The sequence below is a fragment of the Cydia strobilella genome, chromosome 17 (assembly GCF_947568885.1).
Source record: "Cydia strobilella chromosome 17, ilCydStro3.1, whole genome shotgun sequence".
Taxonomy (NCBI): Eukaryota; Metazoa; Arthropoda; class Insecta; order Lepidoptera; family Tortricidae; genus Cydia; species Cydia strobilella.
Genome location: NC_086057.1, coordinates 13,932,766 through 14,004,854, shown reverse-complemented (window position 1 = coordinate 14,004,854; position 72,089 = coordinate 13,932,766). Strand labels below are relative to the sequence as shown.

At 38.3% G+C, this 72,089-nt stretch overlaps 2 protein-coding genes and 1 non-coding gene across 3 annotated transcripts; 1 reads left to right on the top strand and 2 right to left on the bottom strand.

Annotated features, from left to right (window-relative positions):
- Positions 1-24,158: 24,158 nt before the first annotated feature.
- Positions 24,159-24,231, bottom strand: Trnak-cuu (transfer RNA lysine (anticodon CUU)). Its single transcript has one exon. It is a non-coding gene; the product is annotated as a tRNA-Lys (tRNA).
- An 11,818-nt stretch (positions 24,232-36,049) lies between these two features.
- On the bottom strand, positions 36,050-59,114 carry LOC134748764 (uncharacterized). Its single transcript, XM_063683542.1, has 11 exons — positions 58,805-59,114; positions 56,985-57,103; positions 55,549-55,600; positions 52,023-54,072; positions 50,542-50,695; positions 49,892-49,982; positions 49,195-49,356; positions 47,875-48,068; positions 46,796-46,941; positions 45,674-45,893; positions 36,050-43,034 (listed from the first exon to the last, which is right to left on the bottom strand). Exons 1-11 carry the CDS (start codon positions 58,827-58,829, stop codon positions 42,702-42,704), a joined length of 3,546 nt encoding a protein of 1,181 aa, XP_063539612.1. The 5' UTR covers positions 58,830-59,114; the 3' UTR covers positions 36,050-42,701.
- An 872-nt stretch (positions 59,115-59,986) lies between these two features.
- On the top strand, positions 59,987-61,680 carry LOC134748975 (uncharacterized). Its single transcript, XM_063683843.1, has 3 exons — positions 59,987-60,117; positions 60,285-60,502; positions 61,485-61,680. The coding sequence occupies exons 1-3, from the start codon at positions 59,996-59,998 to the stop codon at positions 61,571-61,573; spliced, it is 429 nt and encodes a 142-aa protein (XP_063539913.1). The 5' UTR covers positions 59,987-59,995; the 3' UTR covers positions 61,574-61,680.
- Positions 61,681-72,089: the final 10,409 nt, after the last annotated feature.

Here is a 72,089-nt window from a genome sequence, read left to right as displayed (position 1 = left end):
ATTTAAATTTGAGCAAGGATGTGTACTTTTAATTAGGTATTAGGTAACATAAAGGCGTTAAAAGCGTTTTTGTATTGTATATGCCTGTGCCGCACAGTGCCGCACACTGGTGGAATCCCCCCCCCTTAAGATTTCAACTTTTTGTGTGCAACTTTTGCAGTTCTTAACTAAGATGTCCAATACTATAGATAAGTACTATTACCGCAGACACCTGCATCACCAGAGGGGTTGCAACTATGTCTTCGGCCTTTAAAATGGGAGAACGCTCTTTTCTTGAAGGTTTGAAGGTTGTATCGCGCCGAAAATACCGCGAGCGGCATCGACAGTTCACTCCACAGTTTAGACGTGAGATGCAGGAAGTTTCTGGAGAAACGCACAGTTGAGAACTGCCAACCATCTAACGTAGGCGAACAACACGCGAACGCGAAGCGAAGCGTTACGTAAGCGAACAACTCGCGAAGAGAAGCGGCGCTGCGTGGTGGGCCCACGGCGTTCGCGTTCGCAACGAGATCGCCCACGTAGGACACTTCAATAGGTATCAAAGGATTGATTCGCCCCGCGCCGCATCGCTTCGCTTCGCGTTGGCGCACTTGGCGCTACGTAGTACGCTACGTAAGACGCAGCGTAAGCGATGAATATGGAAATGTTGTCGCGTAGGGCGATGGCGGAAAGAGCGGTAGTCCGAACCTCTGAGCACTCCCTGTTATACATGAGATAGAAAGTGCAATGCGAGAAGTAGCTGTGTGGACTGCCAACCTTCTTAAGTGGCTACTAGTATTAAGAGTATTTATTTACCGTACCTACCTATGGGTATAAACCACAAGTTCCTCGTGTAACGGACACCGAGCACGTGCGACTTCCTCCAACGGAAACCCCCGGCAAGACAAACCTTATCCGATTTCTGGGGGACAATCTAAGTCAAGAGCCATCTAGCTATGTCTACACAATTGTACAGTACAAAAGCAACGTTGAAAACTGTTGAAATTTTGTTTTCTTTAATATCTCATGGTTCCATTATTACGTTTGTATGTATAATATGTATATTGGTAACTAAAGATACGGCTATAACAAGATTGTAAACGAACAGACTTTTCTCATCGTCAAAGTTATTGTGTCAATTATATATATAATGTTATGATTAATCTTAATGTACTTACTAACATGTAGCTATAATGATAATTATGATGATACTAACGATGTTTTATGGAATTTTTAGTTTTCCGAAACAGTTTTTTATTTCGACTGAGCTAAAAAGACTGGCAAGATTGGACTCCGATTAAATTTCACCTGGCGCTTACTTATTTATAATTTAAGTTAATTCGTTAGTTTTATTTAGGGTAAGTAGTGTATTTTAGTGAATAAAATAATCATTGTTATTAAACGTTAGTGACCATTGTTTCAATTACCCTATCGACACGTAACAATGGCGTTAAGAATGCATGCTTATGTATGCGTTAGGCGACTCCAAAAGATAAAAAAAAATCCTAATATTGCAAAAAAAAAAAATTGAAAAAGTTACATATCAACAGTGTAAATTTAAAATGCCGTAAGGAAAATTTTGTCGTAACTAAATATAAGTAAGTACCATTGAAATCAGTATTTTTTCTCTTTTATTCTGTTTTACAGACATTTTCTTATCGCTTCAAATAATGCAATAGGACATGGTAAAAGTTTGTCGTACCTAACTTTCCAAAGAACTAAAAACGAAAAATAATAAATGTAACGGAATGACCTTGCTAATGGCTCCTCTACACGATGGCCCAGCGCAGCGGTGGACCAGCGTGATGGCCATGCGATGGTTGAGAGCACGCACTATGGAATAGGCTATATGTAGATGCGATGCGATGAGATGGCCCACTACCTTTGATGTGCGGACTAGGGTTGCCACCCATATTATAATATAATAATATACTATCGTACTATATTTTAGGCAATTGTACTATATATTATATAAAAACAATATAGTACGAAAAATACTATATTCTCATAACTCAAGAAAGGGTTATACAAATGTCACCGATATCACATCGTATGCGAATTGGATTTTTAATTCGCCTCAAATCGGCGTCCTATATTTTTTTTCCCCAATAAATACTATATGTTTTCAATATTTTGACAAAAATACTATGTATGTATAGAAAAAAGGTGGCAACCCTAGTGCGGACGAAAGACGAAAGACCGACACCATGGCCATCCCGCCATCCCGCCGCGCCATAACCCATCCGACAACACTACCCTCTACACGTGATGATGATGATGACCCATCGTGTAGAGGAGCCATAAGAAAAGTCGCATTTCTATTTCCATACAAAATTTAAGTTAGTCTAGGTCCTCAGGAGCATATAAAAACTTAACAGTCGAAATATATGTTAAAAAAAAACTCAAATGTCAACCCTTTTGGGCACAATGTGGCCAGTGACCAAACACCTGACGAAAGGGTAGGAAAGGGTTGAACTGGTTAGGGTTGTTCTGTTACGAAACATTGGAACAGGTTGTGTAGAAAGCTTTTATCAAATAATACTACTTATTAACGTTTCGTTATTTCGATAAAGCTCATATTAAATCACACTTACAATCGGGTCTATCGCAAATTTATTTTGTTACCTTTATTTTTCGACGTTTGTAATTACCCGATTGTAAATGTGATTTAATATGTGTTCAAAACGCGAAAGTTTTAAATGTTCGATAAAAAATTTTTGCTGGTTTTATGTTACCTATTGCTTTAACCTCTCGTCTGTGCGTGGTTAGGATCCTGATCACATTTTAAGGACATTGTCGTGGCTTCCAACCTCCGTGGCGTCCTGACATAGACCGACTGACTGACTGGTTGACTGACATACATATTTGGAATATTGGAACGACCGACATTTAAATTCAAAATTAGACATGACAATCACAAAACCAGTTGACCAGTTCACGACAGACAGCGGACGAAGGCAGACAATTCAGCCATCTTTTTGTATTATTTCGAAAATGTTTTTTTTTTTGCTCTATATGGCACAACCGAGGCTTGAACCCACGACTTTTTGACCCACCTTGAAATTGTGAATTAAAATGATATGATACTCATAGATAATCATTTTCACAGAACACATAATTGCTTTAAATGATAAGGTTAGATATAAATTAGATATTATTTTATGTATGCTGGATATAAAATATGTATTCTAGTTTTAAGTTATTTATATATGGGTCAATAATTGCCTTAAAATAAAGATTTTTTAATTTCATTAGAAAAAAACTTTTACACGTTTACATTATTATGGGCGCTCGTGTGGCAGGCCCAGAGGGATATGGCGGGACGACCTGGACATGGACACCTTCCTTAATAAAGACTGGAGACTGGACTTAATAAAGGCTGGAGGAAGCACTAAATCGGTAGTCGTGGAAATCAAGAGTCCTCTGCCCAGCAGTGTGACACCAAACACTCTAGGAGAAAAACTTAACTTTGCTTTAGGTACCAACGCATAGCAAACGTTTCGAACTTATAAATATCTACAATTTTTAAAGACATATACGTATACTCTTCTGCCATGAGATCCACAAAATTATACTTGAAAATCACGCACCTTTATGTTTTAATTCCATTTGTTCAAAACAAAACACCCCTCTAAACTATTTTCATCTTAAAACTACCATTCCCATACAATTCTAGCTCTTATACCCAAACCACTAATAAGCTAATTCCCTTGAGTGTGATTACTAATGATTTATGTAAAACTGATTTATTAATAAATCGTAAATTACGAGGGTGGGAAGCGGAAGGTGGGGGTCAAATCCGCCGTTTGTGATGTTTACTTATTTCTCTACCAAAATGGTAGTTTTTTGTTGGTTATAGGTTGCACACGTGATTTATTTTGACTCATTATGGAATAGCTGGCCATAATAATGGCGGATGTTGTCAACATTAATGAAATTAAAGTGAATATGATATATGAGGTAATTTAACATTTAATCTAATTATCACTTTGACTCGTAGGCAGGTCTAGTTACATCATTCTAATAGAAAAAAACCGGCCAAGTCGGACTCGCGCACCGAGGGTTCCGTACTTTTTAGTATTTGTTGTTATAGCGGCAACAGAAATACATCATCTGTAAAAATTTCAACCGTCTAGCTATCACGGTTCATGAGATACAGCCTGGTGACAGACAGACTCGGCAGGGAGCTCATTCCACAGCCAGAGCGTCCGCGAGAGAAATTCCTGTTAAACCGCACAATGCGCGACCATTTAGGTTCTAGGGCGTGAGGATGAACACCCTGCCGGAGGCGAGCGGTGCGGTGATAGAAAGCGGCCGTTGGCATCATGTCAAACAATTCTTCAGAGCACAGCCCATTGTACAGGCGGTAGAAAACACACCAGAAGGCAAAGTATCTCCTTAAAGGTTCAATATCGCTTGTTAAATATATTTTTCTGCGTATGGGTAAATTAGGCCTCACCGCAAGTTTCACGGAAGCCGTACAGTAAGACGCGGTAAGAGGATTGTTCGACATGTAATACTTGCGCCGACTGTACCGCTGATTGTAGGGTGCCCATCATTTTTCACTTTGAACAAAAATACAAAATATTTACAGTAGTTTTAAGCTTATTTTGCACAGACATGAAGACAACATAGTGAAGGAGTTGCATATAAACGTCATATTTTCATACAAATATGACATTAATGATCCGACTTGGTCCGACTCTATCATTACATTAGATCCTTATGTTTTCTACTTTGTCTTTTACTTAGGCCCTATAGTTATCAAATTTCTCATTAAGTAGGTTAGGAAGTCGATATATCTGCAAACTTTTGTCAAAACATGATACCTAAATAGTATAAATCTAATTTTCAACAAAAAAAAAAACAAAATAAATAAGATGATTTTGAAATGATTGAATTGAATTGAATTGAATTGAAAATAGTAAAGGTAGTAATTAAGTAGTAAAGGTTGATGTAGATAGGACAAATCTGCATTACCACTCATAAACAGTATGTTTCATTCAAAACGTCATTCAATAGTTTACCGTGTGTTCTCGTGCGATAAAGTACAAGTTAAATATGTTCAAACTGCTTTGCAATTTAAAAGTTGTTATGGGTCCGTTGTATACGATTTGTGATGTGATGAACACCTGGTCGAACAATTTACATGCACAATTTCATAATTTCAGTGCTTCTCAAATCATGGAACGCCTTTTATAAAACTTTAGGAAAAAATGTCCCAAATCGCGTGTCCTACATCGTGGTCACCATACCCCACCTATGGCGGAAGGAACGAATCGCAAACGAAATGTCAACTTTTCTATGAGCAATAGTGTGGCTTCCTATTGCGGATTAGCGTAAATTAGGTCTTAATGCTATTAGAAACCTTTCTTATAAGACATTTGATAGATTGCGTTAGGGTAACAATAATTAGTGAATTTTGACTATACTTAATAGTGCGTCGGTTTTTGGTCTAGAAATCTGACATGGGTATATTCGGTATGAGTGCGTTCAGTGTGATGTCCTGAACACAAATATATGAGATGACTAGCGCGAAAGTGGTGGGGGTAGTTGCTGTGACGTCATTAAGTCGGCAGTACAAAGTTTTTTACTTTTTTCTTCTAAACATACCATGTGGGGTACCAAATAAAAGCGCTTTGTGAGTAGATCACAAATATATAGCATACTGTTAAATTTTTACTACTTGGTCTAACAAATTATTAGAAAACGTTCAAAATTTTCACAATCCACAGTAGTAGCCTGTTCCGCCAAGCTACTATAATGTTTAGAGACGTCATTTTGTTTTATTTATTTATTGCGAGCCTATTGTGTACAACTGCTGGGCAAAGGCCTTCGTCCTCTTCTTCCATTCGTCCCGGTTTTGATTATCCCGCCATTGCCGAAGATGTCTGCCGGATCCCCGGTTTGACTCACGGGACACCCACTCCGTGGCTATCTTAGCCCGCAAGTCATTCGGTTTTTTTTGTGTTGATTATTCATTTTGTTTTATATTGGGTAATTAAATTAGCAATTTACTAGTACAAGTAGACCTGTTACTCATACGAAAAACTAACTCGAGTCCATATAAACTAACTATGCAACGATTCTAATAGAACAAAGTGAGGCAGTATCATTATAAACGGCATTATTATATTTAAAAAAATACTTTGCCGTTTTTTGCGTATAGGCCGGTCCGCACAGTTCAAAATGTATGAGAAATCTACATTAATTCTCACATTAGAGATTTTTTGAGATGTGATTACCTATGTTACAAATAATATATTTTGAAAAAAATCTCCACAAAATATGTCAATTTGTTTTTATAAATCCAAATTATTACTAAAATAGAGAAATAATCCAAAACATCAATCCCCACACTAGAGATTTTCTAATATGCTGTTCTCAGGCATATACTCATTAAGTATTTATATTTTCTTCCAGCTTGGCACAGAAACCTGCCCCCAATAACTTTCTTTATTAAAATTTTTTTTTACATAAAAATAACAACTAATGTGTACATAAAAATGACATGTTAATTAAGCTCTTTATATTTACTATATTCTACAAAAAAATCTCTAACGTAAATGAATCCGTTTAATTACTATTAACCATTTTTGTTTCGAATTTTTTTTTGTTGCTTATAGAAAATGGACACTCGACTTTTGTTTCACCTTCATAAATCTCTTACTCATGTTAGTGTAATAACAAAAAAAATCTCACGTATATGTAATATTGTATGGAATACAACCATAATTATTACGACGTCCAAGCTATTTAAATTACCCACGCAGGCACTAACTGACGGGTACTGATTCACTGTAGAGAACGTTTGATCGACTTCCATATCTCCGTCTCACTTCAATGTTCGCGGTAGACGATCGGTCCGCTTGAACTGACGAGAGTTCGCGATGCTCGACCGTTAATTCTCCCATGACTAACTTACCCAGTTTCATCGGTACGCGTAACGATTGTTTACGCATGTTTAATTTTGATTGCGCGCTTACTTAACACACCTCAGGCAAAGCTCCGATAAAACGCGCAATGCATACATTGCGGCATATATCTCACGTATGTCAGCTATGAGGCTATGACATAGCAATGACAGACAGTGGCAGTTAGTGCCAAATTAGAATACAGACTTTTTTACCAACCATAAAGTAGTGCAAAGAGAATTTTAAACTCCTTAGTGAAAACCTCACGGTTTGTGCGAAATTGAGCGTTAAGCTATACTATGCTAATAAAGATGATGGTGTGATTTACGGACATTAATAATAGATATAATTTATTTTATTGTATAATACATTCCCGTTTCATTTACACCCAATATTATATCTTTTTCCGTAATCAAATGCGTTTATAATTACTGTAACCGTCTGTGTAGTGTACCATAATATACGCGATGGTTTGTCCCCCGGGCCCAAAATCGATGATCCCCTTTGATTATTTATTTTAAATGAACGTCAAAATCCAGACAGGAAATTTGATTTTGACATTTACGGCTACTGCCGTAGCAGTCGACAGCAATGTCGCGCTTCAATATTGCTGCAGTCGACTGCATTGCTGCAGAAAACGTGAAAAAGGTCATTCAATTCAATGGGTAGTAGAGTTATGAGATATTATATTAAATCATTATTACATACTATTTTACTCGCAAAAAGGTTTACTACCAACATACTTCTTGGTGCCCAAATGAAATAAATAGTACATTTCGATGCTAGTGCGGAAAGTATATCATTACTTCACGAGTACCGAGATGGGTTTCTTGGCAAGACTCGGGACGAGTGAAGAATGACATTTCCGCACGTGTATCGAACGACGTTTTTTAACACAGTTGCGAAAAAATAATAAAAACAACAAGTGAGGAATAAAAACAACAAGTAAGGAATAAAAACTTGGAAACTTAAAAAGCCGCTTAGTAAGAAAAAACGCCTCTTTTTTGACAGGCGTTTCGGCAGCTATTCCTTTAAAGTGATATTTTCCAGAATGAACAATAAATGGGCTACATTGTCCATTTTTTTATTTAGTGCAAATCGCCACACTGTAATTGTAACTGGGAAAATTGTCACAAAAAATTACATAACATTTAAATTTTTTGTAAACAACTCATTTTTTTGTATGGAAAGGGTCTAATATTTTTTTCAAAAATGAATTCCTCGTTCCTAAATTATACGAAAATGATATATAAGTTGCCCTAGTTGCTAAGAACAGGAAGAAATATAGCATAGATTGGACTTGGGGAGCCGACCCTTTCACCCCCCTTTTGGGGGGCGTTACGATCTCGTGGCTACCGGGCTGAATCAGTTTTATTTGCCCTAAGGAACAATCAATCGTGCCAAGCGGCATCGCCTGAGACAAAAGTGCATACTCAATGCGCTTACTTACCACTATAATTTAATAATCAAATTAATGGGCCCTGGAGGGAAATTCTCTGAAAACCTTAAGTTAGCTCATTTTACTTAAAGGAGACATTCTTTTATTTTTAAAAAGAACCTAAATTGCATTCAAAGGTTTTTTTTTTTTTTTTCAATTTTGCTTGTCTAAAAATATTCTTGAGTACTAAATATTCGATTTTATGGAAATTTTGTACGACAGACGAGTGTGAGACCTAATGTTTCTTGAATAAACGTTATCATTAACATTAACTGTATCGACGTGGTATCGACTAGTAGAATAAAATAGGGAGTGTTTATTGTTTGGAATTTTTAGTCGGTTCGATTCCCAGGCGAGACAAGCGAATTTGAAAAAACCTTTGAATGCAGTTTTGTTTCTTTTTAAAAATAAAATGAGCTAACTTAAGGTTTTAAGGCACTTTCCCTTCAGGGCCCATAAAAAAATTCCACACTGTATATTCAGAGCACGTCTTATTCTCAACTGTTAGACCTTAGACTAATATAACTTGATCCCAAGTTTCCTTACAATTATACGTAATCGAGGGCCAGGTTCATACTGGTTTCATGTCGCGATGCGCTCGCTGACAAATACCAAGCGGTAAGAATTGCTGACATTTGCGTCTTTTCACTCTCACAGCTCCCGCTACTAAAAGCATCGGATGACAGGATCGTTGAAAAGGGACAAACATATCGTTTGACGTTACGTTACTCTTCTCGTGAATTGTCAAAATTTAAAATTCGAAATTAGCTTTATAATTTGTCCGGGCGGCTATTCAAAGTATAACTAAGTGGACGGTCCTTACTAACCAGTAAGATTCAGATCAAGCATAATAGATAGTTGTAAGACTTCAAGGGTCTATTTATATCTGACACAGCATCCAGTATTCTAAACGTTTTGTGAATAGATATAAAAATTTGACAGCTATCGTTTTTCATATAAAGACAGACACTTAATGCATTGAACTATTGAACCTTAACGCAATGCCATAAGCCATAAGGTATACTTTCCTAATATACCTTGAGGCTAATTCGAACTTTGTTATTAAAGATATATATTTTTTAATTTGCGTGTGCGTCTCGCTCGTACTAGTTAAAATATGTTTTGGAGCGAGCGAGACGGTCGGGCGAATGATAACAAAATGATATATTATTGACATCTTAAATAAAGTTCGAATTGGCCTCTGTGAATGCCTGGAAATACCGCATACTTTTTAATTTTTTTATGCTGGAAATTGATTTAATTATCGAGAGAAAAATGAATACGTTATTCTTCCATAACTTGTGCAGTTACTGGCAAAAAACTAGAAATGTCCATTAATTGTGCAGAACATTATTTGCTGTTTGTTTCCAAAATCTTGCTGCTATTCAACAAATATAGTAGTGACTCGGGAGATTTTTAAACATGATCGATACAACTACTTCATAACCACCATAGTAAACTTTTCTCTCGGTGTGGGAGTTCCTCGGTCATGAAAAACTTACAAAATAATAATTTGTTTCAATAAATCTATAATTTACATTATTGTCGAGAGATATTCTGACCGTGTAGTCGTATAAGCTTCATAACCCATTCTACGAAAAATATCTTATGTGGGAATTATTGTTTAAGTAGTATAAAAGATTTAAAAAAAAGTTTTATTTCTCAAAAACGGTAACTGATATCAAGTTGTTACTTTACAGACGGGTATTCAATATGATATAGAATTCACCCATGTAGAAAAATTTGAGTGTGCATTTAATGTAACTTAAACTTTATATTGACTCCACTAGTAATGATACGGAACCCTTCGTGCGCGATTCCGACTCGCACTTAGTCGGTTTTTTTGTAGTGCTTACCTGTTTTGTGCTAGAGAGTAGAGCAAAACGTATTTTGTAGTCTTTATTTTCTTTTAAATACTAATTATCCTATAGGAATAATTAGTATTTAAAAGATCTAGATATCCTTCTGTCGAAGGAAATGAAATTCGTTTGTCAAATTAAAGAAAGCTGCTATTACTCAATCTATGGATCAATCCCTTGTAAAAAAAATACACATTTCTTTGACATTATTTCACACAAATAGGCCACGTGTTACTAACCAAGTGACCACTATAAATTACTTAAGAAACGTTCAAAAGGCGCAATTTGTCCATTCTCGATTCTCGCCCACATATCTCTTTACCACGACAATTACGTAAATGTCCATAAAATTAATTGTAACAGAACCGTTTACACGCCAATAATGACCGGAGAATTTACTTGTAATGACCACTGGCTTTCTATACAAATATCACCGACAAAATTACTAAACTAGATGAAAAACTTAATAACAAACGAAATTAAACTTTATCCTCAAATTTATAAAGATTACAAATAATTTTATGAATAGAAAATAGCAAAACGTGCTAACAATGATATCTTCATTCACGAATTGACAGCTGCGGTGGCCATTTTGATTTTTTTCATTGATTTACGTACGCCCACGGCGAGACAAATTTTATTGATGTTTTGCGCATCTGACTTTTGTGCAAATACAAATACAGTTATTGTAATCAAATACGAACTGTAATGCTGTTGAATAGGGGGCGCAGTTTTGTTTTTGAGCTGCACAGTGTAAGTTGGTATAACCTTGGTAAATGTAGGTAATTATTGGAAAATTGTATGGAAATATGTGCGTTGGTGAAATGTTTAATGAATCGGCGTATTGATGGTAAACATTGTAGGTAATTATCGAAGCAACGTTCTGAAATACAGATTTGTAATTAGTTATGAAAGGTTGGATTGGAACTCATCAAATTACTAAGTATATGCAGTTGCACATTTATAATTTAATATAAACCGACTCAGGTGGTACAGACACGTGATGCGAAGGGGCGAACAGTACGTTGCCAAAAAAGCTCTGAACCTGCCGGAGAAAAAGAGAGGCCAGGGACGCCCGCCGTCAACATGGTGGACCAGCATGACCCAATTACTTAAGAGGAACAATTTGCCCGATCCGACAACCCTCGACAGCGCAAAATAATTAGGAGAGCCGACCCCACCTGAAGTGGGATGGAGCAAGGAATAAAAATAATAATAATAATATATATACTTGTTGTACGGTCAATGATAACAGACGATAAATCTAACTTCTTATACCGTAATTCCGGCATCCGGAAATACTGGAATATCGCCTCGATTTTTACGATATTGCGAGAATAGAAGAGTACCAAATTAGATTTTTACATTTAAATATTTAAATAGGACTAAAACTGAGATAGTTGTAAATATTTCGAACTAAAACCTTTTTTTTAATGAACGCAAATTAAAACAAACAAAAAAATATGAAATAAACAGACAAAAAAACTTAAATGGTCAATATCAATACTGTTATTCGCGGTATCCTCAATATCGAATTTCAATAGCGGTATTAAGAATTGTCCAATCATCATCATCATCATCATCATAACTTAAGAGTTTTGCTCTTGTCGGTGGAGTAATTGCCAATCCTTTCTTTCCTGAGCCAGTCTTTTGATTTGCTCGTACGATGCATTCTCTTTTACAAATAACATCTTTTACATATCTGAGCCAAGTAAAAGAGAATTGTCCAATATTGCCCTAAAAGCGACCATCGTGCGGGCCAATTCTAGTTTTAGTTATTCCATCTGTTTCCGATATGATACTGATCTGACAGTATCAAAAGTGACGTTTTTGCTTAAAGAAATGTTACTTTTGACACTGACTGACAGGTCAGTATTATATCGGAAACAGATCGAATAACTAAAACTGGAATTGGCCTGTTAGGCTCGCAAATCTGAATTTATCAGACAATAGACAGGTTCTTAACAGATGTGTCTGTTGTGGCCCTTATACTGTCTAAGGTTCAGCAAGTGATAGAATGACAGCCAGGGATTCAACTCGCATACGTCACGACTCGGCAGCCATTTATTATCAATTCCAACATTATTTAGAACATTCTGTGACAATTTCCTTATCAACCCAATCTCAACCTTAAGAACAACAGATTAGAGTTCAAATTAGAATGCGCTAAAATGCCAATTTAGATTTGATCTCCAATCAATATTAAACCTTAATCTTTTATAAAATAAGGTTGGTTTTTATTGCGTTAAAAATCCAGGGGTGCACAACCGCTAACGACAGAGCCGATTCAAATTAGTATGGTAAAGTTTTAAGTCGGTGAGGAATGAAATTAATCTGCACCGTGTTCCGTCAACGGCCTGATTTATTACACCTGGACTTCCGGAGACGTGGGAGGGTTCAATTTGATTTTTTTTAAATTTCGAATTGCACGTTGTTTCAATAAATATTGGTTTGATTTGGTTTTCTATTGGACATCCCATCCCATATCCAACTCAGACTGTGTATTTGTATAAGAGTTAGACCAAGATAAGTCTGCAACGATTTTGATAGCACACGCAGTGCATGTTATTTATACGTCATAATTTCATAGAAGTTTGACGTTTAAAATAACACACTGCGTGTGGTATCAAAATCGTTGCAGACTTTTCTTGGTCTAACTCTACGAGTCAAAAAAATTTTATATTTTGTTTTAATGAAATAAAGTACATGTTCGAACTGGTTTTCGAATTCACATAAAGTGGATAGAGTCAGACCAAGCTAAGTTGGCAGCAATATTGATAGCCTAAATTATGACAACACTTGCACCGTCTGGGCTATCAAAATCGCTGCAAACTTAGCTTGTTCGGACTCTTCTGACTCTATATTCATTGCGTAAGTACCGATACTTATACTAGTTTCTTATAGAAATATTGCTTCGTAGCGATTGATTGTTGAACTTGCGATTTTTAAATTAGCAAATAAACTGATTTTACTAATAAAAAAAACAGACGTAAATACTTATATTTTCTTGACTGAATCATAAAATTGCCTACACGTTAGTATTTTTCTTTCCATATCACCTTTTGAAAACTTTCCTTCAAACTAAGTTCATTTCTATTCCTCTTAAACATTCTACTAAAGCCTTATGCCATGTTAACGCCTCTGGAGTTATTTCTGAATTAAATCATAATTCTGAAGGTTTTAAGTTCGTTTAAACCACAATATCCTGTAAAAGCTTTCTCCTAAATATGTTGATTGTATTAATACAAATGTTTATCTAAAAAAACTATGTCATTTGGTCTGCAGGACAAGTATAAAACAAATTTAATCGACCCTAAAACAGAATGAACATTTTTAACATCTCCCCTAATGAAGTAAGAGAGTAGAGATGCCCCGAATAGTGGTTTTGGTCGAATACCGAATACCGAATATTCGGCCCCTCTCTCGGCCGAAGGGCCGAATATTTGGCGACTGAATATTCAGCATCAGACCCATAATAAAATAAAATATTTTGTAATCAAAAAACACTCAAAAAAGGGGCTTCGTATTTAACAACTTTCCAAGAACGCATTTTAAATATTAAATCAGGTTTTGGTTATTTTTATTGTGTAATTTTTATTTTTAGGTAATTGCAAAAGATTCCGTATTCGACCGAATAGTAAGCAACATTCGGCCGAATACTGAATATTCGGCAAAGCGGCCGAATAGGCCGAATACCGAATAGTTGCCCGAATATTCGTGGCATCTCTATAAGAGAGACAATGCATCGTACGACGGTAATAAATTATCAGCTATCTTCCGTGCCAGGGGTTGTTTACCTCTGATCGCTTAATTAATTTTATGCGATGCTGGAATTGTGTGTGCGTTTTTTGATAATTGCAGTCGCTCAACAGTTTTTTTATTAAAAATTAAAAATTTATAAAGAGCGCTGGTGGCCTTGCGGTAAGAGCATGCGACTTTCAATCCGAAGGTCGCGGGTTCAAATCCCGGCTTATACCAATGAGTTTTTCGGAACTGTATGAAATATCATTTGATATTTGCCAGTCGCTTTTCGGTGAAGAAAAACATCGTGAGGAAACCGGACTAATCCCAATAAATGGCTTACCTCCCCTCCCCTCCCCTCCTCCTCCTGCTTCCCTCTGGGTTGGAAGGTCAGATGGCAGTCGCTTTCGTAAAAACTAGTGCCTACGCCAATTCTTAGGATTAATTGTCAAGCGGACCCCAGGCTCTCATGAGCCTTGGCAGAAATGCCGGGATAACGCGAGGAAGAAGAGATTTAACAAAATATAAATTATTAAACGAGCACATGAGCCAAGCGTATTTATTTTGGAAAATACATACTTGGAAAAGGAACTTCTCTTAGAGCATATCGCTTGTTTTTAAAACTTTTTGTTACGGTTACAATGTCAAATCAAAGATATTTTAATTTCATTCATCTCCCTATTAATTACACCACTATTGAGGCATTTTTTCCACATACAATTAGTTAATAATATAATTATCCAATAACACACCCAATCACAGCTATCACAACAATCAAATCCGTAGTTAATTTCATTTCGACTTCCATTACTTTCTTAAACCAATTTCCACTCTAAACATTCCATATTAAGGTTGAAATCCAAACGCACGCTAATTAACTTCAGTTTTAAACATTATTTTGGTATGGGAATGCATTTCCTGACTGATTTGTTCCGATTGCACCTGTGCGTGTTCCCACGCTGCGTCGCGGAACGCACGTGTGATTTGTTCCAATTTTAAAATGATTTGAATTTTGCATATGGCGACCCGGACATCTGGGCCTACCGCGAACACCGAAGTTAGCAAATTGCGGGCATCTTTCTCTGTCATTCTACTTACGCTTTAATTGGAGTAATAGCGAAAGATGCCAGCAATTTTCGAACTACGGTCACAGATTATATAATAGTTCCTACGAACAGTGCTACGGTGTACGCGGTAGGCCCTCTGTGCTGGAGGTGTGCGCAAACTTGAAGATTGGATTGAATGGAGGTTCAACTTCAACCTCTTAGCTGTATAAGGATTTATGGCCGAATTTTTAATCTTTTTGCATTTTTCTGAAAATATTTCATCTTTCTAGAACAATTTTCTGCCTCATACAGGATAACCAAGGTTTGGGCGCACAATTTTTGACCACCACACACATAAATGGAATGTAAGGGGTACAAGGATCTTATCAGAATTGTGGTGTACTGTGGTGTAAAACACTACGTATATTATAATGTACATTATAATATACGTAGTGTTTTACATTAATAATAATAATAAATCATTTATTTCAGACCGAGCTGATCCATTGTTTGTTAGTTACAGAGTATCTTAATAACTATGTTAGTGGCACAATACAAAAACAACAATAATTAAAATTGAACAATACAAATATAAAAAAAAAACTAAATATATTACCTACATTAATAAGTGCATATTAGTAAGTAATAATTGAAGAGTAAAAATTTTCAGTTTTAACGACGCACGCAGAGCAGAGGCAGCACTCGCCAGTGTGAGGTAAAAAAAAATTATGAACAAACCTAAACCAAAAACGAAAAAAGACGTCAAAATCAAATAGTATACACACTTTTTCCTGTCATTTTCCAATGAAAATACTGACGGTAGGAAATGTAATCAAGATACAAAATATCCCCTCAGGCGGCAAAGCAATTGGACTGTATTTCGCTTAGTAGGCAGTCAATGTAACAACACAACATCATTATCACAAAGGATACCACAAACTACGTTAATTCTCACTTACCTACTAATATATGTCTCCTTGACTTCCGTCACCAAGTCCGAAATTCCAATAAGACACACAAAAACACCGGTTTCCTTACTATTGACTATTGGAGATGAACCATGTCGTTCCCACGGGATCCTATTGCAGATACAGGATGTTTTACGCATATTATGAAAAAGCTGCATTTATTTAACGACAACAACATTAAAATCGATTTTATTATTATTTTTGTCAGATTTTGATTAAATTATAGAGGGAGTTCCCTATTCTGTACCTATAACATAAGAGCCACCGTATGTCCAATAAAAATTACAAAATTTTTCACTGAGTTACAAATACGTATACGTATGGAATTTTCGTAACTTTACATAAATAAAATGAAATAAAATAAAAAATAAAAGGTTTATAGGTTAATTTTAATAATAGTTTATAAGTTTTGTTATTGTTTTTTATTTAGTATTGTATTTTATATAATGTGAACAAGCGATAATATATTTTATATCCTTATAAAACCGTTAAAAAAAAAAAATTGAATAACGTCAATTATTTATTAGTTAAAGGAGCCCACTGACTATCAGTCCGCCGGACGATATCGGCCTGTCAGTTAGAACAAAAATTTGACGGAAACAACTGACAGGTCGATATCGTCCGGCGGACTGATAGTCAGTGGGCCCCTTAAGATTACGTCAATTTCAAATTAGTTTAAATACTAGCGTAGTAAGTATTAAGTTAACTAAGCATGATACTCGTATTTTTACTGTTTATCTTAGTTTAAGCATTTACATAGTTGCGTATCGAATTAGTGAGTTTATAATACATTCTATAACGGTAGGTTTATTAGTGATAATTAAACAACCTATCATTGTATCTTCTACGCAGGCATTTCTATATGAAGTGTTTAATAATCCAAGTTGTTTCATATACTCTAAGAACAAATTAAATTATTTTCTATGAAAATATTTTAATTTGTGGTTTTTCAAGTAGACACACTACTATTTAAACTATAAACTGAAATAAATATCATATACGAAGGAAAAAAATGACCAAAGCCTCCAGTGTCCAGAGCTGGAATCGAACCAGCGTACCCCGTTTACCGGACAGGTGCCTGAACCGCTCGGCTATCCGGCCACGGTGGCATGGGTCGAAATTTCCAAGTATATGACAATTCCCGAAGGCTTGTGGCGCCCCCTGGCCTGGCTGGTTTTTTCCTTCGTATATGATATAAATATCATAAATTTCAGTTTATTGTTTCATATATTTTTAAAATTAGACTAAAACATTGATTACTAAAATCACCGTTTCATGACAATGATGAATATTTTTCCAGCAAAATTGATGATGTGTCTAAATAAAATTAATTATAATAAATAAACATGTATATAACATGACATAAGTACAAATAAGTGTAATATACGTATAAGTATATACTACATTTATATTCAAATTTTATATAATTTTTGACTTGTAACCTAATGTTATCAATAAATTTTCATTTTCATTTTTCTGACCCTTCGGCCAGGAGACCATAGTATAATAAAAATGTTGAGAAACGTTATAAGCGGATATAACTAGCATAAAAAATCATGTGTGGTGTATTTCAATCCAATGAACCCAAGATTGATTCAGGAGACGTAACCGGCAATTAGTGTTAAATACACCCTGTTAACCTGTTCACCCTGTATCTACACGGTAGGTATGCGGAACGCAGATGTTCCCGCCTTCCGGAATTCCGCGGTTTTTGCTGTAAAATTTGACGGTCTTTCACGATCTGAGTCCAATGAGTCTTGAAATTAACTCTAACTAGAAATTTAAAGCGTTTTTTATTAGCTAAGTGTCAATTTCGATAAACAACATTTATTATATGATTATTAATAGCTATTTTGTTTTTATCGCAAAAAAAAACAATCCAAATATTTAGGTAGGTAGATAGGTATAGTACTAGTACGTACCTATATTTACAAATACATAACATTTAGCATTATAGACATTATAGTAGTAGAACCTAGTATTAACAGGCAAAATACAGCAGGCGCTCTGTTATACCTAAATGAAGTATGGGTAATAAAAACTAAATATATAATATAAATTCTAGATATCAAATGACCGTCATTCGAACAATCCTTATGTGTAGTGGTGAGGCCTGGACACTAACACAAGAAGAGGAATGTCAGCTGGTAGCGGACAAAAAGATCTTTCGAAAAATCCTGGGACATCAAGAGAGACAACGGCACTCACGATATGGAAGAACGCCGAAATCGAGGAATTGGTGGGCGAACCTAATATCATCGGCGAAATGAAGTCTAACAGATTTAGGTATTTCTCTGGTATCTGATTTGTTTAAAAAAACTATGTACAAAACTTTCAGTGAGGTAAACTGATTACGATTGAGGTTTGGTGTTGGCTTATTATTTATAAACAATTTTATTTTTTGAATGTAATTAATTAAGATTGCTAAAAGGCTAATAATAAACAATAATTGTCAAAAGATACAATAAAATTAATTCAGTATAAAATAACTCAAGACAATGCATTTTATGGACTGCATGTGCATATAACACTCGTCATTATTGTCATCAACATTCAACTCAAAATACGCACACAATAAAAACAAAATTTCTCTTTTAACACTGTCATAAATAATTTCCACCATAAAAAAACTACTGCGAGTTATCTTCTAGAGAGATAATATTCCCAAATTGGTAGTTTCTGGAACCACAAACTGGCCACTTTGCGAGTAGATATCTTCCCACTAAAATAGCAACACTGTCGTAAAAATAAAGAAGCATTCAAGTCATAAGAGGCAGCGTTTTCGTTTTTATAAGCTTTTATTTTATAAAGATGACCTAGTCCGGTTTAGGTGTAATGGAGGAATACGTTGGATCAGTAAGCGCATAAGAATCCCCGGCAAGCTCGGCCGAATTTAACCTTCCCTTCCCAAAACTACGTGTTGGATTTTAATGAAACTTTCCACATACAATAACATGAGGTTTATCTAGGTCTGCAATTAGTTTACATAGCTCCAGTTTATAAAACAAACGAAAAAGAGCAAAGACAAATTTTGTATGAAAAACTTAAATTCGCTCTATTCTTTTAACTGTGGTATTTCAAGTTACATAAACTAATTACAGACATAGATATACCTTATTCTATTGTAAGTACAAAGTTTCAGAGCAAACTCGTAACTACGTTTGTATGGAGAACCGAGCTTGCTGCGGACCCTTAACTCAAGGAGACAATCCAATATGACAATCATTGATATAAAATACCAATCAACACTTTTACATACATATAATGTATGGAACTTATGGAATTATCACGCGACTATTCGTAGCATTTGTCACCTTTTTTTTACTAAAGCGATACGGAAAACTAAACTTCACTAGGAAAAACGCGTTTGTACTGAAAACGGGTTTTTACAGCACCATATTTGTGGCTTTCCAGCACAGAAGGGTCCTTATGCTTCAAGTGCAAGGACGTTTCTATCTGAAAAATCAACAATTTCAATAACGCCATCAGGCGGGCCGTATGCTTGTTTGCCCCCGACATAGCATAAAAAAATATATATGTAGGATGGATTAAACACACTTTCACTTCTTGATTTATATTTTCACTTTTTAACCATTACAGCTCAATTTTATTTACTGCCACCATCCGCCATTTTTCCATCTCCCCTCTCACTCCCTCACACGCTAACAGTTGCGTTCAGGTAAATAATGTTACAATAAAAATAAAAATACAAAATAGACTCCTACATATATCCGATATCATCCGTTTCTGACTCTACAGAAAAGGTAGCTCCATGTCTCCAATGTCTTAAAAATTATATACGTCCAACATCACTCTTTAGGTTTTAGTAATTTTAGTAAATAGAAATCACTTACATTTTTGCAAAGGTATTATATTAAAATACTTAGGTATCATCAAGTAAATTATAGTAACGATTTCCAAGGGTATTCAACTAGCGTATCATCAAAACAATCTTTATATATCTGTCAATACGATCGTTTACGTAAAAACACCCTAAAAAAGGTATCTGAACAATCTGAACTCCCATGGGACCGTCCACGCGAGCGGAGATAACTTGAGCGGCGAAAAAACGCTTATCGCGCTTTTTATGGACGAGTGTTATGACGGTAATAGATTAAGTGGCACTTCAGATATCTTGAAAGGAAGCGAAATTTGGAGCTATTTATGGATATTTTGGTTAAATGTGTATTGTTTAGACTATAGGTCTACCCACTTATCTCAGACAATTGGCAAAGTAGTGATTTTCTTATGTGAAAATACTAAGTGTACTTTGGAACTAAGAAAGTGTTGAATTTTTCTTACTTACCATAATATAAATCAGCTTCATACAGCTTCAACCAGTCCATACTCAAGTCTGTAGCTGACCATAATTGACCAAGCGTAGCGAAGGTCTTCATTACAGCTCGGGCAAAAATGCTTTCGTATATTTCGTATGCTTTCGAATGTTCTGCTCCCGAGCATCCCATCGTTACGTAAGGGACATTCGGACCCATTTTTTCGACTTTCCGAGCCTGGTTCTTTTTTGGCATGCCTTTTTATAGTGTAATATTGGTATCATAAAGCTGCTTGTTTTCTTAATAAACTGGCTAATTTGCTTTTACTGAGCGCATCTCGCCATCAAACGTAACAGTTTGGCGAGAATATAAATGTTTAGTAATTAAGTTGTAAATTACAAATACTTTATTAGTTAGTAATTACAAGTTATAACACACATGTCATACAAAATAAAACATTACAAAGATCTTAACCTGAAGTTGTAAATTAGAATATATAAATAAATAAATAAACTCTAGGTCCATGGGGTCCCAGCGCGCATAAGTTGTTTGCAGAAATCGCGAAGCGTCTGTTTGACGTAACTGGTGACCGAAGAGCTGGCGGCTTTCTCGCACAACGTATCAGCATTGCGATACAGCGGGGAAATGCCGCCAGCATCCTTGGTACAATGCCTCAAGAGCCTATTTTAGATTTAAGCTAGTTATTAATTTCGTTTACGTAGTACCACTGTATATATCTTGTATGTAAATAAATGTCTATAATAAAAAAAAACTATTATACGCAAGTCGACAAAGTAATTCGGAATTAAAGTAAATAAGCGAATCGCATGCAAAATACGCCAATACTTTGTCCTACACGTAGACATTGCATAAATAAAGAATTTTGTTAAAAAAAAAACTAGTTGAAAAACTTACCGTTTTAATGGAATGCCCCTCCGCAGGTCACATTTCTCAACCGATTCTCGTGAAATTGTGTGATATCGATTGGTAGTTAGAATTTTTGTGTAGTTTCGTTTTTTTGAAAAGTACAAAAGGCGGAAATTGGCATAAATGATTTAACCGGCAGTAGTGATAAATATTTTTCCCCTCACTAGCTCGGAAAGCCGTCTTTTATCCTTTAAAACAAGCGGGGAAAAACGCACTTTATCCACTAGTGGGGAAAGTAATTTGACCTTGGGTGGAGCGTGTTTAAGAAGCTTTTGCTGACAGATAACAAAACGTAAAACGCTCATAATAATGGTTCGTTCGATATTAATTATCATAAATAAATGGTTTGAGAATTTAATAAAAAATACCAAAAGCTTTATTTAATTACCTTAAATTCCATAAGAAACATTTGTTTTTTTAAATGATTTTGAATGTAATTCTGAACGCACAAGTTGAGTCGATGCAATTTCAAAACGCATCGCCAGAAATGTCAAAATTGTCAACAAAAATTTTCTCACCGACTCCGACACGTAAATATACGCAACTTCCAGAGTTTTCTGTTATAATATTGTATTATCGTAAAAAAATTTAATTCCAGTGATGAAGATAATCTAACGCCTGTGGATGTTGCACTTTCCTCGCTATAGTGAGGGGAAAAGTTTTGTGTTACACACGGGTGCAAATGTATTTTACTTCTCGTGTGTTGAAACACTTGCTACGCTCAGGATTCTATTTTAGAACCACTCGCTTCGCTCGTGGTTCAACTATAGAATCCTTTCGCTTGCTCGTGTTTCAATTCCACACTCACGGGTAAAATACAACTTTGCACCCTTGTATAACAAATAACTATTTCACCTCAGCAGCTCGAACAAGCCTACTTTAGTCACTCCAGGGAGTGAAACAAAGTAGCTTTTTAATTTAGTGAAGGCCATGAACTGCCACTTCATACTTCTATTACAAATTTGTTTTTTTTGTTGCCTTTTTTGTTGCTCTGCATTATTCTGTGTAATTCGAAATAGGTACATTTTGACCTTTAATATGTTTTCACTACTTAGGTGAAAAATTATATGTGCAACACGAGAGCAAAGTTATTTTACATCTCGTGTTTTTGAGTCCCGAGAAGCGAAAGATCCTATAATTGAATCACGAGCGAAGCGAGTGATTCTAAGTTAGAATCTTGAGCGTTGCGAGATACTAATAAACACTCGCAAGAAAAACCAACTTTCCTCTCTTGTTGCACAAATAACTATTTATTTTCTTCGCGAGAGCACAAGTAACTACTGTTACTATTCGTAGCAACTTCTTACCAACTTTAAAACCTTGATCACACACTTTGCTGCTAACTGTACAAGCCATCCTGAAATCATTAAAGTAAGTACTCTACGTAACCGTATTTAAGCACGTAGTGGGTGTCAGATTCAGCCAATAGTAACGCAGGGGTCACGACCCCGACATGCCACGCCCTTCCATAAATAACTGACTGAAAACATGAGTTCAAGAAATGTGACGTTTTCAACCAAAAGGTACCACATTGTCGCTTGTCGATAAGGTTGATTTCAAATTGAAGCTATATGGAAATAGCGCCATATTGACAATCGACAATAAGTACCCTTTTGGATGAGAATGGCACAAACAGAGAAATAAGAATGTAAGCTATGTAACGTTGCACGTACATGTTTTAATTATAAGCTTTAATTATTTTATTTTTACATTTTAAATTACTAAAATTTTAGGATTTAACTTAATTATAACAGATTTTAAATTATTATTGCATGAATTATTATTTTATTTTAATCCTAATCAATTATTATTTTTATTAATTATTTACATCAATTAATTATTTATTTATACAATTTTATTAATCAAATTTTATATTTACATTAATGGTCTTCTTCTACTTTACTATAGTAAAGTAAGATTAGGAAAACATGATGATTAGGTATTGCATGTTTTCGGGCGTTCGCACTTTATCCGTACTGACTATACTCGCGACTGGTTTATTGAGTGACGTCATGGAAAGATCGAGAAGCCGGTCTGTCGATCGCTGCCTCCGCGCCGTCGTCCGCGGGCCAGTCAGTCCGCGCCACCCACCTTTGCATACGCACGTATCGCCGCGCACACGGGCCTCCGTGTCGTCTAGCGCGCCGTACGAATTTAAATTCTTTTAATTTAATTCAGGTGGGCGCGGACACCTATTAATTATAATTTTCATTTGCGACGTTTTCGTTATAAGTGTATTCCCGCACCCACGTACTGGTAAGTGAAAAGTGTTGAACGTTTTAATATTAGGATAAATAGTTTAGTTTTAGGATAAAGTAGCTCTCTTGTAATTCACTTATTATTCAGTCTTTAACGTTTTAAATCATACATTCCCATTTTATGCTAAATGCCTTTGCCAGCAAGATATTGCAAATTCCTTTGTTCTATAGTGGCGGGTACGACTAAGTATGTATGCGTACCCCCCAACTTATTTAAAGTTCACTTCTTTGTTCTTCTTACTTTCTTTATTCTGTGCTTTTCCTTCGCTTTTGTAACTCCGCTCTGCTTGTGAACACAAACACGCTTTCTGCTCATGGTGCACCGGCTTTCCCATGGTCCCATCATCATCATCACAGGGTGTTCACAAATGCAGAGCGAGCAGGAACACATTTCTAAGACGTCTGGAAATTCACAGGGTGCGTCGTTATAATTACAAGAAGACCGTCGGCCGACAACAAACACGCCATCTACCACCTCGACGGCAGGGTTGGAGCCATAGTCGTTCGCCCGCCGTCGCCCCCCTGTTCCTCTAAAGCGCTGCCGAGTGTGAACTACCTGCTCCGGTTCCGGACCTTCGGCCAGCCAGGGCAGTACCGGATCTCGGGTGCAAATTTAGACGGGCCTTGACCACCCACGACCCTATTCAGTTTTAGTTGTTTTTTTTTAAATAAATTAATTTGTTAACGAGTTGGTAATTACTTATTTACTTTCCCTACCAACTTAGGGACATAACTGCCCGTAACGTTACATTGGCGCCCAACGTGGGGCACGAACCCACGACCCTGAGATTAAGAGTCTCATGCTCTACCGACTGAGCTAGCCGGGCGCTTACTCCATACATGAGTTCCGTACTTAGGTAGGTATGGTATAAAACGTTTATTAATAAGTTTGAAACTCGCTTAAAACGCTTATTTAGCTCAAATCTTATTAAAAAACCGGATAAGTGCGAGTCGGTCTCGCCCACCGAGGGATCCGTACTTTACAGACATTACTGTCATGTAAGCTGTTTGTAGCGACACTATCTCAGGGCCAAAAAAGTAATTAGTTTTATGAAACCACGATGCAAGTGAAACTTTTTTTCGGATTGTAGGCAATTTTACTGAAAATTTTCGGAGAATTATTCGATTTAGAGTATTGAAATCGCGTTTTAAATCTTAACTTAATAAATGTGCCATTTTCAATCAAAAGGGTACTTATTGTCGGTTGTCAATAAGGCGCTATTTACATACAGCTTCAATTTGAAATCAACCTTACCTATACAACAATAAGCGACAATGTGGTACCTTTTGGTTGAAAATGTCACAAATATCCTCTTTAATTATCTTACAAAAGCTCGCCCAACGCCAATGTTAATTCAGCTACTCAACACGGAATGGCGCTGTAATAAAATTAATTATTAATATCGTTTACTTATCATACGCGAGTCAAGGACTATAGTAAGTAAAGAAACCGGTATAAGTAAGCTCTCCGATTACGCATAGGTTGTTAAGGATCTCACGGTCACGTTACACTGGGGTTTTCGAGATGTCTAATGCTTGTGAGTACCTAGCCGTTGGGAATTGTTTGACGGAATCGTGACGTCCGTGACGTTTGAAATAAAAAGTCGTATGTGACTTGTTTGCCTTTCACCGTAGAATTTGACAGATAGAGAGAGTTTGCTGTATTAAACCTTCTGTGTCTACTGTGACAGCCTTCGTGAATTAAAGCCTGACCAGTAATATATGATCATCGTCAAGAGGGCGCTGTTATTCTCATGTATAGGCCATAGGGTGACAGTTCAGTTTAGTATGAAAAAAATAGTTTCAGTGAAATTCCGCAACATGGCGCGTGATCATATATTACTGGTCAGGCTTTAAGTATGTAATTGTCGTTAGTCTGATAATGAAGCTTATTTTAAAGACTATTATGAACTCTAAGTAGGTACTAGAAATAAAGTAGAATTTTACTAATGCTGTAATTCTGTAATGCGACAAGCTGAAGACGGACCAAAAAATTTGAGGCGATAGAATAAAAGTTTCACTTCAAAAGAAACTTGCGCTTTAGTGACATGACAATAACTTTCTCGAGTCAAATCAGCGTCCGGGAAATAGGTAAGTGTGTAAAGTTTTTGCAAGTCCAGGGCGGGGCGGGCGCGGTATTGATCTCCGGCGCGCAAGACGCCACCACAGCCTTTGTTTGGCAAGCATACGTATAAACAAGATGGGAGTTAGGATGCTGGACTTATATAGGTACTTAATATTATTATTTGTATCTCCGTTACAAACTCTCGGGTTTTCAGGCCCGGTCATTTATAAGGCGTGCGTGGGGATATAGATCCAACACGTAGAGGCCGTTTGGAGAGTTTTGATGTCATGTAGAACGCCTGCTGGAACCCATTCACGGGTACATAAATAGATACCCGTAAACCGGTTTCAGCAGGCATTGGGAGCTATTATAGAAAAGTGGAAAGAGTCCTGGTCTATGGCTTAAATTTAGGTGGAATATAATACTGGGCTATTGCTAAGAGTTCCGGACACCTGCCATAACATTGTGCTATCGAGGCAGGCGGTGACTCGCCACTCGCAAGATGGGCACCTGATGCCATCGTAAAGACGGCCAGGCGCAACACCGGCGTGAGCGGCTCAGGGGTGTCGAGAGGTGTGCTGCGCTTTCTCCGAAGTTACTCGCGGCGTTATGCCCTTTAACACTTCCACCCCTGGAGCATATAGCTCTTACGACTCCCCTCTGGACGGCCAATGAAGGCGAGCCAGAGCTGAGAGTCCTGCGGGTCCCCTTGGGGTCCACTCCGACCGACGAAGACACGCCAGAGACGGAGACCCTGACCGACTCTCTGGAGCACTCGGGTCCGTGGGGTCGTCACTCCCCAACAGCTCGCCACAAGCTGCCCTGCGGGCCATATTATTATTATTATTGTTGGGGTGTTGTGGGCCTGTGAGTGTCACGTCGCCCAAGCAGTGATCTATTGTGACGGCCCTTTCATTACTAATGCCAGTTGAGTCCAGAAAATTCCAGATTATTTGGGCCGTAATGTTCTGTACCTCATAGGCTTGCAGTACGTGCCGCCCTAAGTGGCTACTTCTTTTTGACATTAGTGGTCCACAGGAACAAAGAATGTGCATTGCAGTCTCCTCTGACTCCTGGCAGAACCTGCATGTCGCATCCTGTTTCTTCCCAATTCGAAACGTGTTTGTTCAACATGTGTTCAAGACGCCACCACAGCCTTTGTTTGGTTGGCGAGCATACGTATAAACAAGATGGGAGTTAGGATGCTGGACTTATATAGGTACTTAATATGATTCTTCACAAAATAATTAATCTGCGGTGCGGTATTGATCTCCAGGGCGTGCAAGACGCCAGCCTTTATTGCGAACATAGATAAACAGCAAGCTCGCATCTTAGGTACTATTTAGCATTCTCCTGGACTTGGCTTTCAATTAACTACGAGTACTTACCTGCCGAAATTTTCTCGAGGGGCTACAGTATGAGGTTCTTCAAAAAACCGAACAAGTGCGAGTCGGATTCACCCACCGAGGGTTCCGTACTTTTTAATATTTGTTGTTATGCAGAAATACATCATCTGTGAAAATTTCAACTTCTATTCACGGTTCATGAGATACAGCCTGGTGACAGACAGACAGACAGTGGAGTTTTAGTAATAGGGTCCCGTTTTTACCCTTTAAGGTTTACAGGTTTTTAAAGGGTCGGCAACGCGCATGTAACGCCCCAGTTGCAGGCGTCCATAGGCTTGGTAACTGCTTACGGCAGGCAGAAAACTTAACAAGTTTCTGCACATAGAAGTCGGCATCAGACGGCTAACATACATGACAATAATACATGTCACTTATTTAACGTTCAGTATTTGTATTGTAGTACCTCTGTATATAAGTACCTAAATAAATATTTCTTCCAATATGTTAATTATAAATATTTCAATGAAAACCACCATCGTAGGTTATACGTCAAATGCTAACAAAATCTGTCATACCCCAGTAGCATTTCTACGTCATTATGACGTAATAATGCCGTCAATATGACGTCGCTGACGTCATTTTGCTACCTGGGTATTTGTTTACATTATTTGCCGTTTCTATTGAACTCCACTTTAGTTTAGTAGGTATCTATTAAGTATACGCTTTTTTAACACGCGTAGATTTCTCGCACAATGAGCGCATACTCAACCCTTAATGTTTGTATGTCATCCTTTAGTGTCACACGAGCACAGTGGCGCCCTCATTACGGACGCCTTCCTTTGATCTCATGTCTGCAGCGCCGCCTTTATGTCTACATTCTACATACATACGCATATAATAAACACATGTACGACTATTATCAGAATCAGAATCAGAATGCTTTATTTGTAAAACACAGACATACATACATGGGTCCTAGGTGTAGGTGTACATTGAGCACTATGTTTTGCCAAGAGAACGAAAATCTAATTAATATTGAAATGCGCAAAATGTTGTTATAAAAAAAAAATACAATTAATTAAAATTAGCATTAAAAGAAATAATACTCAAGTTTGCCCTTATTACGCTTTTCTCGGTGCGCGAGTCCGACTCGCACTTTGCCGGTTTTTGTTTACTTTTGTGCAAAAACTTTTATAAAAATTTAATGGCGCATTTTAGACCTAAGTATGTTCGTATTTAGGGTTCCGTGCCCAAAGGGTAAAAACGGGACCCTATTACTAAGACTCCGCTGTCCGCCTGTCCGTCTGTCTGTCTGTCACCAGGCTGTATCTCATGAACCGTGATAGCTAGACAGTTGAAATTTTCACAGATGATGTATTTCTATTGTCGCTATAACAACAAATACTAAAAAGTACGGAACCCTCGATGCGCGAGTCCGACTCGCACTTGGCGGGTTTTTTTTCTATCGAGCGAAAGTTGTCTGGTTTCGAATCGCTGAAGACACTAGAGAAAGGCCCCAAGATATTAATATTTTTGGCAACCGTATTTTGATCTAAAAAACAGCCACGATTTTTCAAAAACTCTGCTGGCTTCACTGTCAATAATTAATCAAATGACGAACCTACTATAAAAACAACTAGGTAGGTATTAATTGCAAAGTTTGGCAACCCTAAAGTAAATAAACCTACCCAAACTTTAACAACACAAAATTAGCCCGACATAAAACCCGATACCCTAATCAATCCACCCCTAAAGCGACTGTTTGTACACCGTCTGTACATGTACAACTGTGTACAGCTAGTGTACAAATTATGCGCGTGTCCCGTTCAATTAGTACTCAATGTTCGGAGGGGACCACTGAAACTGTGGACTAGATCAAATACGAGTAATGTCGGATCTGCCGGGCTAGCACATGATTGGCGCGAGAGTATCTCGCCGCGACATAGACTACCCGTCCCCCTTTAATTTATACAGTTAATAAAAGACGGGTAGTCTATCTCGCGGCGAGATACTGTCGCGTCAATCATGTGCTCGGCCTACAGGTGCAAAATATCAGTATATTATACTATTTTATTTTCGGTAAAGGAAAAATCATTAGGTAACCTGTATGTCATACGTCTGCGGAGAATTCACTTAGTAAGTTATTTTGCATAGCGAAGTTGCTAGACTGCTTTAGAATAGAGTGGAGTGGAGACTGACACGAACCGTCGTATACAATGGGAAATAGTGTCTGCCTAAAGGGCGCTCCACACTCGTGCGCGAATTGCGGCGCGAAGCCGCGAACGTGAGTGTGGAGTCTAGTTCGCTAATCAGCGAAATCGACTCCACACTCGCGTTCGCGGCTTCGCGCCGCGTAGTCTGGAGCGGGCTTAACAGTGGGCACAGATTGGAAATACCTATTCGAACTTAAATCATAATTATTGTACCTGCTATTGTAACTTGAATCATTTCAATCTTCCAAAGTTTCGAATATTTAGATTGTTTTCATAGACTAGAGCCCTACGCGGCAGTTATTAACCGCTTATAATGGCATATTTTATTTATAAGTTTTGATATTTTTTAAAGAACAACATTTATATCGAATTAATCTATAAACGATAATGTTATTAGGGTTCCGTACCCTAAGGGTAAAAACGGGACCCTATTACTAAGACTCCGCTGTCCGTCTGTCTGTCTGTCGCCAGGCTGTATCTCATGAACCGTGATAACTAGACAGTTGAAATTTTCACATCAAACAAATACTAAAAAGTGCGCAACCCTCGGTGCGCGAGTCCGACTCGCACTTGGCCGGTTTTTTGTATTAAATATGAATTTATGAGCGTAATATTAAAGTTAAGTGAGATACGTTCGTGCAATAATTAATTGAACTTCCGTGGTAAATAACATATTATATTTAAAATAAGAGATAATGATCACGTTTTCTCACACGCCGAATGTGACTTCATATGCATTTCGGTCATTGAACTATTATTATTTATTACTAACGTACGTATACATAGAACCGGCACACAGAAGCAGTATTTTGCGCCATGATTTGATGTTGTTTCGACAACAAACCATATAAGCGGAACGTGAGTCTCGCGACTTAAACGCGTAAGTGCCATGAATTTAACGGCGCTTACGTTTTGTTCGCGTGGTACAGGTTGCGATTGCGACAATTTTATTGTTTTGCATGGCTTCTCTATCCTCCTAAGTCCTGCTGTACCAAATTTTGTACATACTAAAAAACACCCTTCAGTCCCAGTCCCAGCATTAAGTAAATTACTGTACTATATTTCGGTACAAAATGTTTAGATGCCCCCCGCTTTCAAATTTGAATGCTCGCGCGGAGTATTGTGACAGTCCATAGAGTTGTAAATAGTCTGTTCAGGACTGACAGGAAATATTTATTATGTGCAAAAAAATTAACAAGAGGCCTCTAGGACTATGACGTTTAAAAAAAGCTGGGACTGAGGAGGCTATAACAATATCTCAATGCATTTCGGTAGACTGACTGGAGTCCGTAGTATCAGTACTACTGACTATACAGCAGTTTGTTGACAGTGCGGGTTCACTCCTGTTAATTAACTGCGCTTTTGTGCCTGTTTAGAGCCACTCGCTAACGAGTGGGTATCGAGAGGTGATTGATTGGTGCAAACCTGGCCCGATTCCAGATTTAACAATGTGTTATGTTGTTCAACTGGTTTTGACACGACCTTGATGATCGTCTTGGGGATTGGTGCGTATCTTACGTACGATTTTCACTTCATTTCGTATGCACCGATCAGCGTAAGTGATCTCCAGTCGTATCAAAATAAGTTCAAAACCGTAACGAGTTGTGAAATCAGAATCGGGCCCTTGGATTATTATTTAATAAACTCGGAATATATCGCTATAAACCAATCCTATTAGTTCTACCAACTCTTACTTTATTCACTGTAGGCAATCACATCGTTTTAACAAAACACCTTCCTCACTTCAGCTCTAACCGTTCGCGAACACAAACATAATGCAAATCAACACTTCGATACACTTAAATCTTTTAAACGTTTAAATTCGCTTAACATGGGGGTGTAAGTAGGGTCCCCAGGGACCAGGCGTCCCAAATTATTCGGGACGTCCCGATTTTTAGCATCTCAATTCGGTCACGTAACGAAATTTGAATTTATGGACTGGACCGGAATAAAAAGTAAAGGTTATTTCAATTACATCTTAACTAACCATTCAGAAAGTTAGCAATAATCTATCCAGATTTTCATATGCCTTGAATAAAAAATATACATTTAAAAACTGGCATTTCCGCCTATTATGCTTTAATACCTACGGTGGTTCGGCTTGTATAGAGAAAGTGTCAAAAATCAATTTCTCCGAAAGTATCCAGGTCATTGTTTCAAGGTCTAATAAAAAAAACAGTAATAAAAAGTTTTACTTTGTATATTCTATTAATGCTCTGCTATGAAGTTTTTGATTTACTTTATAATGAATTATTTTATAGGAGTAATAAAAGTCGCACAAATATTTTATAAAACCTTTTAAAGTATGTTTATTAAGGCCCAAACTAACTACCCTTGTATTATACGGTCTTATCAAAAATATACGCTTTGTAGGTGTCCTGTAAAATGCATGCCATTTGGTAACCCTATCTACAATAATCTGACCTATCTGAATTACGCCTCTGTCGATATATTTACCTTAACAGAGGGTACAGAGAGAGGTCTTCGTACACTGGTGGTTACATTACGAATCGTCGACTCTTCAAGTGGTAGCAAATCGTATCGGATTGATCGCAGGGGTTCCAATAGGGTTTAAAGGATTTAGCGCTATGCAACTTTGTCGTAAACGGATGGCTTAACGAATGTGTGGGATTGTGGAGCGATGGGGTAAAAATGTGTTTAGAGATTTGGATCTGTGATTGCGAGAAAGGTTTAAGTGGGACGGTGAAAGATAATGTCTGGAGGTTGTTTGTGGGGTTGTTTTGTGGGTAGCGATTATAGTTTGTGGTAGATTGGTACCAGTAAAACGTTATTTTGAAGTACCTCTGTACCCTTTAACTTTCGTATCTTTTAATCAAAGCTAACGCTTGAAAAAACGATTGGTAACGGTAATTATACCTAATCTTATAGGTACCTTTAAACGAGCAATTCTAGTATATTTATATATTTCGGGGCTTTCGGAAACGGCTCTAACGATTTCGATGTAATTTGCTATATGGGGGTTTTCGGGGACGAAAAATCGATCTAGCTAGATCTTTATCTCTGGAAAACTCGTGATTTGAGTTTTTATATGTTTTCCGAGCAAAGCTCGGTCTCCCAGATATTGTCTGTTATTAAGTTTCACATCTAAAACGAATCTATGGATACCAAATCGGCTTCATAGGCAAAGGCGGAGTTAAGTTAAATTCAACGTCGTTGATATATCAACGAGGCCAGACCGGCCGTCAAATAATTCAATATTTTTTATCATAATTGCATGAATAAATTAGTTTAATAATCAGACTAAGATGATATGCTAAGCCTTCTTGAATAAAGATTATTTTGACGTTGAATTTAACTTTTACTAGCCCTCTCTTGAGCTTTAAGGGAAAATTATATATTATGTACCTAAACTTAAGAAAGTTTTTTATTTTTATTTACATACAAGATATATACAGTGGTACTACGTAACCGAAATTAATAACTAGCTTAAATCTAAAATAGGCCCTTGAGGCATTGTACCAAGGATGCTGGCGGCATTTCCTCGCTGTATCGCAATGCTGATACGTTGTGCGAGGAAGCCGCCAGCTCTTCGGTAAGAGAGTATTTTATGCATTGTTGGTTAACCTTTTTACATTCACTATGTCATTGATAAGACAAGACGTAAACAAGTTTTCATAATAACATCCTTATCTGTGTCTCATTTATCGACCACGACATTTAAGTATTACAATAACATAATTTATTTCATGCGATATGCGCATGATACGAAGAATTATTTTTATTACATAACTAGTAGATACCTAACACATAGTTCGTATGGATATGGACGTTATGATGGTGTGGGCGTTACCGTCCAAATGTAGCTGTTGTAGTGTAGGACAATGGCAACATTTTTATCGAAACCTTTTTTTTCTGTGCGCAATTTTTCCATTCGCAAAATTTACTACATTACTTTGTGTCAATAGCTTTCTTTCCCCGAAGCATTTCTAACCATTCGTATATTTTCCTATTATAGGTACTTATTTATTTTCCAATAAATTGTTTTCCTGATAGGTTTTCTAATCATTCACATAATAAAATATAACAATAATAATAATATATTAGGGGACATCTTACACAGATCAACCTAGCCCCAAACTAAGCAAAGCTTGTACTATGGGTGCTAGGCGACGATATACATATTCATATTCCTTTATTGATAAAATTACAAATTACTACATATAAAACTAAAAGAATCCTTATATAGATAAATACCTACATAGAAAACACCCATGACCCAGGAACAAATATTTGTCTTTATCACACAAATAAATGTCCTTACCGGGATTCGAACCCAGGACCATCGGCTTCACAGGCAGGGTCACTACCCACTAGGCCAGACCGGTAGTAAATTCGGATAACTTTTCTTAATTTTAATTTAGTGTAAATCAATATCGTACAATGTACAATAATTCTGGCGTTCGCCGGCCGCGGTCGCATACCGACTTGCCGCGCACATAGCAATATCAACTTGGAAAAACGATTTCCGCCAGATGTAGGTATGTATGGAGTCGCGCGCGAGAACGCAACTCATGCTAGCAAGTCAGTAATATTCCTTCTATGTATTTACGTATTTGTCTACATATCTATCAATAATATGTATAATTATATTGCATCGTCGTCTAGTACCCAGAATACAAGCGTTTTGAGCTTATTGTGCCTAGCTCGATTTGTAGAAGATTGTTCCATAACACAAATAAATGCCCATACCAGTACTTAAACCCTATTAAATTGCAGCTTCATCCAACTAGGACATAGGTGGACAAGCCTCAATTATCCCTAGAAAGATTTGCTGTTTGACGACCCAAGGGTCCAAGGGTCAAGGAAGACTTGTCCTCTAGGATCATAAAAGTAATTCCTTTTTCAAGACCTAAGATCATCAAATGCCAACATTCTGCTAATCCAAAGGACGCAGTTATATATGTGACACGAGATGACAAAATTGCTTGCTCCCTCTTGATTTTGCCTACGTTGCCCATTGGATCAACATAGAATGATTCCAGTATTTCAGCTCGGGTATCTGCCAACTTCTGGGTTCAAAGAAATGGTGGACCTTTTCCCATTTCCCCGCCCCACGTGATTGCCACCATATATGAGGCAGGGAGTACATATGTGCCTGGCGGAAACAAATGGCGATACACCGAAGAAATCCATTGGTTGTATTTCACTTTTATCACAACATCAGTGTTATTCACATCGAATACTAGTCTGCAAGCTGCCACCTCCTTTGCCCAAAACGCTTTTGCGGCGTTCACCACCCCGTTTCCAAATCCTCGGAGCTACATGCGGCGTTTTAGTTTTTCCATTTAATTAAAAACTTTATATTACAAGGACTAATATGCCAGATTGATAATTTTATTTTATTCATCATACACTATTCGTCTTACGAAGCCGTATTTCACCAACATTACTGCGAAGCCTATTTTTGTCGAACGCTTAACACTAGGATCTTCAAGTCATCATATCACAACTCCCAAGAAGCAATGTCAAACTACTGCTACGACTGTCAAGAGCGTTAGTTTGTTCAACACTGTGCCGACGAAACATTATAAAGTCTTATATGCGGCTAACCTTACTGGCCCTGTGGACGATACACTTTTGTATCACTCACCTTTACCCCGCTATTGTTTCTTGATACGCAAATGGTTTTGACACTGGCTATTTATAATAGCCTGGTGACAGTGGTGACCTGTTGGTAGGCTAAGGCTATCGGGGTTTCTCAGACCTTTTACTCTTCAGACGTCAAATGTCACTACATCAAAAGGGAAGCGGTTATAGTCGAAAAGTGTCAATGTTAAGTTTCTGATATAAGAATGTGGCTTGAGTGGCGACCGCGGACCGAAAGACGTAACAGAAAGCACCTAAGAGGGTTGAGCAACAATCTGGTTAAGATCGTACGAAAGCGTTGAATGAGAGCGGCACTCGTCCGGTGGTTGTGGAGATAGTGGGATAGGGCCTATTCAACTCTATCAAGCAGTGGATGTCTTTCGGCTGACATGATGATGATTATGCGGTGGCAGACCATCTAACGTCTAAGGGAGCATGAGTAAACTGTAGAGGGCAACACCAGACGTGAAATTTTATATTTCGTATTACGGTACAACGTTGATAAGGGAAAAGTGTGGACTGAACGGTGTAGTGACAAAAATTTAGAAAGGTATGGTGAGATGGTTTGGACATCTGGAAAGAATGAGTGAAAGAAGGCTGACAAAGAGAGTGTATAAGGGAGAAGTAGAAACGTGAGTGGGAAGGGGTAGACTTCGGCGGAATTTCTGATCAAATCGGGGAAATCCTAAAGAAAGGCGAGCCTGTATGAGGAATGTTATGAAAGTGAAGGAAGCGAAAGAGGTATGTCAGGATAGTATTAGCAAGTGGAAATCCGTGGTCATTGCCTATCCCTCCGGGAAGTAGGCGTGATTATATGTATGTGTTTAGTAAATGCTATATTAACTCATTGGAAGTAGCGCGGCTACTGGCCGGTCACAAAAGAGGTTTTGAAAAACATAATAACTGACAACTTCAGTGTCATCAAAAACGTGATAAAAACTAACGCGAAAGCAAATAATACTCGGTAAAAACTCTCTTAAAGTGCTCGAAGGAAGGATACACCAAGAAAGGATATCACCAGGCATCCACCAGCAGAGGCCTCTGCGAGCAGCAGACCACAAAACCATCCGGTAAGCCTACCTAAATCTATTGGATTATTAAATGCTAAAACACCAACTACAGTCCACTGGCTTTACGCCACAGTATGTATGGTATACAAAAACCTTCGTGTTGTTTCTATCAATTGTGTGATGAAGCAAATACCCGTAACAATTTTATTTAGGTTCTCATTGCCATCTGGTACGATCATCGCGAATTGCATACGTTATACTGGTAACTAGTTTAGTTACTTTCCGTTAGGTGGCGTTAAATATCATGCAATAATTCAATTTTAACTTTTTGAAAACTACCTGTCCAAATTTTTAAATTAGTCAAAGTCAAAATTCTTTGGTAATGAAAAATAAAAAAGATAATATTCATTAATGATTTTATTTTTAGTTTACACATAATTACACCCACTATCGCTTAACGCCATAAGTCAACGAAAACAATTCAAAAAAGCCTGCAAAATGCAACAAAAGTAATTTAAAAATAATTAACACGTTCAATACCTATAAAAAAAAACTAAAAATATTGAAACATTTCACAAATGCCATTTACAGCTAAGCACATTGTTAACTTAAAATTAGCATACAATAGATGCCTAGTTGGGGTCACGGTGGGGATTCGATCCCCGTCGAGGCAACGTTTAAAATACTTAGGTACATTGTTTTAGAATGTCATTTGTTTAAAATTGTGAGTCTCTAACGTGATTAAGACACTGGGTAAAGCGCAGAACAAGGGACCGCATTGAGCAGACATACTTACTTGTGCTATCTTCTGCACTGCATGTTAAAGGCCTGTGCACACCGGAGACGTGAACGCGCGTGTTATGTTATATGGGGGACGGCACACCGCTTGCGTTTCGTGTGCGTGCACGGCTCCAACATTTTTGCGTACGCGCATATGCACGTCTGCGCACACACATCTAGTGTGCTCTGGCCTTCACCGATTAGTAAACTACAGTCTAAGTAGTCTTTCAATAATTTAATTATCATTGCGAGCGTGATCGATAGGAAAAGCGTACGATTTTTCACTATATCACCTGTGTTTTGCGCTTTCATATTTATTTTAAAAGAAACTATTGATTTTGTTATCTAAAACTGAATACAATGAAAACAATATCAGTGAATACTATTACATCTAATATCAATTCATTTATTCAGTATTTTCATTATTTTATATTCCGTAGTCAATCGGTCAATAGAACAGTACAAAATTAGGTAGGTATAGATTTATAAAAAGTGGATAAATTTATGACATTGTATTATATATTACAATACAATTATAAGAAGATAATAAACTCCATTTAAATAAAATGTAGGTTTTGTGTAAAGATAGACCATGAAAAGTCAGCAACGATTTTGATGGCACACGAAGTGTTCGTTTTTTTTTTATCCTATCTGGCTTTTACTCCCCGCAATTTTGCACGGGGTGAATTTGCCAATGTCGGTAAGTGTTCGTTTAAACTTCTATGAAATTATGACGTGTGTGTGTGACGTATGACGTAACACTTGCACTGCGTAGTGCGTATGCTATCAAAATCGTTGCAGGCACTTAGGAGCCATATACATACTTAGTGGATCGTAACTCTATGTTTTAAGCAGATATCAATTCTATGGATGGTATAGAAAGGATGCCAATCTCTTATGGCAGAATTGTTGCAAAAGTGACCGCTTTCAGCTTTAAATAATAGTTCCTAATCTCTCCGGTGGCGCTAGTTAGGCTCTGGGACATGAGTATAACATAAACCATATAAGGCAACAAATAACCCGACCAAATTGCGTAGGTTGTTTTTGGTAGTATTTCGGTGTATGGTGGCGCCGCCTAATTACTGTTTTTTGATGGACACTTTTCATACATAGAGATTTGGCTCCTTTATATAGTCTCCATGATCAATTCTATAGCTTGACATCAGTCACTAACGTCAATTAAATCATCGGAAAATACATTCGAAAACTAAATAATATCAGACTTTCAAGTAAATGTTGAAAATATGCACAGCATTCAGATTTTCAGAATAATGCTACCACCGAGTTATGTACAGTTCAACACACGATAACACTAAACTATTGGACATATATAAGTATTTACAATTCAAGTTATTATATTTACAAAGTTCACTTATGCGATTTGACCAAAAATAGAATAGGCTGATTTAAACTTACACGATTTCTACACATTATTAAATTTTAAAACGGAACTTAATCGCGTATTTATTTTATGTAGTAAGTTTGGGCGGGGCTGACATCCAGACGCCACGTCACCGAAGTGTCAAAACTGAAATTGAACTTTATGCACATGCACGTAGGTCTATGTTGCTCTGTGGTCTATGACCGATTAATCGGTCTTTGGCGTTGAACCTACGGTGCGTATATATCGGTCATTGGCGTCCAAAAGGTAAAGAAAGAAGTTACTCCTTGTTTTTTGGTTTGGTGGCTCAATTGGAAGAGGTTTTTTTTCAAATAGGTACTGCATTAGCTTTTAAGAAGTTTGTTATACACCGTCGGTGGCAAACAAGCATACTGATGTAAGCGGTCATCGTAGCCTATGGACGCCTGCAACTCCAGAGGTGTTACATGCGCGTTGACCCTCACACCCTAGGCAGAGATTACTGGAGATATTTAATCGCAAAGTTGATTCACCAAATATTATCATAATACCTTAAATGCCATAGTAACAATAATACAGATTTATCAAATCACATAACTCGGAAATTTTGAACATTGCATTGTGTTCTTATTAGTAAACATTATTTTTTTCACTTGATAACAGTATATAATTTAATTTTCATTATCTTAGGTTTAAATACACGGATTATGTTTAATCAAAATCAATTGTATAAAGAATTGAGTTTTGACCTATTTCTATAAAACCACTGGGTCTTGTTGGCATTCATTTTAGTTTTTGACTCATTTATTTGACAGTAAACTTTGATACATGTCACTTGAGTACATTTTCTCTCAATAATTCACCGTCTTTCACAGAATATATTTAAGAACGATATACATTTACTTCTAAGCAGTGAATATAAATATAGTCACCATATTGGAATTAAATCAAGTATATTTTGGGCCATACATGTGTGTGAGATTCCATGGAATTGCGTAACAATTGTGTAGTAAAAATAAAAATTCTTCACTGTTTTATGGTGCGGCCATACATATCGGGATTTGGCGAATATTCGTGATGGCGTCTCTCGCCACACAGGTAAAATGATAGAGACGCCATCACGAATATTCGCCGAATCCCTGCATGTCTAGTCACCATTATCATATTTAAACTATATTCCAACATAATTGCAGCATTTAAAATTGTTTAAGATGTACGTGATTTAGAAAATAGGATAAGTCACTAAAAGTCTCATGTACCCATAAATGCCCAGTGGGTCTTTTTTAGGCCCATTGAAAATTAACTCTCCCACAATCAAAAACTAGATCATTTATGGGTAAAAATGTTCTTTCTCATTTTATTATGCATATTAAACACTGCAATGATGTTTTTAATACACTATATGACTTCGCCAATTCTTTACATTATATAAAACAAAAGATCAAAAAATACTGATAACATAATAATTATAGGAATTCCAAAATAGTTACGAACATAGTGGACTAATTGTAATAATCATAATTTTATTATAAAACTTAATTTTGTTTGATATCATGGTGTTTTAATGTCCATATATAAAAAAATGCAAATTAAACCATTAAATGTTACGCCCATCGTGTGCGGCGCGTCATAGTGAACCTTATCGTCATGCACGAAGGTTGATATTGGGTTGTAGCCGCGCGCGTCAGTTGATGTATTTGGCGGTCAACGGGTTAATGAAGAATCATTGTTTTTTCATGTCATATTTGTATCAACAATAACAATGAAAACAAATGCAACAAAAATCGAGATCCAGAAACCAATGACTTAAAACTATTGAGGTCAAATTAAATTTCTTATTCTATCATTCCTATGGAACATTAATACCAATTTTATAACATTCAGTACAATTTAGTCATTGGATAAAAATTTCATTATGTTTAACTATTAAGAATTAGGAATACCTGCAGCTTAATATAGGTTCCAAAACGTATACATTTGGCTTTTTCGACGTTTTCCGATATTTTACAATCAATCAACATTTGACTATAAAATACAATTAAATAGGCTATTTGTGGTATTTTCTATAAAAAGGGACCTTTGTCGATGGCGCTTACGCCATTATTAACGATGCTCCGATATAAATACAATGTCGCGCGACGCTGTGCGGCGTAGGCGCCATCGACAATAAGGTCCCTTTTCATAGAAAATACCTCATTTTACTAACGAACAAACGACCATAAAAAAGACGTATCGGTGACGTCAATAAATACTATGATGAATTTACCTTCCTTAATGTTACTAAAATCATTGAATGCGTAAATGGGCGAATCAACTTTATGACCGACAGTTCTGAGTGTCTATTGCGTTACTCGGAATGTCTGGAGTTACCAAGAAATCGGGTTTCTAATAACATAATAGCTTTAATAGTTGGGGCCTAATGTTTTAACATACACCATAGACTGAAACATATAAAAGCTTATTTAAACGTGAAATTTTACAACGAAGTGCCCCTGTGGCACAGAATAAGTAATAGAACATACAGAACGGCCACGCACCGCCCCGCCCCGACTCGAGTTACCTCGCCCCGCGACACCAGATTGCTGGCTTTACGCCGGCCGCTCAGTTCGGTTAGCGACGCGATTTAAACTACAATTTGTCGAAAACCCAAATGTACGTCAATATAACAACGAAGTGTTTAAGGTGTGATAATATTTAGGTACCTACCTACCGATTTCAACAACCTGTTCGTTGATTTAGTGAATGTTAGCTAACATTCAACTACCTATAGGTAGGTACATTGATATACGTAAATATTTTGTTTTTTGTTACACTTTTATCATATCTAAAATATAATATCTATATATAATCGTTTAAATTAATAAAAACAATAATGCAGAAAACCTATTTATAATAATTCCGCTTTCAAAGTAGGTACAGTTGAGTGTAAGATTATAAACCGACCAAGGACCAATTGCTTGGTGAACGGTAGATTGCCCATACAATTTCGTTTGTTTACGTTTCGGTCGGGTTATCCTGCGTGTGCACGGCCGGCCGCGGCCCGCTCGTGTCACTTCGGCAGGCCTCGAGAATGTTCGGCTCTGCCTTCGCCGTATGTCAGCGCCGCACGAGGGCTGTGTGTGTTGTATTTGAAACTTTAATAGTGTTTGATGTGTTACTTCTTGGAAAAAGATAAATTAATTAAATGTTACACTTTTAGTTTTCAATTACGAGCATTGTCCTGCAAATACAACATGTACTTTTCTTTCACATTTTGTGCAAATAATCCGAGGAACTCAAACCATGATTGGAAATATGAACGCTGTATTCTCATAAATATGACAGGCATAAATGGGAAGAATAGAACCGCTTAATGTAAATTTTGCGAACTTAAAAATGGTTTCTTTAATTAAGGAATAAAAATTCCTTTACGAGTATATCGACAACGCTCCGTGAACTCAAAAACATCTAAGTGGCAGCCCTAAGCAGCTTACTCACACAAAGACGCGTGTACAAACGTGCCGTTCACACATATAAACGCAAGCGAGTTTTGATGTATGGCGTGTCCGCCCTGTGCCTGTGGCCTATTTGCTGAATAAATTTTTGATGTTTGATTTGTATCGTCGGTCAAAAAGTTTATTCGCCCAAATACGTATCTGATCTAGTTTTTTAATGTATTTTTGTAAATTACATTTCGCGAACGCTTTCACAAACAATTTAATTTATTTATAGTTTATAGTAAAGTAGCCTATCTTTGTCTTACGAAAAATTTTCAATATATCACCAGTTATAAACAAGCTTGAATTTCAAGTACAGATTTTAACAGTAACTATCTTCCTACTATAAACTAGTCTTGACAAATTAACAACAAGCCGCGTAATGTACACTTCACTTTGATCATTCACTTTATTGTACCGTTCACTTTAACTTATCACTTAACACATCCGTCACTTAAACACTGAGCCAAAACATTTGAGGCGCAATTCTAGACTGTTTTTTGATAACTTGTGACATCGTTTTAATATGACGGCCGTATAACCCCCGTCCCGTCCGGCCGTTAACGGCCGTGTGGAAAAACATAGTAAACTACCTAACAGTTATTTTATACTACGTCGGTGGAAAACAGGCATAAGGCTCATATACTAGCGACCCGCCTCGGCTTTGCATGGGTTACACAAAACCTTAACAAGTTATACACCTGTACTCGTACCATGAGTCACTGACAGTGTCAAAACTGACATATACGCTGTCTACGTAATTTACTTTCTATACATCTCGCTCGCACTAATATGCGAGTACGAGCGAGATGCATAGAAAGTAAGTTACGTTCTCGATAGCGCTTATGTCAGTGCCAAACTGGTGGTAGCCACACTAAACCTTCCTCAAGAATCACTCTATGGATAGGTGAAAACCGCATGAAAATCCGTTCAGTACTTTTTGAGTTTATCACAAACATACAGACAGACAGGCGCGGCTGGGGACTTTGTTTTATAAGGTTTTTAATTATAAGTACCTTGTTCCTATTTTTGTCCAAAGTATCTATTAAATTTATACTGTGCGTTTCTCCAGAAACTTCTTGCCTCGCACGACTGTGGAATGAACTGTCGTGCGCGGTATTCCAGACCGGTAGGTCCTTCAAAACCTTCAAAAAAAGAACACACGCCCATCTTAAATGCCGACAATACACCTCCATCCTCCATCCATAGGCGACGGTGATTGATTACCATAAGGCGATTTGTCCCAAAAAAAACGACAGATTCACACAGATCGGCGTCCGCCTTTAGAGTGTGATAGAGAATTAATGTCACAAGATATCACAAAAACAACGAATTCACCCCATTCCTTTCACTTATCACTTAAACTACACAGCGTCACTTCCGCCACTCACTAAAGTGTCAAATTTCACGTATAATGAGTATCTTCTTAAAGTCCCAGGATCATTCGGGCTCCGTATACATAAATGAGAACTTATCGTGGCTGGTTGGGGCGATCACTTTAGCCTCAATCAGGCATTGAACCACCCATGTAGTTGAAACTAATGGGATATTATCCTGATTAGCTTTGTTTTGTACTTCGTGAGGACAGTCCCATTCGGTGACTAAAGCCAGTGCTCCGGACATGTTCAAGTCCTCCTCGTTGACGACGCGTGTGGTCGCCCCGACTAGGGTGCACACGCGTTCCCAGAATTTGACGAATGTGTCCTGATCGCCGCAGAGGAGGATTACCTTGTCTTTGAAGAATTGGGTGTTGCGTCGGCCTGATGATGGTACCTCAAATCAAAAACAGGAAATAAGTATTCTATAAGTAAGTTTTATGTAAAATAGCACAAATTTTGGAAGGCACTTTTTTAAACAATAATTATTTTGCGACAGTAATTTATGTACCTTATTAATGATCCTCGCTTCGCTCGTCGACGCATCTACTAAAGACTAACATACTTAAATTAAATAGTCCTGTATTTAATGTGTATCTAAGAATCTCCCTCGTTTCGCTTGACGTCGCATCTAAGTGACTTTACAATGTACCTAACCGAACCTAACATCCCAATTTACCTCGCTTCGCTCGTTGTCGTACCTAATAGCGTCTTTAGGACTATAAAACCATTTAAATTGGACGAATTTGTGACCTAACCTAACATTTCTCCTTGCTTAGCTTGTTGTCGTGTCTAACCTAACAATTTTCCTCGCTTCGCTCGTGGCATTTTAGTGACTTAATAGTGAGTAATTCTATATATTAAATGCATAAGGCGTATGTGAATACTAACAATCGTACTCGCTTCGCTCGTTGTCGTACCTAAAATACTATTACAACATTCAACTTGGGGTGTACCTAAACACGGTCAAGAGCACCGAAAATGTGTCACTTTGCATAGGAATTTCTATAGAAATTGATCCATTTTCGTTGCTATTTCTATCGAAGACTTACCCACTTAACGAAAGCCTGCTTGGTAATAGACCAGCCGGCCGGCAGCGCGTACGCATCAGTGTCTAGCAGCGCGTTGTTGGTGCAGCACAGTATGACCCACTGGTGGGTCACGGCCCGGACTTACCCAGTTAACGAACGCCTGCTTGGTAATAGACCAGCCGGCCGGCAGCGCGTACGCATCAGTGTCTAGCAGCGCGTTGTTGGTGCAGCACAGTATGACCCACTGGTGGGTCTCGGCCCGGACTTACCCAGTTAACGAACGCCTGCTTGGTAATAGACCAGCCGGCCGGCAGCGCGTACGCATCAGTGTCTAGCAGCGCGTTGTTGGTGCAGCACAGTATGACCCACTGGTGGGTCACGGCCCGGACTTACCCAGTTAACGAACGCCTGCTTGGTAATAGACCAGCCGGCCGGCAGCGCGTACGCATCAGTGTCTAGCAGCGCGTTGTTGGTGCAGCACAGTATGACCCACTGGTGGGTCACGGCCCGGACTTACCCAGTTAACGAACGCCTGCTTGGTAATAGACCAGCCGGCCGGCAGCGCGTACGCATCAGTGTCTAGCAGCGCGTTGTTGGTGCAGCACAGTATGACCCACTGGTGGGTCACGGCCCAGACTTACCCAGTTAACAAACGCCTGCTTGGTAATAGACCAGCCGGCCGGCAGCGCGTACGCATCAGTGTCTAGCAGCGCGTTGTTGGTGCAGCACAGTATGACCCACTGGTTGGTCACGGCCCGGACTTACCCAGTTAACGAACCCCTGCTTGGTAATAGACCAGCCAGCCGGCAGCGCGTACGCATCAGTGTCTAGCAGCGCGTTGTTGGTGCAGCACAGTATGACCCACTGGTGGGTCACGGCCCGGACTTACCCAGATAACGAACGCCTGCTTGGTAATACACCAGCCGGCCGGCAGCGTGTACGCATCAGTGTCTAGCAGCGCGTTGTTGGTGCAGCACAGTATGACCCACTGGTGGGTCACGGCCCAGACTTACCCAGTTAACGAACGCCTGCTTGGTAATAGACCAGCCAGCCGGCAGCGCGTACGCATCAGTGTCTAGCAGCGCGTTGTTGGTGCAGCACAGTATGACCCACTGGTCGGTCACGGCCCGGACTTACCCAGTTAACGAACGCCTGCTTGGTAATAGACCAGCCAGCCAGCAGCGCGTACGCATCAGTGTCTAGCAGCGCGTTGTTGGTGCAGCACTGTATGACCCACTGGTGGGTCACGGCCCGGACTTACCCAGTTAACGAACGCCTGCTTGGTAATAGACCAGCCAGCCGGCAGCGCGTACGCATCAGTGTCTAGCAGCGCGTTGTTGGTGCAGCACAGTATGACCCACTGGTGGGTCACGGCCCGGACTTACCCAGTTAACGAACGCCTGCTTGGTAATAGACCAGCCGGCCGGCAGCGCGTACGCATCAGTGTCTAGCAAAGCGTTGTTGGTGCAGCACAGTATGACCCACTGGTGGGTCACGGCCCGGACTTACCCAGTTAACGAACGCCTGCTTGGTAATAGACCAGCCGGCCGGCAGCGCGTACGCATCAGTGTCTAGCAGCGCGTTGTTAGTGCAGCACAGTATGACCCACTGGTGGGTCACGGCCCGGACTTACCCAGTTAACGAACGCCTGCTTGGTAATAGACCAGCCGGCCGGCAGCGCGTACGCATCAGTGTCTAGCAGCGCGTTGTTGGTGCAGCACAGTATGACCCACTGGTGGGTCACGGCCCGGACTTACCCAGTTAACGAACGCCTGCTTGGTAATAGACCAGCCGGCCGGCAGCGCGTACGCATCAGTGTCTAGCAGCGCGTTGTTGGTGCAGCACAGTATGACCCACTGGTGGGTCACGGCCCGGACTTACCCAGTTAACGAACGCCTGCTTGGTAATAGACCAGCCGGCCGGCAGCGCGTACGCATCAGTGTCTAGCAGCGCGTTGTTGGTGCAGCACAGTATGACCCACTGGTGGGTCACGGCCCGGACTTACCCAGTTAACGAACGCCTGCTTGGTAATAGACCAGCCGGCCGGCAGCGCGTACGCATCAGTGTCTAGCAGCGCGTTGTTGGTGCAGCACAGTATGACCCATTGGTGGGTCACGGCCCGAATGTCCGCCGCCAGTGACTGGATGTACTTGGCCGTGAGGCAGGGGCGAGGGGCGATCAGTTTTGTGACGCTGTATTTTGCTTTGGGCACGTCGTCGAAGTGGCTGGAACAGAGATTGTACTAATAACGATTTTTGACAATTTTCAACGGTCTTCGCAGATCTCGTTATCTTAATTGCAGTTCGGAAAATTCTTGGACTCTCGTGTAAAAAAACCTCAGTCTCAAGGATTTCTCACTTTTCATACATTTTACATACATACATAAAATATAGTACTCACTCAGGACTCACGAGGTAATTTTTTTCCGCGGGACTTGAGGGGAAACATAAAATAATTAGGTAACTAATATATTTAGAATCAAATAAAACAATTAATGAATCAGCATCAAAAATATCTGAATATCTTCAATAAAACAGATATAAAACAGATGTATTCTGTACGCTGTTTAAAATACTTATTTGTGGCTTTCCATTACAGAAGGGTCCTTATACCTCAAGTGCAATAAAGACCATTTTATCTGAAATTCCAACAGAAATTTTAATAGAATGGTCCTATTGAACATGAAGCACAAGGACCCTTCTCTGATGGAAAGCCACATTTAAAACGTTTCATACGTTCAACAGTTTAAATCTAATCTTAATCTAATCTACGCTGCCGCTAGCTTCTATGTGTTCCATGATTGATCTGCGGTGGTTCCTATTATCGTTGTGTCGCCGATGTGTCGCCAGATAATACAGGCAAGAGAATAGCGACGTACGAGATGTCGCTGCTATGCCGCCGATGTGTCGCTGATGAAACAAGGCCATAGACCCCATCTGTAGAAGGGGGCCAACTTCTGGCCGAGATGCTTTTATCGCCAATAAGTGCCAAGAAGCTATTGTGCTGCCATATTAAACGGGCGAGATAACAGATGTTGCTGTTATGTCCTCGTTACATCGTAATCGCAGCACAGCGTCGCCATTATGTCGCCACTGAGTCGCCAATATAATAGGGTCATGGAGCTCACCTATAAACGATGCCGCCACCCGCCTCTAGCTGCTCTTTAAGCCGCTCCTTGTTGAATGGTCGGTCGGAAAATTCTAAATCTTCGCAATCGGTGCCCGCGGTCGTCTCGCCATCTTCTTCTGACGAGTAATGCCGCGTGTCTTGACACTGCAATAAAAATAAAAAAAATTAATTATGCTGTAGCCATTTAAACCTAAAAAAATGTATGTCATATAAGAATAGACGTTGAATGTTGAACAAAAATACTTAACGGTTCAATCATTACATAGCGCGGAAGCAGCGAGAGGCGAGTCGAGATCGCATTGCAACGTCTCACTCTACTGCCATTTCGTGACTACTTTGAAAAAAAGAAACTCGTAAGTATCTTGTTCTGTCAATAGCCGGATCCACACATAGCGAGCATACGCGCGAGGCAACTTCCTCGCGCACAAAACGGCCAGTGTAGACGTGCCTCGGCCGAGGCGCGCGTGTTGTATCGACATTTTAGACGTGCCTCGCGCGCGCCGCCTCGGCCGAGACACGACTACACTGGCCGTTTAGTGCGCGAGGAAATTGCCTCGCGCGTATGCTCGCTATGTGTGGACCCGGCTATTCAAAAGAAAAATGTGGTGACTATGTATGGGACGCATACAGAGTTACTGCGTTTTAAGAGATACGAGATTTTTTCAAAGAAGTGACGATTTGCTACCCCATTATGTCTTTCCCGACTTGCAGACTATCTTTCCGGGTGAGTCACTTTTTGTGTCACCAAACAAAGCGGAGCTTGCTGCGGACTCTTAAGGGTTAACGCTAACTTTAACGTTTATTCCTGTATTTTCAAAAGACTTGCTGTGCGCCTCTTTACTTAGCCGCTGGCGGGGCAGCGCTAACAGTATCAAGATGGCGTTGTTGGATAGGTGGGACTCCCCTCTGCTGCAGCAGTGGACAAAACTCCACACTGCAGTAAAATAGGTTCATTTATACTTAGGTATGTAGGTTAAGATTAGTTTTGTAATTCTTCTAACACTATTTTATAAGTTAATGTAATATATAACTAACAACTATGGATTTATGTCCGAAATAAAGTTTGCTATTTATTACCTTGTCAGACTTGAGTTTCTTCGGCGGCTCAGTACAAGTCAGCAAGAAATGTACTCCCGCGAACAGTTTACTGTCTGGTCCTGGGATTGGGCCTAGAGTCGACACTGTGTCCTCGTCGTTCTCAAATTTGGCTAATTTTGAGTTCTTCTTGCCGACGTTTTGTTTCGCAGCGCCTTTTAGCTGTAGAGGGCCCGCTGTGGATAAAGAAAAGGTTAAAATGGCAAATGACTATTGTCAGGCGTGGCTCACTCCGCGATTTCGTCGCGTCGCTACAAGTACACGCGGCCCACACCAATTTTGGTGTCTAGCCATAGTAGTTGCCGCGCATGGCGCGTACCGCTACGGAACGGATGCCTGCTCGCGCGTTTGCCACCTAGTAGTGGTCATATCTGTCGTAATAGACGCGTTTTGTGAGAGTGAACCTTCTGTACCTAGTACTTTTATTTATTCTGTGCTATTGTCATTTCTATTCTCCAAAATTAGAACATTTGTGAACCAAATATCCATAATTTTACAGGCCGAAGTTATAGTTTTGGTTGGTTTAAGTAGTAAGCAGAAACCAGGTTCTAATATGCTTAACTTTCAGTGGTAACACTGTAAGTGGCGAAAAAATATCAATAGAGTTATCAAGAACAAGTTTTCTTAAAGTATAATTTTAAAATATATTTTTTTATCAATTTAATCTAAAAACAAAATCACAGTATCTATTAAAATAAAACTGCAGTTCAGTTTGTTGGCAGATAACTTAATCTTCCCTCACCATAGGTATACTAGTATTATAAAAAACCGGCCAAGTGCGAGTCGGACTCGCGTACCGAGGGTCCGTACTTTTTAGTAATTGATGTTATAGCGGCAACAGAAATACATCATCTGTGAAAATCTCAACTGTCTAGCTATCACGGTTCATGAGATACAGCCTGGTGACAGACAGACAGACAGCTGAGTCTTAGTAATAGGGTCCCGTTTTTACCCTTTGGGTACGGAATCCTAAAAAAACAGCTGCCTCATACATTTCGGCGAATCATTTATAAATGTTTTCTATGGAACAGCATTTTTTTTTTCGCTTCTTAAAGTTGTTCAGTATGACCTAAGTCACCCCCCAAAGTAAAGTCAGACATAACAAAATCAAACAAATAAAAATAAATTAGTATAATTGATAAGTATAATTAATAATTATACTAATTAGTGTTGTAATTAGTAGTAGTAGTAGTTTCAATAGTAGTGTGACTACTTGTAAAAACACAAATTAAAATATTTTCATAAGAAAGTAATTTAATTTGTTCTTAGAGTAAGGGATAACAAAATCAGCCTGTATAATACCTTTAACGCCGTCAATTTTGCGCGGTGTCCGCTGCACCTCGGGCTCCACGCCCGCCACCTCCTCCAGCCGGACGGGCGGCGCTGAATTGCTGCTTTCGCTCATTTCGCTGCTTTCACTCGCTAATCGCTTGCGACTCACTGGTGTGCTTTTTGTTTTAACTCCTGCAAAATAGGAAAGAACAGATTAAGGATGGATGGTTCTTAATTGTTTTTTCTATAGCCATGAAAATAAAGCGATATTATTTGATTAGGAACTATAAATTTTTGGCAATTTTTGATACGCAATATGTGGACAAAACAAAGAAATCTGCACATAATTTAAGGCCTGAACTGTGTTTGCATAAATAAAACATAAGTTCGAGGAAACATTACCCTCCTTCTGGCGCAGGCGGGTAAAAGTCTGATTCTGATTATAAATAAAGTTAATTTAAATAAATAAAACATTGAATTTTCCATTATTATTATTAAAAAAGAATTTCCGAATTCGGAAATATAGATACAATCGTGTTGTCTTTTTGTAAACATTATTTGCTGAACTAAATTTATATAAGAGTGGTATTCCATCTGTCAATTTTTTTTATCAAATGTGCATTTGCATCTTACATTTTGCTTATTGAGAGAGTGAGACGCAATGCACATTGGACTAAGATATTGGACAAATGGAATACCATCCTGTCACGTATTAAACTATAATCACCTGACGTAGATGCCTTAGGACTTTTCGGTGACGTCACACGTTTCTTCGCACTGGAGTTGCCTTTATCCCGCGATCTTGCACTTCTAGGGCCCTGAAAATATGAAATAACTTAATTTTATTATGAGTAAACATCTACAGGATGTAACAAAAAACCGGCCACGTGCGAGTCGGACTCGCGCACGTAGGGTTCCGTACCATTACCCAAAAAACGGCAAAAAAATCACGTCTGTTGTATGGGAGCCCCACTTAAATGTTTATTTTATTCTGTTTTTAGTGTTTGTTGTTATAGCGGCAACAGAAATACATAATCTGTGAAAATTTCAACTGTCTAGCTATCACGGTTCATGAGATACAGCCTGGTGACGCAGACGGACAAATGGACAGCGGAGTCTTAGTAATAGGGTTGTAAAGGCGTTGCCCGCCTTTGAGGTGGTAGTACGCATTTTTTTGAAATTTTAGTCGTATCGTTCCAGAAATAGTGCAGACAGTTTATTCCAAAGTTATGTAAACTGAAGTATACCTGTATCAGTATTGGCCGAAACGTTAATGCAATTAACCATTAACCAGTACAAATTGAACCGTAAACTGTAACCGTCCGTTACGGTTAATGGTTAATTGCAATGAACGTTGGGCCAACAGTCAACACTGACCTGTATGATATTATCGAGGTCTAGTTCTCGATGGTGTCGCCGGCGCGGCGTGGCAGGCGAGGTGGGGGAGCGCGGGCGAGACGATTCCTTCAGCGATCTCGCCTGGTCTTCCGTTAGATACAGCTCGCTGGCGGTCACCATTACCACTGTGTCGCTGGAACCAAAGATAGATATAACTCCGTAATAGATGGATACAGTCTAAGGAAAAAACGTGCCTCGAAAATCAAGAAAATTTGATTCTCGATCAGATGGCGCCACTAGTTTTGGCCAACTCTCGTATAGAGGGCGTTGACTGTTTCGTTTGTTATTTATAATTATATCCTCATTGCTGGAACGTAACAAATTACATTATATAAATCAACCATTTGACTAATAGAGCGCGAGCCAGGCGCAAATTTCGTCAGTCATCGCCTCCCGGGCGAAAACTCGTATAGCGGTTAACGGCTATGTACGATGAATCCTCGTGAACGTCAGCTGCCGCTCCGTTGGTGGGTTGAGAAATGACAGCCACCGAAACGCGTAACACGGTCTTTCCACCGCGATACAACAGGCTGACGATTTGTTTTACTAACAATAGCATCTAATATATTATCTGACAAAGTATCAAATGGGAGGCGATGACGCCGATGACTGAAAATAATTTTTGGTTTTACATGTTCATGTGACCAGCTGACGGTCTTTCCACAGCGATACAATCGGCTGACGAGTTTGTTTATTCACAATAGCATCTAAACTATCATCTGACAAAGTATCAAGCGGGAGGCGATGATAAAAAAAAAATTATGGAGTTTATTTGCTGCCATTCCTCAACTCGCCAACGGAGCGGCAGCTGACGTTCACGAGGGTTCATCATACATAGCCGTTAACCACTATACAAGTTTTCGCCCGGGAGGCGATTGGTCATGGAAATCTGTTCCTGGCCCGCTATAATTATTATTTAAATTGTATGTGTATTCTTAAAACTTTTCACATCTTATCTTTTCTCATCTTCCTCGCGATATCGAGGCTCCTTTGCCACGGCTCATGGGACCCTGGGGTCCGCTTGACCACTAATCCCGAGAATAGGCGTAGACACTAGTTTTTACGAAAGCGACTGCCATCTGACCTTCCAACCCAGAGGGTAAACTAGGCCCTATTGTGATTAGTCCGGTTTCCTCACGATGTTTTCCTTCACCGAAAAGCGACTGGTAAATATCAAATGATATTTCGTACATAAGTTCCGAAATACTCATTGGTACGAGCCGGGGTTTGAACCCGCGACCTCCAGATTGAAAGTCGCACGCTCTTACCGCTAGACCACCAGCGCTCTTAAAGCAAGAGTAAGACCTTCAACTAAGACACTTTCTGAAATGAGATGATTTTAATGGTTTACTTGATTGATTTCTTAATTTCGTAGGGCTTACTTCAATAAAAAAATTGATCCTTATATTTTATAGCCGTGATATAAAACAAAATATCAAAGAAATAAAAAAAAAGCTTACCCGTCAGTAGTGCACCTATATGTGACTGTACCACTATCATTTTCTTCCACACCAAGCACCAAACCCGGCTCATAATTCTGCTCTTCATCAACCATAGCATACACCGACTGACCAAGCAACGGCAGCGTCTTCGTATCCCCAAATATAATGAAATCATCCAACAAAATCTTCGACTGCCCATCGTCAAACTTGATCAAGTATTTGTTAGGCTCCGTTATCTCTAAAACTTTTCCTGAGTAGTACCGTTTGTCCACCCATTTAGCTAAAACTGCTGTGTCAGGAGCATAACCGGGGTACTCCGTCTTAACTAAAGACTTTTCAACCGGGGTCGCAGGCCTAGGAGATGTAGGTCTGCGTTTCTGTTTTAGCTTAGACACAGACTTCGGAGTTGCGACTAGCGAAGACAGCGGTTTCTCAGATTTAGGAGACTTCAAAATCTTTTCAGCATCTCCATTTGTTGGCACCATTTCTGGAGAATTCATCCCGTGCATATATTCAGGCTCCTCTGCTTGAGTTGGTAAGATATTCCTTTTAGTTTTGCTTGAAAGATTCCGTCGTCCTCTCACTCTGGTTTTCTTTAGAGAACTCTTTGGCGTCGCTTTATCAGTTTTGCAAGATTCCTCCGGACTTAGATTCCCATTGCTTAATGAATCGCTAGAGGGGGTAGTTTGGACGCCAACTGAGATTTTATCGTCACTACAGGAACGGTAGCCCTCGAAAGCCTCTTTAGCGTGAGTGAAAACATCATTTACTTTCTTTATTACAGCATCGAAACCTTTAACTGCGCTTATAGGGTTTACAACTGATTTTCTTGGCGGTTGAGGAACTACGAATGCACCATCACTTGTTCTATTACTAGAACTTGAAGTAGAACTAACCGTTGATGCGAAAGATGTTCTATTGATAGGTAGATTGATCATTCCTGTGCTTGTAACGCTTGAGGGCGAAGTACTGACTGATACGTCGCCTAAATACGGGTCGATTGTGAAGCGTTTCGAAAATCTTTGGTATTCGCGACACATATCTAAACCCAGATCATTATCTGTTTTGACGACGTATAGGGATAGGAACTCGCCGTCTTCATTATAATTAACTAGGACATCGAATATAGGTTGCGGCTGCGTTTCAGATAAATTATCCGTTCTGCCATGCCCGTTTTGCAGCGGCGAAATAGTTGATGGAGTTGTGTTATTACTAACTCGGAAAGACTCATTTTTACCACGCTTTAAATTGTTAGTTAGCTTCAACATATCAGGAGTACTGTCGCTATCATCTGTCCTTTTGCCTGATGACAATTCTGTTGGTGTTGAGGAATTTCCATTAGATAATTTAGAGATTAGCTTTGAAGTAACGGTGGGTAAATGATCTGGACTCGGTAGAGATTCCACACTATCTGTGCTCTCTTGATCAGTGGTTTTGCCTTTATTGAATTCCAGTCTTTTCGGTTGAGAAAGATTACTTTGATCGGAGTAGTTAAAACCTTCACTTCGAGTTTCATTGATTTTCCCTGGGCTTATAATTTCTTCTCTATCCTTGACTAATACTGGATCACTGCTGTAGTTATTAGTAATAGTTTTAGACAATGTATCGTCATCGGTAGTTGGAGATAGTACTAGATGGAAATTTTGGGAATCATTCATTTCAGACCCACTTTCTTCAGCAATGGTTTCAGGAATTTTGGATAGTTCTTTACTTGGATCAATGCTTGGACGCTCCTCTACTTTGTAGTCTATTTTCAATTTCTTAGGGGTCTTTCTTTCTTTAGTAATATCGACACTGGCTGGGCGGCTTTTAGGCGTTCTTGGTGTTTTGGGTTTAGTAATATCAGCGCTGTTGCTCCTTTTAAGTCTAGGACTGGATCGAACAGGAGTTTGAACTCTGGGTGGCAGAATATCTTTTTTTGCTGCACTGATGATTTCTGATACTTCTTCGTCGAGGTTTTGTGTATTGACTGTAAATTCGGTATTATCATCAAGTTTCTGTATTTTTGCGCTGCTGTCGTCTGCTTCGTCTGTGAGTTTCCTCTTGGATTGCAATGTTGGTTTGTCATCTGAAAAGGATTAATTCTGACTAAGCTAAAATATCTTATGTTTACGTGGAACCTAACATGGGATTATTTACTGCTTCAGTAAATAATCCCATTTTAGATTCCACAGTTTAATGATTTATGCCTTAATTTTTTTTTGAATACCTGGTTTGTATTGTAGGCATATTACAATGCCCTTTATGGACGTCAAATAAAGCTATTTCGGCTCTAAACCTACACCTCTGCCCCGAAAAGATTTAAATTAGATATCAGATATATCAGAGGAGCCAAGTTGCTTAAAAATATCATAACATGCATTCTGACTGAAATCGATGCTTTCGAGATGTGGTGTTGGAGAAAGATGCTAAGAATCCCATGGACCGCAATGAGAACAAATGAGTCCATTCTGAGAGAACTAAAAATCACCAAACGACTCTCAACAATCTGCCAGGAGAGGGCTCTCAGATTCTTTGGGCACATAATGCGATCGCCGCACCACAGCCTCGAACGTGACATCATACTGGGGCAAGTTGAAGGCAAGCGCGCTAGAGGAAGAGCCCCGGCAAGATGGTCGGATTCCATTAGACAAGCATGTGGTTCCATGCAGAGGGCAGCCCACATAGCCCTTGATCGCGTTAAATGGAGGGATATAGTTCTTGGTCACGATCCTCAGTCATGAGGGAACGACGAAGAAGAAGAATTCTGACACTTTCACAATAGAGGCTTGTATAGACATATTTGAGCACATTGGCTTCTCTTAATACCCAGGGTGTCCCATAAGTGACACGTCACAGTGACACTGGAGGTAGACCAGGCCAAGAGGACCCAAACCAACTTAACATGACCCCAGTAAAAGTGGCATGGTATTTAAGATATTGCATTTCACATTGTTTATCGATAAAATACCTCTTCTGTTATCTTAATTGAGCATTCATGACGCCGTTCACATCAAAAAACTAACTTCGAGACCTTTCCGAGTGCACACTTGCACTAACAATGTTAAAAACGGTCAAAATTCATGAAAAACCTTAATTTGGCAATAACTTGAAAACCATGCCACTTTTACTGGGGTCATGTTAAGTTGGTTTTGGTCCTCTTGACCTGGTCTAACTCCAGTGTCACTGACGTGTCACTTATGGAACAACCTGTATATTTTATGGTGATAGTCAAGGTCGAATATACCGAGACCGATAAGGGCCAAAAATATCTATACATCACCTTAGTGTGTATAGGCAACAAGATCGTGTAAACATATTTTTAGGGCTTTATCCATGTTGATATATTAGACCTGAATGTGCAATTGTGCATATATACCTAATTAGGTATATGCACATTCAAGGTCTCATAGGTATAGGTAATTACCTAATAATCGTACGCTCATATCTCGCTGATGAGAGTTCGCACGTCGCTCCGGTGCATGAGCGTCATAGCGCTATGCTATGTCCCGCTCGCACACCGGAGCTGCCTGCGAATTCGCATCCAATGTAAAGAGTGCCTTACCTTTCCCTTCAAGTGGTACTTCTTCGCTATCGTCAAGAAGAATGGCTGACGTCTGAAAATGTATAAAATTAATGTTACACCCAGTGTTCATACCAGATCAAAATATGAGCATTATGGTGTCATTTACAAACTACACTCTTTTGTTCTTTTAATGTTTTAAGCCAAGTGATAATTTCTCAGCACAGATATAGTAGTAATTTTCTTAAACAAAATCCTTTGTTTATTTTATGGAGAGGCGCCTTAAAAAAGCAACTATCGTGATAGTATTAAGGTTCAAAATGTAACAGCTCATTTTAAGATAACGAGTTTGGGTTATGAAAGACAAACGGTTGCCTGTGTGTGGCCTCAGAATACAGAGCTGCTACATAAATTTGAACCATATAAATAGGACGGTAAAGTTTCTTTTTAAACGAGTTTGCTCACGTTCAGTCAGTAGCGGTAGCATTGGTAACCGCCGAGCAAAAGAAACAAAGGCTTTTGTTTAACATATTAGGGTGTGAGGCGTAAAAATCATTTGAGAAAATTCGTACTATACACCGCTTCCTATAATTTCCAAGGGAATGAATATATACAATCTGACCGCTTAGCATCAAATTCCAAATTGCTTATGAATGCTTGCGTTGTCGCTCGCGTTTCCATAGGTATATCAAGCGCGACTTCAAGTATGAAGTCGCACGCGACACCGCAAGTCTTGCTAAACGGTATGCTGAAATGTTTAAAAACAATTCTACAATAACATACTTCCGTTCCGTTATGTTTCAGAAATGTCACAATCTTATGGTAGATGTCGCTAGGGTGCCTCCCTAAGGCCCTAATGGTTAAAACTTAATAGCATTGTTTGCCGACATTTCTGCTTAATACATTAAGAGTCCCCGGCAAGCTCGGCCGAATTGCACCTTCCCATACCAACGTTGTTCCGCTCTCATTATAAAACTACGTGTTGGATTGTAATGAAACTTTGCACATACAATGACATGAGGTATATCTAGGTCTGAAATTAGTTTATATAGCTCCAGTTTATGAAACAAACGAAATAGAGCAAAAACAAGTTTTGTATGAAAAACTTAAATTTGCTGTATTTTTTAACTATGGTATCTGAAGCTACATAAACTAATTACATATCTATGTAGATATACCTTATCCTATTGTAAGTACAAAGATTCAGAGCAATCTAGCTGGTCGCTTTAAAATGAGAGCGGAACTACGTTTGTATGGAAAACCGAGCTTGCCGGACACCCTACTTCATCCTTCATAATAACATAATCATTCATCGTTCTAGCCTTCAGTCGCCCACTGCTGAGCATAGGATTCTCTTCGTGTACGCCACTTATCCAGGTCCTGGGCTAGTCTCATCCAAAAGTGCCCCGCGATTTTTCGAACGTCATCCACACAACGAGCCAACGGACATCATAATAACATATTCCTTAATAACATACTTCATCCTTCCCCAAGATTGCATCTTCTTCCGGCTCGTATACAGGGCTCTCGGGAAACAACGGCTGTGACCTGTTGCCGTTTGTCTTCACTCCATCTCCGGAGGACAGGCTTTGGGGTTCTGAAGAAAATAATAAATGAATTAATTAATTGGGCTCATAATCTGCAACTCCCAACCTATTGGGGTTCAATGTCCTAACACTAGCACAGAATAAGTAATAGTATTATCATACAGAACGGCCACGCACGCGATTGCCAATTTTTCTTGTATGGTGAGCCGCTAGAGGTTAAGGGTCAAGGGTCTTTTCTGGAGAGATTACAAAAGTTAACGATTTGGATACATTTAACTACAACTTTCATCATACAACTTTTAAAAAGTAGAACATGTCTAAAACAACATGTTTTTAACATTTCTATAAAGGTAAGGGTCATATCATGCGGTCTAAAAAGGGTCAAACAGATGGCAAGCGTGGGCGAGGAAAAGCACCCACAAGATGGTCTGATGCTGTGAAGAGGATGGCGGCAACATGCAGTGCGTGACCCATATGGCTTAAGACCGCACACTATGGAGACGGAGCATACATGGTCTTGATCCTCGGCAATGAGGAAGAAGAAGAAGAAGAAAAAGGTAAGGCATATAAGCCTATAAATTGTTTTTTTTTATGATATCCACAGAAAAGATGCTTAACACATTCATTGCCACCCAGCCACACACGACATCCGCGCCAGGCCACAAAAATTTAGTCATATAAAGCTATCGGGTCGTCCGGCCTGGAAACGAAATCATAAAATACCTGATAGTCGGGTTTTCGACTCATAAAGTTTTCAGTGTTTGTTCAGTTACAGTGGTTTAGTGACAAATTTAAAAGTTGGTTGAAAGGCCATTCATTATTTAAGCGTGTCAATAAATTGTCTAATAAAAAAAAACAAAAAAACTCGCTTACCGAGGGTTCCCTACTTTTTAGTAATTGTTGTTATAGCGGCAACAGAAATACATGATCTGTGAAATTTAACTGCCTAGGTATCACGGTTCATGAGATACAGCCTGGTGACAGACAGACAGACAATGGAGTCTTAGTAATAGGGTTCCGTTTTTACCCTTTGGGTACGGAACCCTAAAAGCAAGTACCAACAGAGCTCTAAGAGATACATGTTATTTTTTAAGTTTAAAGCGAACCTCTAATATGAATCTAGTATGAAAAATCCTTCCAGACCAAACATTACATAATTATAGGTTCTAATTTACATAAAAAACCTGTCCAGAGTTCAAACCCAAGGACCTCATTATAAAAAACAGAACTTGTAGGAACTTGTCAAGACAAATTAAAATATTTTAGGTTAGATCTTTAAAAAACTTCAGGTGATATTTATCAAAATGAATAGATAATATTTGCTCTTGAACTAAAAGATAAACGCATAAAACTTGTAATATGTTACTAAAAGGACTGTTGTTGTATTGTTTTCATAAACAATAAAAGATTAGATATGAATGCACTTGTAACCTATGTTAGCTAACAATATTGATGTTTGGATTATAACCCGACCAAGTAATAAGGACTGAATGACAGAGAAAAATTGGGCGAGGCAAAACGAAAATCGAATGTATTTTTTTAAAATTAAGATGTTTAAGTACTAAATATCCTAAATTGCTATATTTTTCAAAGAATACTTAAGTAAAACAAAAGACAACTAAAGAGAGCGCATTGAAAATCATCTCGTCATAATTACATGAACGACTTCTGGTTTTTGGCGGTTAATATGCTTAAATGTCAAGTCTAATTGAGATTTTAAAATGAATTTACGTTGAAAATACTCTACTTACCCGTCTCCTGAGGGTCGGATTCCATGGCTGGTAGCTCTCTTAACACGACAAGAGTTTGGTGTTATGATATAACTATGTATTCAAGTCAGAAATGACGAGATTCTCCACTCAAAACATCTGTCACTTCGTAACACTAGGCATTTTTGCAACTAAGCAATTAAACGGAGAAAGTTTTTGTGACCAAGGGCTGGTGTTAATACATAACAATCAATATTTCACAAAGAATATTTAGAAGGGCGAATATGTTATGAAGAATACACGTGAAGCAAAAACACCGACGAAAGAAAGTCAAACAGTCGGCCGCTCTGCAGCCCCGACCCGCTTGCTTGTTGAATTTTAATGTTGCCAGGTTCTTTTAAAATATTCTTCCATAAAATGTTGCAGCTCCGTTTCAAGAATTTCTTGCAATGTTATTTTCGTATTTTGTATATGAATCGGTTTTTTTTTCTTTTCTATCCTTCATTTTTAACTTAAATGAATAGAAAACTGGGAGTATCCAGTATTATGGACTTCGCAAGAACTAGATGGCAGCACTTGGAGTGGAATGCCCACCTACTGACTACTCAATTACTCACACCTATACAGTTTTAGTTTTCTAAGACCACTGTAGATGGCATTGTAAACTGAGCGTTTTTAGCAAATTGATCATATCATAAATCGAATTTAATTTTGTGCTATCTAATGATAATGATGATGTTAGTATTAATAAAAACGCTATTATTTATTTATAAAAGAATATATATTTAAAATTAGAAAAAAAACTATAGTTTGTCAAAGGACTGTCTTATTTCAAACATACACAGAGAGAATCATACTATCTTTGTCTTACACTAGTACTAGCATACAAAATAAAAAAATGAGTATAGTTTTTTTGTTCTTATTTACTGACAATTTGGCTTGACCAACTATAAATGTAATACTATGTGACGAGTATTGCATTTGCTTTTTTTTTATGTTGAAATATCATTTGTTTCGTATAAATAAGTAAGAGCGTTTGAGTCTGATCCCATATCTGTACCAGCTACACGTTTATAACACATTTATTTTGTACGAAAATGTTCATATTAAATTACCCATCGCATCGGTATGCAAGTAAATAAAGACTCCGGCATGACTCCAGCAATTTCTGAACGTGATTCAAATTAATATTTTTTATTTACACAGATGATAGATGTACCCTCTTTTCACTAGATGGAACCAAGAAACGTCATGTATACTAACAGTATTTTTATATTTGGTTCTAAAAGATTTTGTGAAATAAAGAAAGACGCAATAACGTCCCTGCCGTTGGAATTGTCTTCGAAAATATTTTCGTAAGTTGCTTTAAATCCTGTGCTTTACTCATAATTATTTTTTCAGTAATCGTATTGTTGTGACGTGAATTCGTGTACGCAAGGGAAAATAACTTTTACATGCGTTATAGTAGTTTTATTGACTAAGAAAATTATTGAAAGTTACATTTAATCACTCAACATTTCAGATATTTAGATGATGCATCATTAAGGACTGCTGTCAGGGTGATCAAAACCTGGAAACAAATTATATTGACCAATAAAAAGCTAAGGCGACGACTCAATATATTCGAATTGGGCCTTAAACTTGGTTCTCATCATTTAGCTAGATTCCACAAAGAAAATAGGCAAAAAGTAAAAACTACCAAAAAGTCTACAAATTACTTGCCTATTTACCAAAATTCAGGTGAGTACCAAATATTTTCATATCTAGGAACAGGCTATGCTTGGTATTGTTGCCACTGATTAATAAGTATCATAGAGTAACTTATACTAGAGCGGTACTGTCATAGTAAATTTTGTAACCCCAGTAAATTCACTGCCATCTGTCGACACACTTTAAAACTGAAAATGAAGATTTATAAAAATACGATAGAATGTATTTAAATATAGATAAATGATTTTTTTTTATTTGCATTAATAATTTTTATGATTTTGACCCATGTTCTTTCACTGATATGCGTTAAAATTGTTAAATAACAAACGAAACCGTCAACGCCATCTATACGACTGTAGGCCAAAACTAGTAGCGCCCTCTGAACGAGAATCAAATTTTCTTGATTTTCGAGGCACGTTTTTTCCTTAGATTGTATCCATCTATTACGGAGTTATATCTATCTTTGATAAGTATTTAGTTTTTTTTTCAAAAACGATTATCGAATAGTATGCTTTAGGAGAACAGCCGGATACGGACAGCCATACACAAGATTTTTTGCTGACGCTGAAACGGAAACACTTCTCTCGCGCTTTGCGCTTGTTCGGCCAATTAAAGTCCGAGTTAAGAGTCCGCTTCAAGCCCGGTTCTCCATACAAACGTAGTCACGCTCTAATTTTATAACGACTAGTTAGATTGCTTTGAAACTTTGTACGGTCAGCTATAGAGAAAAGGTGCCACGCTGCATACAAACTTCTATGCAGGGGTGGTACCTTTTCTCACAGGAGCAGCACAGCGGCTTGGGGGCCTACCGCGAAAATCGAGATTTTGTTATCTGCTTCTCTATGGCTCTTGTTTATTTGATCCATAGAGAGGCAAATAACAAAATTTCGTATTTGATTTTCGCAGTAGGCTTCAGGTGCTAAATATGTAAATTTTATTATGCATAAGTGACCCGTTTTAAAATAATGTTAATGTATGGATTAAATGGTACCAATATTTATTTTGATTTCAGCAATTGCAACTGACGAGAAAATTTACAAATCTAAAAGAGGTGGCGATGTCTTAGTCATATGTGCTAAACGATTTAAATTAAACAGCTAAATAAAATGTAACATCGCTTTTACTTTTGTATTAATTATCCCAAAACTAGCTCATAGGTGGACGGAAACTAAAATAACACTACTTTTGCAAAATTATATTTTTTATAAAATAAACCGTCAATATTATTTAAGGTCAAGTAGTATAAGCCTAAAAGAGACAATATAAGAAATACAAACAAATATAACACATTTAAGTAAGAGTATTTTAAGATATATTTTTTTGCATTTCAAAGTTGGCATATAGGAAGTGGACGAAATCTGACACACCTACCCTATTTTTGGCTGAGCATTTCGTACTTACTGTTACCATCAAAACATCTTAGGAAAGTGGTTATTATATCTATCTTTTTGTCGGATGGACACTTTATGATACTTTTTTCTGGCTGTTAAGGGGGGACATGAAAACAATAATGTTTTATATAGCGGGATTTAGGAACATTACGAAATTAAAAATGATGGATAGTGTTATTCCGTACTTTAAATCACTAAATATCCTAACTGCCCTGCCTATATATCCTGGAAATTTCTGTCTTTGTAAAATGTAATCCAAACCTTTTTGATAAAATTTCTGACACACAAAAGCTCCCTGTACGATCTCAATATAAAAATGATTTATGCCACAAAGTATGTAAAACAGCCATGATGCGCAAAAGTGTGCTAGGAATGGCACCTCAAATATATAATAAAATTCCGAACACTATAAAAGAATTAAATATTGTACATTTTAAGAAGACTTTAAAATCACTTCTAATCAAAAAATGTTACTATAGTGTACAGCAGTACTTGAATGATAATAATTTATAGCTCGTTTTTCTATTTTTGTAATTCTTTTGTAGTTTTCTTTGAAATTTTCATTGTTGATATTCTTTAATATTTATTGTTTTAAATTTTATTATTATGGTGAATTATCTTTCTGTTCTTATTTATTATCTTAGACTGGCGCATGTTTAACTTAGTTTATATAGGTAAACAAATTCGTACGCCTAGCGGCAAAACATAGCGTTCGCAATATGCTCTAACTATAAGACCAATACAATGTACCTATGTTATAACGAATAAATGTATTCTGATTCTGATTCTGATTCTGAGTGTCATGCATGTTGAGATCCTGGCCCCTGTTTCACCACTGTGACAAGTGCGACAATTTTCGACATCACTGTTACTGACGGCACATGCCTAGGTATATTAGGCTGCGATAACCGCTTACCATCGGACGGGCGGTGTGCTTGTTTGCCACCAACATTTTAATTAAGAAAAAATCTCCATTATATCGTCAAAAAATAAGTAATTATTTTGCGAAGCTAATGACAATTGTCACAAGAATTAAAATAATTTTCGGTAATTCTTGACAGGAAATGAGTTCTGTGTCGAAATTTCGTGACAATTTTATTGTCGTGTTTCTTGTGACAATTGTCATTTTAGCTTCGCAAAATAAGTAATTATTTTTTGACGATATAATGGAGATTTTTTCTTAATTAAAATGTTGGTGGCAAACAAGCACATCGCCCGACCGATACTAAACGGTTACCGTAGCCTATGGAGGCCTGTGACGTCAGTAACAGTGATGTCGACCATTGTCGCACCTGTCACCGTGGTGAAATAGGGGCCAGTTTGACGAAAGTAGTTTCGATATATGCGAAAGTAATTTCGTGAAAATTAGTGTCGTAAAATTCACAGAATCGCAGTGACCATGGCCCCATCAGCATCGAAGCTACACGTCCGCACAGTGCAGAGCAGGCACTTTCGCGACACTAGTTTTCACGTCGCATTTACACTACGAAATTAGTTGCATGAGTGTCATTTCACAAAAAAATCGTGCAGGGCACGAAATTGATTTGCTTTCATGAAATTAATGCATGCATTGCGAAAATATTAACCCGTGAAACTGTTTTAAGGCTAATGTCACGAAATCAATTTCACGCCACCAACTTCGTAATGTAATTCCGACTTAAAGGTAAGAATTAGTAGAAATTATTCTAAACATCTGGCAACTTATTCATCAGACTGTCAAAATTGTCAGTGTCAACTGCCACTACTGCCAGTTTAAAAATAAAAATATAGCCGCTTGGTCGTAACGATGTAACAATTATAATAAATCATAAAAAAAATTGTTGTTGACTTTTCCTAGGTCTAAGCTCTAACTACATATACCAAGCTACATTTATTACTTTAGTAGATACACACATAAGTTAAATTGTGAAATATACCAAACATGAACCGCGTTGACGTGACGTGATATATGCGCCAGCTATGGCTACGTAAATTATACTTCTAAGGTACCGTTCGGATTCAGACTGCACCACCAACATTACTACTGCAGTAATGCGGCGCGACACTGCTGCCGACTGCATTGCTACTGCAAACGTCAAAATCCGGGCAGCACTCACGGCAGCAATACCGATTTTGACATTCAAATCAAATCAAATCAAATATTTATTCGCTATAAGTACGCACAGTTGCATGCATGCAAATACAGTTCAATTTACTTATAATAAATTACAAAATAACACAGATAAAACAAACAGACAGAACAAGCATACAATTTAAATATGGATGGAAACATGTCAAGTTAATTTAATACATTAGCAAAGTATTCATTTTTGCAATTGCAGTCGGCAGTAATGCTGTCGATTGTATACTTGGGGTAACTCCAGGCCGGGCCCATTTCTCGAACGATATTCATCATCATCATCATCATGTCAGCCGATAGACGTCCACTGCTGGACATAGGCCTCCCCCAAGGCTCGCCACTCCGACCGATCCTGTGCCGCTCGCATCCACCGAATTCCCGCGACCTTCACCAGGTCGTCGCTCCACTTCGTTGGAGGCCTACCGGCAGTTCGTCTTCCGGTACGCGGACGCCACTCCAGAACCTTCCGGCCCCACCGGCCATCAGTTCCGCGAGCAATGTGCCCCGCCCACTGCCACTTAAGGTTTGCAATTCTGCGAGATATGTAGGTGACCCTAGTTCTACTGCGGATATCATCATTTCTGATTTACGAACGATATTAGTCAAATAGTATTAGTGTGTTGTTATGGCAACCCATACGATTTGACAGTTCGTGTACTAATAATATTAGTCTAATACCGTTCGAGAAATGGGCCCCAGCCAGCATATCCTGCAGCAAGGACTAGGAAGAACCACGAGGGGGAGGTGAAGTTGACGCAAAATAGCACTGGAAGCTCGCATGACTCAGCCTAAGCGGCAGCGAGTCTGTGTACTATGCCAGCGTCACATCACACCGGCTAAGCCTCATATGTTTAGTCAAACAAGGAAACGTCAAGTTTAATATAATGTTTTCGGTAAAATGTCCTTTTTGGCGTTTTCTGCAGCTATGCAGTCGGCTGCATTCAATATAAAAATCTATTTTGTGGCCCGGAAGTTTGACATTTCTGCGGCAGCACTGTTGTCGGTAGTAATGTAGCTACGTAAATATACGTGTAAGTTAAAAAGGAATTCGTAAATTTAGCCCTTGACGGCGAGAGATTTATTGGTGTGTTGTTTGTTTGTTCAAGTTTTGCCATAGAATTTTGTTTGTCTGATGAACCTATATATATATATAGGTATAGAGTCGGGATTCCATGCAGAGTGCGGCACAAGAATTTTAGTACCGAATATGCTTTTACCTACCGCACTGTGCCGCACAATGGTGGAATCCCGCCTTAGCATATTGTGTCAAATGAACATCTCACAATTTTTGACCGAGCGTTAGCGAAGGTTGAAGTATTTTACAGATGGCGCCAGCTTGGGCAAAAATGCATTCGTATATCCGGATGTTCTCCTCTGCAGGTCGCATTTCTCAACCGATTTGAGAGAGAATAATTTTGTGAGCTGGTTCGGTAGTTTTTTTTTTGTTAGCCTAATTTAGTGTCCCGCCACTGCTGGGCAAAGGCCTCCCCTCGTTTCCTCCACTGGCTCCTCTCAACCCTATAGATATAATTTTTCTGTCATTTCGTTTTTGGAATATGTTTAAAATAGTAGAGAAAGGCATAAAAGACTAAACTTGTGCCAGTATATAGTGCTTATAACACTAAGACCATTTTGAGTTAATGGTTTATTAGCTCTATTAGCTCACAGAGCCTCTGTACATTTACGCGATAAAATTAAATTGATAATTTTAAGAAGTGCCTTCAGTTAATTACTACTGTTACCGCCAGGGGACCATTTCTCGAACAATATTAGTCTAATATTATTAGTGTGTTTTCATGACAACCCATACGATAGTAAATAAAAAATAAATAAATAAAAAGTCATTTATTGTCGCAGTGGAATAAAAAAACAGTAATAGGTACAATAACTGGTAGAGAATGCCTCATAGCAATAAGTCCGCTTTTGTACGATTGTATTTTCTTTTGTGCAATAAAGAATAAATAAATAAATAAGCTTAAATACGTGGACTATTAATAATATTATTCTATACCTACCGTTCGAGAAAGGGGCCCCAGCATGTGATTGTGCCAGGCCACATGTTTGAACGTGTAATTAAGTTTCCTCTGGTTCGCGAAGCTTACTGACCCATCCACTGCCTACTTCAGTCGAAGGAAATCGTTTTCACATGCGGTGTGCGGGGTGTGCCCGTATAACGCTACCGCTACAAAGTTGACACTCAAGGTACAGATAGTGGTCTAAGATACCTTATTAGGAATATCTATTATACACGGCTACCGCGATAATCGAAATTCAATAGTACATTACGATACAAATGCGAAAAATAGGAAATTCGCAATGAGTGGCGATTAATTAAAATAAGTTTGTCATGTTTTAAATCAACATGAGTTGCGAATTAGCACCATATGTACTGTAAAAAAAGTTTATAACTCTCTATGGCTCTTGGCCTCTTCGTTGATAGAAAATTTTCAAATTTCGATGTTTGGAATTTTGATCATTTTCGAGATACCATGCGCCGTCAATTCGTCATTCAACTACCTACGTTCATTTGACATAAAAATCTTGAGTACATTACACGCAGCCATCTTAGTGCTTAAGTACTTACGTATTGGTGTGCAGCAGCGGTATCATGGCCGCATTTTTATCACCTGTTTGCCATGCGTCACTTTCGCACTAACGTTTTTTTTTTTTGTTATACTACGTCGGTGGCAAACAAGCATACGGCCCGCCTGATGTTAAGCAGTCTCCGTAGCCTATGTACGCCTGCAACTCCAGAGGAGTTACATGCGCGTTGCCGACCCTAACAACTCCTCTCCCTCGTTGAGCTCTGGCAACCTTACTCACCGGCAGGAACACAACACTATGAGTAGGGTTAGAACGTGACAGGCATGGTGAAAAATAATAAAGAGCCGACCATCTTAGCCCTACAGGATGTCAAATTAAGATAAAAACAAGTTTAATTTTTTTAATTTATGATAGGGCACAGTTGTCATATACCCGTTCTGTAGCAGTCCAGTAATAGCAGCCGGAAGCGAAGGTGCGCTGAGGAAGTCACGTAAAAAATTGAATAAAACCCGCTCGAGAGAAGCACCTGCCAGGAAATCACTGAGCGTTTACTTACCAAACTTGCTAATTAAACATTTAATTTTATGAATCTGCCATCGTAAACCCGGTTTTAGTGAAAACCGGTTTTCTCTAGTTTAAATTAGTTTACCGTAAGGCCTCTGTGAAAACCATGGAAAACCATGGTTCACCATTCTACAAAGTTTTAGTAAAAATCCAAACATAATCCAATTAATGATTGTGATTGTGAAATGAAATGTTGCAGTTCAAGGGTTTGCAAATACCTACCTTAAATTTGTCTTTAGTGATAACTTCGCCTTAACTAGCATGAAATCATAATTCCGCTATATAATCTATTGTATCATGGGATTTGGTATTAGTTATAGTATATTTTTATAATAAAAGAAATTATAAGGCTTTTATTAAGTATTAAGCGGCGAAGAATGCGAAGATAGGTTATTTTAAAATAGTTTTTAGGGTTCCGTACCCAAAGGGTAAAAAACGGGACCCTATTACTAAGACTTCGCTGTCCGTCTGTCTGTCTGTCTGTCACAAGGCTGTATCTCATGAACCGTGATAGGTAGACAGTTGAAATTTTCACAGATGATGTATTTCTGTTGCCGCTATAACAACAATTACTAAAAAGTACGGAACTCTCGGTGCGCGAGTCCGACTCGCACTTGGCCGGGTTTTTTTTATTGTGCACGACTCAAGGTCGTATCAAAATAATAATTATATCATCAATTGTTAAATCAGAATCAGCCTTCATTATTGTGCTCGTATTGCATTGAATCTCGGTTTTGGAACACAGTCTGCGATGTTAATACACTTGTAGGGTAAATTAACAGTGACGAGGGTATGAAGGCTAATAAATTGTTCTTACTGTCTTTATTAATGATCTGACTGATATCATTTATCCTATGTTTCGTTTGTTGATTAAAGTTTATAGTGATTACTTGGATTGAGTGGTATTGGATTGAATAAGTATATCCATACATATTTAAGTGAAAGTGAAAGTATTTATACTTTAATTTAGGCAGATTAGAAGCACTTGTAAAGTTTGTAGTTTGTAATGATTACTTAGATAGAAGCGCTGGTGGCCTAGCGGTAAGAGCGTGCGACTTTCAATCCGGAGGTCGCGGGTTCAAACCCCCGGCTCGTACCAATGAGTTTTTCGGAACTTATGTACGGAATATCATTTGATATTTATACCAGTCGCTTTTCGGTGAAGGAAAACATCGTGAGGAAACCGGACTAATCCTAACAAGGCCTAGTTTTCCCCTCTGGGTTGGAAGGTCAGATGGCAATCGCTTTCGTAAAAACTAGTGCCTACGCCAATTCTTAGGATTAGTTGTCAAGCGGACCTGAGGCTCCCATGAGCCGTGGCAAAATGCCGGGATAACGCGAGGAAGACTTAGATTGAGTGGTATTGGGTTGAATAATGTCCATAAATATTTGAGTGAAAGTGAAAGTATTTATTCTTCAATTTAGACATATAAGAATGCACTTTTGAATGCCCGGGGTTTGTGAAAGTAACGTTTAGAATTTTGCCAACGGTGTCGCAATTTGTATGCACTATGCAGTAATTACGGGGAATTTCCAGTGGGTTGCAGCGAAGGATGTACAGTTGCAAAAAAAAGTCGCATACCTATGGTTGATTTCGTAAAATAGGTCGAAAGGTCGGAACATAGATTTGTTCTATTTTTGAATTTTATTTATGGATAGCGGGATGGATTCGTCTACAAGTGGTGACGGATTCACGGGATAAAATGGAAATATTTAGTGTAAGCTGGGCCGTGTTGCATAATAAACTACAACTAATATTACAATCGGGGGCCCATTTCTCGAACGGTACCTATTAGTTTAATATTATTAGTCCACGAACTGTCAAGTCGTATGGGTTACCATGGCAACACACTAATAATATTAGACTAATACCGTTCGACAAATGGGCCCCTGAGCTCCTTTTCTAATAAGTGATATTAGAAAAGGAGTTCCGCTTGTAATACGAGTTGTAGTTTATTATGCAACACGGCCCTGGTTTCTGAAATAAAAACATTTGTATTTGTAAATAAAAACATTTTAAAGAAAGAAAGAAAATAAAGAAAATACATTTTTCTACTCGTCGAGTATAATCTGTGTATTACGACTTCACATGCAACACTACAACCTTACTCTTTTCAACGTTGGATAGTCTATGGCACTTCCGACTCAAGCATAAGAATTTTATCGATACGGTTTAGTCAATTATAAAAATTTTGAAAATAGAACTTCATACATTTCAGTAAAATATTCCTTGTTTAAGGAGACTCGATTCAATGCAAATTAGTCTACTTAAACACGCTGCTGCGTCGTATCTGCTTTGTGATTGGTTGGCCAACAATTGCTTCATAAGTCATAAACGCGCATGTGACACCCTTCATATAGCAACATCCATATCCTACGAAAACCGCTTAGCGTTGCGTGTTAGTCTCCATAGGCTACGGTGGCCAAAATCAAGAAAAAAACTGTCTTAAAATTGAATTTTGCGCGGAGCAGGTACCAGGGTCTCATGAGTTACGAGGAGGTGTCGTTGACCAATCCGCCGGGGGCGCCGGGCCCGGCGGCCGGTGCGCGTACGAGTATGAAGGTATCGCGGGTCGCGGCAGCTCGCGTATCTTAGCTTTATACTTTTGGTTTGTTTACTTAAGTATATGATTCTACTAGTTGAGAGTATTATTTTTTTGTCTCGTAGAAAAAGTATTGTATACAATAGTGATATAATCAAGCTTTTCAATCTCGTACCTTAACTTAAGCAACTCAGCAAGCTTCGTTGCTTAAACACGGTACTCGACTGAAAAGCTCTCTATTATATCACGATTGTATAAAATACTATTATTTAACGCCACAACAGATTACATATATGAAAAAAAAGGAAACTTACAGACAAAAAACATTGGACGCTAAAATAGGACCCCACTCAGCATAATGCCGCGGTAATCCGCGGCGCTGGTTTTCAGTGGGGACCTGACTTAAAACTATGAGTTGGTGGCGACACATACGCCAACGACACAAACAAAAAAGTAAGTAACTACCACAAAAAATCTATACATGCTAAACAACAAAAGAGAAAAAATATAAAAACAATAATGAAATATAAAATGCACAATGAATTAAGTATATATAAAAAACATAGAATGAAAACTTACAAAAAATTACAAAAAAAAAATTACATTTGTATTGTATTAGTATGGATACGGATTGCAAGACCAGGCTTCATTGGTAAGCCTGTTCGACTCGGCTACCGGCAGCTTTATGAAACAGGGCCAGGGGTGCCCAACGCTTTTATGATAATTGGAATTTTGTAATAATGATTGACTTCAATCGGCCCTGTTCTTTATTGGCGCTGTTTCAAATTTAATTGCAAATGGCGACAAAATTAGATTGGCTGTTTTGAGTGGATAAAAGATAACGATGTCATACATTTTATAATCCCCTTAATATTATGTTAATAATAATAATGTCTTTTTTCCGATTATAGTAACATTATTAGCGCCTATTAAAATATTCAAGGCAATGTTGAACTAAATAATACTTCTAAAGTGATTTTGATCAGGCGCAAGACGTATAGCTGTGCCGCTAAGACCCTAAGACTAAGTTTAATAAGTTAAAACCGCGATCTTGTTCGAAAAAGTATTTCTTATAAGGTTTTTTAAGAGTATTTGAATAAGATTTTTACTTGGAATCCCGCGGTGTGGCACCTTCCGTGCCGATCATTGCCTATGTCATTCATGTTTCTACCTAATCATAACGAAATAACTTAAAAGTAAAATTATACTATGACATAGACTTACAACATTTTTATTCAACATCACATGAAATGGCAGTTAACAGATAGTATAATACCTTTTTTACCTTAAATTCAGACTTAAAAACTAAGAAATTAAGTTGCACATCTAAGGGAGAAATATTCATGAGTGTTAAACAGGAGCATAAAACTAGAAGTAGGTACTTTCTTATGTAGGTAATATCTGTATAACTGTATATAAAATATATAATTTAATACAGCCTTTGTACTAGGTATTCTTAACCCCTCTTCTTTCTAGGTCAAGTGAAACAAAAAGGCAACAAGTTCTGATTTCAAGATGGCGTCAAATTGACACATCCGGCGAGATACTTTGACGTATCCTTTGAAGGGCCCTCCAATCTTCTGACATCTTATACGTTAAGTGCGGGCTTCCTATGGCTTTATGATGTGTTATGAAGATTTGGAAAAGGCTATTGTTACATATAATGTTAGCACAGTGTAAAAAGTAACAGTGGACCGACGCCTTTGATTTGATGTTTGCGTAAATGCCGACACCGCACAAGAACATAGTAGGGTTGTCACAGACTTTTACACAACTACCCAAGACTTACCAATTCGAACAATGATCTAGATATCAACTAGATATGAAACATAAACGATAACGAGAAATTCATGAGATATTTAAGAAAGTCATGTCAAATTTGACATTTCCGCGATTCCGAATGTCCTCTTATCTTGGAGTCAACGGCCGGTAGTCCACGTGCTTCTTGTAAAGTCTAGCTATCGATTTACAAGAACTAACAAATCACCGTACACTGTCTTGTACAACCGTACAATTTTTGTCGTTTGTAAACCTCTCAATACCTTGATACTGGCGAAATAGTCCCACTGGGCTGAAGCCATAATTTTAAAAGAAGAAGAAGAAGAAGAAGAATGTCCTCTTGAACGATCTCTTTATGTCGACAAAATAATAAGGTGCTGTACCTGTAATGAAATTCAGGCCAATTCAAACGAACACTGACATACAATCTGCTGTCCGGGAGGCCTATTCAAACTTACATTTTGATGTCAAAATAATGTATTTTTGTTTTAATTCGCCCGTACGTCTCGCTCACGCCGATAAATACATATACGTACAAATGCACGCGCAATAGATAACAAAATGACATAATTTTAATATTAAACTATTCTCTAATAAAACTACAACGTTTGTTGCAAAATTGTCATCGTCATTTCCCCGCACATACGCCGCATATTTTCCAGCTTATGAAATATGCC

Bases quoted from the DNA above. Each gene is read 5' to 3' on its own strand.
- LOC134748975 (XM_063683843.1), top strand. From the start codon at position 59,996: ATGGAACCAAGAAACGTCATGTATACTAACAGTATTTTTATATTTGGT. The intron at 60,118-60,284 runs GTAAGTTGCTTT...TCAACATTTCAG, and splicing joins TTGTCTTCGAAAATATTTTC to ATATTTAGATGATGCATCAT. The intron at 60,503-61,484 runs GTGAGTACCAAA...TTTTGATTTCAG, and splicing joins GCCTATTTACCAAAATTCAG to CAATTGCAACTGACGAGAAA.
- LOC134748764 (XM_063683542.1), bottom strand. From the start codon at position 58,829: ATGGAATCCGACCCTCAGGAGACGG. The intron at 55,601-56,984 runs GTATGTTATTAA...ATACATTTTCAG, and splicing joins CAATCTTGGGGAAGGATGAA to ACGTCAGCCATTCTTCTTGA. The intron at 54,073-55,548 runs GTAAGGCACTCT...AATCCTTTTCAG, and splicing joins AGTACCACTTGAAGGGAAAG to ATGACAAACCAACATTGCAA.